At 41.2% G+C, this 64,242-nt stretch overlaps 3 protein-coding genes across 3 annotated transcripts in view; 2 read left to right on the top strand and 1 right to left on the bottom strand.

Annotated features, from left to right (window-relative positions):
- Positions 1-5,644: 5,644 nt before the first annotated feature.
- Positions 5,645-23,458, bottom strand: LOC306905096 (laminin subunit alpha-2-like; the record flags this gene model as incomplete). Its single annotated transcript, XM_079475481.1, has 3 exons — positions 5,645-5,757; positions 8,603-8,773; positions 23,389-23,458. Coding segments are annotated over 3 exons (354 nt in total), but the record flags the coding sequence as incomplete, so codon positions are not given.
- A 406-nt stretch (positions 23,459-23,864) lies between these two features.
- Positions 23,865-28,990, top strand: LOC306904920 (vesicular inhibitory amino acid transporter). Its single transcript, XM_079475137.1, has 3 exons — positions 23,865-24,263; positions 26,298-27,014; positions 28,060-28,990. The coding sequence occupies exons 1-3, from the start codon at positions 24,063-24,065 to the stop codon at positions 28,498-28,500; spliced, it is 1,359 nt and encodes a 452-aa protein (XP_079331263.1). The 5' UTR covers positions 23,865-24,062; the 3' UTR covers positions 28,501-28,990.
- Positions 28,991-40,883: 11,893 nt separating this feature from the next.
- The window catches only part of ptprk (protein tyrosine phosphatase receptor type K), an 89,788-nt gene continuing 66,429 nt past the window's right edge, over positions 40,884-64,242 (top strand). Inside the window, 1 exon segment of the mRNA XM_079474297.1 lies at positions 40,884-41,092. Coding sequence (XP_079330423.1) covers positions 41,020-41,092 — 73 coding nt within the window. The 5' untranslated portion in view covers positions 40,884-41,019.

Raw genomic sequence — 64,242 nt, 5'->3', positions numbered from 1 at the left:
AGTAATTTTTAGGTCCGCAACCAGCGGTTTGGGCGCTGGTTAGCGTGGCAAACATGGAGAGAATGGCGTTTGAAAATTTAAGTCGGCGCCATGCCATTAAAATCCCTGTAAACTTGGATATCTCTGTTGAGAAATGTGGTCTAGCTGTTGGCGCGATTGTAGGACATGATAGTATTGTTTCAGCTTCTAGAATGAATGGTTCAGTGGTTATTTTTCTTGATAGTTTTACTAAAATCAGTGAAATTATCAGCACAGGTATTAACATAGATGGAAATCTGGTCAATGTTCTACCACTCGTTACTCCTTCAAGACGTGTAATTTTGTCCAATGTACCGCCGTTCATTAGTGATGAGATAATCTGCCGTGAATTGGCACGATATGGGCAAATAGTATCCGCAGTTAAAAAGATCCCGCTTGGATGTAAATCCCCTTTACTGAAACATGTCGTGTCTTTCAGGAGACATGTGTATATGATCCTTAAAGATTATACAAGCGATCTCAATGTCGCTTTCAAATTTAAAATTGATCAGTTTGATTACACGATCTTCGCCACTACTGAGACTATGAAATGTTTTCATTGTGGAAAGGAAGGGCATCTGGTTCGTGCTTGCCCTGAGAGAAAGGAAAGCAGGCCCACAGTAGGCACCCCGGCCGCAAGTACAAATGAACAGTCAGAAACGGAGCCTGGAGGAGTAGACCTAAGAGAAGCGTCGGAGAATGAGATTTCAGCGGCAGGGCCGTCTGGCAAACAAAATGAACAAAAAGAACCAGAACAAAACGACACAAAAGGTAAGGAAGTTTTGGGCATGGGGTGTAGCACAGTGTCTGATGAGATTTCTACTAATCAGAGTGTAAACACGCAAGTTTTGGAAAGTGAAGAAGCGTGTGGGAATAAGTTGCTGGAAATTCCCACGGTAAATGAAGCGACTGCTGTTGAGGTAGCAGAGGCCGTATTGGAGGGATTGGATGATGAGGAAGGAATGGACACAAATGTGGAGTCTCTGCCCAAGCTGACTTAATTTAATCTGAGTACGATTCTACTGACTCTTGCTCAACGTCACAACAGCATGTATTTAGGGCTTTCTATACCTTAGATGCCATTAAAGATTTTCTAAAACGCACCAAAAATACTAAACGAGTACGAGTGGAGAATTATTTTCCAGATACCATGGGCTTTGTTGACTCAGTGCAACATTTTAGGAATAATCCAGGAAATGAGGGGTTTACTGATCAAGAGATTGCTCGTCTAAAAAAGTTTCTGACAAAACTTAAACAAGGGATTAATGATGAGAGTAATAGCACTAATTAATTTGATTTTCTTTATCATACGGTGCTTTGTTCTTGTTGAGTTTGTGTTGTGCTTTCTATTACAAATGAGTGTTTTTAACATAGCAACCTTAAATATAAATGGTGCTAGAGATGTAAACAAGAGAGCTCAACTGTTTGAGCTTATAAAGCAAAAACACATAGATGTAATGTTTGTGCAGGAAACCCATACCGATGATAGAAATGTTGTTGATTGGTGTAGAGAGTGGAATGGAAAAATCTTTTTTAGTCATAAATCTGCTTTAAGTGGGGGTGTGGCTTTACTCATCTCTACAAGTTGGATTCCACTAGATTTCTCAGTTGACAACATTATAGATGGAAGACTTTTGAAAGTAAGAGCTATTTTTGAACATTGTGCTTTTGTTTTTTTATGTGTGTATGCTCCCTCATCTGGGATGGAAAGAATGCTTTTCTTAAATAAATTATGTGAAGTATTAAGTGATTGCAGTAAAGATGATTATTTAGTTATGGCAGGTGATTTCAATTGTACAGAACTAAGTACAGATAGAAATCATCCAGAACCACATCTTGCATCACGAAAGAGACTTGTGGAATTAATAAAAAAACATGAACTTGCTGATACTTGGAGAAATTTTAATAATTTAAGGCAATATACATGGGCACATGCAAGAGACAATTTGATTTCTTTAGCCCGTCTTGATAGATTTTATTGTTTTAAGCATCATCTTAACATTTTTAGGAATTGTAAGATCAGTCCTGTTTCTTTTTCCGACCATTGTCTGGTACAGTGTGGTGTAGGCATGAGGCTAATTAAGCCCAGGAGTGCTTATTGGCACCTTAACACCACTCTGTTGAGTGATGCTAATTTTAGAACAACTTTTTTGTTTTTTTGGAATGATTTCAGAAACTGTAGGACTTTTTTTCCATCTCTTCAGCAATGGTGGGATTATGGGAAGGTGCAGATAAAACAGTTTTGTCAGCAATATACTTTCAGTGTCACAAAAGACATAACCCGATCTATGACAAATCTTGAGATAGAGATAGTAGAACTCCAAAATTTGATGGAAACCACAGGAGATCAAAACCATAATGAGGCACTCAAAGTTAAAAAAGGTGCATTGGCTGACTTGTTAGGCTTGAAGGCACAGGGTGCTCTAGTGAGATCAAGATTTCAGAGTTTGACTGAGATGGACGCTCCATCCCGTTTCTTTTTTAGTCAGGAGCGAAAAAATGGTCAGCGACGTTGCATACATGCTCTGCGTTCACAATCTGGGAATTTGCTAAAAGAGCCTGCTGAGATTCGGAGACGAGCAGTCAGTTTTTATGCTGACTTGTTTTCCTCTGAATACAGTGAGCGGCCAGAAATTGAAGAGGAGTTCTTTGATGGGCTTCCTAAAATTTCGAACAGCAGTGCAAAAGAATTAGAACGACATCACGGCATTAGATCACGGCATTGATGGGCTTCCAGTAGAGTTTTTTAGGACATTCTGGGCAGTGATTGGAGATGATCTGCTAGATGTTTTAAATGACAGCCTGACTAAAGCTGAGTTACCATTGAGTTGTAGGAGGGCAGTCCTTACTCTACTACCCAAAAAAGGTGATCTCCACGAGATAAAAAATTGGAGACCTGTGGCACTTTTGTGTACTGATTTGAAGATCTTTTCTAAAGCACTGGCTATTAGATTAAGAAACGTAATGGAGCAAGTGGTCCATAGAGATCAAACGTACTGTATTCCTGGTAGATCAATCTTTGATAACATTGCTTTAATTCGAGATATTTTGGACGTCTCAGGATTATTTGGCATGGATACAGGACTGATTTCTCTTGATCAAGAGAAAGCATTTGATCGGGTTGAGCACAAATACTTATGGAAAACTTTAACAGCTTTTGGTTTCAGCCCAGGTTTTGTTGACAAGATTAAGGTTTTGTATTGTGGTGCTGAAAGTATCCTTAAATTTAACGGTGGTTTATGTTCTCCTTTTAAAGCTCAGAGGGGAATAAGACAAGGTTGTTCACTCTCCGGTATGTTGTATTCTCTTGCAATTGAGCCCCTACTGCATAAATTGAGGATGGTCATTTCTGGTTTTTCTCTTTGTGGTTCAAAATATCTGTTATCTGCTTATGCTGATGATCTGGTGGTCTTTGTAAAGAATCAAGAAGATGTAAATGTTTTAGCCAATACAGTTTCAAATTTTGGGAAGTTGTCATCAGCAAAGGTTAATTGGGACAAAAGCGAAGCACTGTTGGGTGGAAAATGGGAAGGCAGGACACTAAAGCTACCCCAAGGACTAAAATCAGGCAGGAATGGATTTAGGTACTTGGGTGTTTTTTTGGGTGACAGTCAAACAGAACAGAAAAATTGGGAAGGGGTCCTAGAAAAAGTGAAAGGACGTCTCAAAAGATGGTCTTGTTTATTACCTCACATGTCCTATAGGGGGCGTGTTTTAATATGTAATAATTTGGTGGCATCCTCACTTTGGCATCGTTTAATGGTGTTGAATCCTCCCCAGAAGTTATTGTCTGATATTCAAACTGAAATGGTGAATTTCTTTTGGGATAAGCTGCATTGGATTCCCCAAAGTGTGCTTTTTTTACCTAAAGATGAGGGAGGCCAAGGACTTGTTCATCTGATCAGTCGAGTTGCTGCTTTCCGCCTTCAGTTTCTTCAAAGACTGCTTGTAGGCCCAACAGACTTATTGTGGAGACCTTTGGCCTATAGTATATTGCAAAGATTGGGAGGTTTACAGTTGGATATCTCCCTTTTCTTAATGGACCCCAAGAGACTACCTTTCAAGAATCTACCATCATTCTATTGTGGACTTTTTAAAGTGCTATGTTTCTTTAAAATACAGAGATGTGAATTTTCAATATCTGCACCCTTACTGTTGAAAGAGCCATTGACAAGGGGGGCTAAGCTGGATCTATCAAGGGAGTCAGCTATGCCATTGGACCACATTTTGGAAAGCCATGGACTTAAAACTTTGGGGAACCTAGTATCTCTAGCAGGCCCTGAACTTGATGGTGTTGAACCTGTAGCTACCGCATTACATATGCAATCAACACGAGTTGTGGCGCAGTTGTTAAACAAATGGAAAGGAGTCTTAACAAAGAAGGAGTGTGACATGTTGCAACTTTTCTGTGCTGACAGTTCTGAAATGAATGATGTTTTTCTGTTTCCAAAATTGAATGTTATGCCACAGTTTGATGGGTGTGATGGACCTTTGTTGAATGTATCTTGTTTTGAAAAGATGTATCTGGATGAAACTGATGGTAAAGATTTTTACAAAGTCTGTGTTAAGGTGTTGAACAAATTAAAACTTAATGCAAAGACTGACACACCATGGCGTGCCAAGTTTTCGCTAGATGAGAATGTTAAACCAAATTGGAGAACTTTTTATAAACCACCGTTAACTAAGAAATATGGGGATTTACAGTGGAAGGTCTTACACGGTATTGTGCCAGTTAATTCTTTTGTCTCAGTGATAAATTCTACAGTTGATGACAAATGTCCGAGTTGTTCTGAAAGAGAGACAGTTTTTCACTGTTTTATGGAGTGTCATAGGCTTGTCTCCTTGTTCCAAGTGTTAGAGTGTATTTTTATATGTTTTGGTTTGGTTTTTACTCCGCATGTTTTTATTTTGGGAGTTAAGTACACTCAAAAGCGCAAGTCTTGCTTTCAGTTACTAAATTTCATACTGGGGAAAGCAAAGATGGCAATATGGGTTAGTAGAAGAAGTATAATTGAAGATGAATCTGATCATGATCTAGTGTGTGTGTTTAAAAGGCTGGTGAAGTCGAGGATTTTGATAGATTTTAAATACTATGCTGAAATGAAAGACTTGGATATTTTTGAGGAGGTATGGTGTTACAGGGAAGCTTTGTGCTCTGTTAAGAGTGGTGAACTGGTTTATGGAGAACATGTGGTTTAATTAAGTCCTTATTTATTTATTTATTTTATTTGATTATTTTGTGTCCTTTTGTGTTTTTTTATTTATAGTTCGTTATGATTGACAAAAAGAAGCTCGACTCTTAAAGAGAATGATCTTTCTGTAACACAATGTGAAAGCCTAGTCCATTAAAGTTGTATTTAAAATTCTAAAAAATTCTCTCTCTCTGTCTCTCTGTGTCTCTCTCTCTCTCTCTCTCTCTCTCTCTCTCTCTCTCTCTCTCTCTCTCTCTCTCTCTCTCTCTCTCTCTCTCTGTGTCTCTCTCTCTCTCTGTGTCTCTCTCTCTCTCTGTGTCTCTCTCTCTCTCTCTCTCTCTCTCTCTCTCTGTGTGTCTCTCTCTCTCTCTCTCTCTCTGTCCGTCTTTCTCTCTCTCGGCTGAATGATGATGTCAGGTGTTTTCATGGTTTACCTGCTGCAGATCCAGAGTAATAGTGACCTGATGATAGTCCATCCCGTTCATGATACTGGGACTCTGCCACCACCGGTTTGTTCCGTCGATGGCGTACTCGATGGGATGCCTCTCTGTACACAGGACACAAACATCATCACACGGTTCAGCTAAATCAGACATTAAGAGAGCATCTGGAAACGGTACACTGTAAGAAACAATGGGATTCGGGCAACTGTGATAGACTACGTTCTTGTTCATGGAATGACAATGAGGAAAGCAGGACAAAGAGTACAACCCAATTTGTCCAGATTCTCTGTGGCCACCATAATCAGGACATTCAGAGAAGAGAACAGGTAAATGTATTGGTTTTCTAATTTGTGCGACTGAAAGTACTGTAAACATTTTATATAATACATCAGTTTATCAATAGAAAGGGGATGTATACATTTATGTATACATTTGTGATAGCATTTTCCCTTTTGTAGAATTGCAAGACTACCAAATGAGGTTGGAAGGACTCCTTTGTTCTCCCAACAGCAAGAGTCTCTTATTGTTGATATGGTCCGTCAAAACAATGTCATCCGACTGCGTGAGATACAGCAAAGACTTGTAGAAGACAATGTAAACTTTGAAGGTATCAACAGTTTCTAACATTTCCCGTGTCCTCCATCGCAACAGGGTAAGCATGAAGCAAGTGTACAGAGTACCCTTTGAACGCAATTCAGAAAGGGTCAAAGATCTACGATATCAGTATGTGCAAGTAAGTGTACACTTTCAGCACTGATGCTTACAGTACAAGTTTGTAGCCTACAGTTATTGTCCTATACTGTTACTGTAACTGCACTATATTGTAGTGTATGTAAATCAGGAGTGCATATACATCTGTACATACATTTTTGCAGAAATATGTCTTTCTTTAACACTTACAAAACTATTTATTTATCTCTTTTATATATGGAGGGTGTTTGAAATGGATTCCATGGAAAGGCCCCATGAATATATTTTTGTAGATGAAGCAGGGTTCAATCTGGCGAAGAGGAGAAGGAGAGGCTGGAACATAATTGGCCAACGTGCCATTGTGGAAGTCCCTGGCCAGCGCGGTGGCAATGTCACCCTATGTGCAGCCATAAGCAATGGGGGGGTTCTCCACCATCATGCAACCCTGGGGCCATATAACATCTTCTTACATTTCTGGGTGGTCTTCGGGATGTTTTGTTTGAACGTGAGCAGGATCATCAGTGAGCAGGCAGTGCATCCTGTCTATGTTGTGGCTTTGGGACAATGTCAGCTTTCACCGTGGTGTCCGAATACGTGAGTTGTTCAACATCAACCAGCGATTCGTGAATGTTTGCCTTCCACCATACAGCCCTTTCCTCAACCCAATAGAAGAGTTTTTCTCTGCGTGGCGATGGAAGGTCTATGACCGTGACCCATATACAAGGGTAAATCTTTTACAGGCAATGTGGAGTGTTGTCAAGAGTGGATCCGGCACACGAGAGGGTTCTTCCCCCGTTGCCTAGGAAGGGACAACATTGCATGTGATTTGGACGAAGTCCTCTGGTCGGACCCAGCACGAAGACGGATGCTGAGGCAGAATGAGTCTCTCATTGACTTTGATTTTGCAATTGCACAACATTTTGTGTAATACGCTTTTTATTTAGAGTTGTCTTTGTTCTTAATTTATTTTTATGCGGAAAATACAGAAATTCAATACTCTATTACTTGCAGTACTTACAGTATGCAATATATTTGCTGTACTGAGTTGTTAATTATGATCGATCCATATGCAATAAAAAAAATCTCTGTAACTACATGCCCTGGACGCTGTGTTGGCAATTTTTTGATGTAGTGTCTAATGAATGCTGATGAGTGTTTATATATTGACTGGCTGTGTTTCTGTTTTGAACGGTTTTGAGACAAGTGTTTGATTTTGCCAGAAGAGTCAGGGGTTTTGTGACTGTAGTTTAAAGACTAGGTTTTGTGTTTAAAGTTTTGAGAATATGTGTTTTAGCAACTGTGAAATACTGTAATATTGCTTCTGCTTCTGACTTTAATCACATGATCTCAACTGTCTGCATTCCCATACGTAAACTTTTCCCATACAGATAAAATACAGAGTTGTTACAAGTTTCTATTAAATAAGTTCTTTTATCGCAACACATGAAGGAAATCTTGATTTATCACTTCAGAAGATCTCATATTATAAAGCAATGATAAGATATGACTCTCTGTTGAATTTTACCTCTGTGAGTTCAGTCTAGTGAAGATGAGTTTTATAAGAGTTGAAACGTTCATGTGTTTATGTGAACTTCAGAATTAAACCTGTGTGAGATTTAAGTTTAATGTAAAAGAACTCCCGCTGCTTCAGACTCGTCGCTCTCTCTCTCATTTCTTCTAATTACATGTTATATTAATCACTGTGTGTGTTTGAAGAGAGAGAGAGAGAGAGAGAGAGAGAGAGAGAGAGCATGTAAGTCATTACTGGCTCTGGATGACAGGGTTAGATGTGTTTCTCTTGTGACGGTTTAACTCGGGTGAGTCACACCACATGGTTTATTGAGACCTTTGAAACACATGAAATAACACAACACTACTACCTGGAGGAACAGGTGACATAGAGACACAAAGATGAACATGAAGGCGTTATATTTCAGCCCAACATCAAAAGAAAAATCCTTATATTGTGTATTGAAATACATACAGTATAGTCATATGATGTATATTTTAAGCACATAAATGAGCAGGTCACCCAGTATGAAGATACACGCGAAGCAATGACATTACAGCATCAGTATCATCAGAAAACATCATCTGGGTTTATGATGACATCAAGGTGAATAACTTTCACTTTTGTGTGAACAAACCCAATAATCACTCTCAATGATGTCATCAAGAATCCTTTTAACTGATTAACTGATATGAATGATTGAATGAGCAGATGTGGAGATGGTTGGCATGCTCGTGCGTGTGTTTTACCGTAGTCACGTTGACCGTTGAGGTTACATGTTCTGCACTGAGGGTTCTTCACCGGTTGTCCTGGTACATGTTCCACTAGTTTACAGTACATCTCTGAGCCATTTTCTCCACATGTTGCATTGGCAGTGATCTCTGCCATAGATGCCAGGTTCAACACCGCTGGAAAAAGACCTGCAAACACACACAGCAATAGACAACATCAACACGTGACATACAGTCCAACACATGTATACATACTGTATGTTGAACGCACTCGAAGTGAGTGAGTGTCATTTCATTTCTCTTTTCAATAACATTGTTTGTTATGATGCTTGAAAGTCTCTTCGTGTTTCTAGCATGTCTTTATATCTTCTGCGGAAGGTGGTGACAGATCATTCAATCGTTGTCTCCACTAGATTTAACACTACAATACATGCCAGTTATACATGAACAGAAAATACACAAAACTTTTTCACATGAGCTGTTAAAAAACACATACGGACAAACCAACGAGTTCATGGTTATTCTCAATCTGCATTTTAAATAAACTAGTTGAACTAATAAAACTTGTAGATTGAATGTTCTTTTGTTTTCAAAAGGAACTTCTGTTTCCTTCATCAGAATGACTTTCATTATTTATCATTCAACAGCTCTGTCATTAAAATTCACTTGAAGTATCTGCTTTTATAAAACATTTGTTGAGTTTCTGATGTGCAAAGACAAGAAAGAATCAAACCAACAGGATTTCATTACAGCTCACAGACAAACACAACCTTCCTCTTGAGAGTGAGAGAGAGAGAGAGAGAGAGAGAGAGAGAGATGTGTGTATATGAAGAGAATATCTCCACTAAATACACTACACTACACCAAACAAACACCGAAACACAACTGTAAATGTATAATCCAGAGACAAGATGCTCATCTGAACAGAACCGGATGTGGATGTGTGTGTATGAATTCTTCTGTTGAGTTGTGTATTTATGAGGTTGAAATCACTTCCAGCTGTGCAGACAGATGTTCACCGGCAGACTGAAAGAATCTGAGACACAAGCAGGACTGAAGGAAAGGTTTGTCTCACACAGATCCTGTGCGGTATATCATGTGTTTTACTGTACAACATTCAAACAGCAGCCGCCGCCGTCGCACGCATGTTATCTTTCATTTAACATGAGAAACTTCTGTAAGACACGGACGTGTTCCCAGCACACACCAGACAACATTCTGCCTTGAAGATTCAAAAAGCTTGAGAAATCTCACATACATCTCGAAATGGTTTCATCTGACAGACCCTCGTCTTCCTAAGATAAACATGAGACCATCAGAGGTCATGTGTAAGTCAGTGTTCTGCATGCACATTTACAGAAAGATGAACAAACACGCTTTCTGCTGGAGATTGAGAATGTGTTATATGTGTCCATTCTCACAGGCTTTTGAAGGTCTGTGTGGATAAGACAGAAATGTACTTTAATGAGACAGCTTGAATAATATCTCACATGTTTATTAATAACGTGATGACGTCCCCCATCACTCTCTCAATTAGAAGAAGAATAGCCGAGATTTATGTGTTCATGGGCTAAAACATTTGACAAAAACTGGATGTATTTGATGTTTATCTGTGTGCTGCTGCAGGGACTGATGGGAAAATATTCGTGTTGTAATGAACATAACATGAGTTATGCATCAGTCATACACTGATGTTTATGGTCAAACTCACATCATTGTGACTCCAGGGCAGAATACAATCACATTAAACTTTGAGACACAATATACAGTGTGTACAGTATAAAAATGTGTTTGGAAAGAGCCCATTAACATGTGTGTGTGTGTGTTTTAATCACAGAGAGAAGAGAAGCGTCCGGAGAGGATGGAGCTCAGGGTCACTCATGTCCTCATACTGCTGATGCTTCACACACGTCCACATAACCAATTCTGCTTTCATACAGCTGCCCACAATATAAATCTCTTCATCCTCGCTATGCATTTATGACAACAGTCAGTTTACACACATCCCACCCAATGAAATCATGATGTCACACAGACAGAAGTGTCCCATGATTCTTCCTGAAATAATGAAGGAATAATGGAATGATGAGTTACCTCCAGCGCACACACAGTGTGTGTTTGTTTGCTCAGACAGAATAAAAGCTCAGACGTAAGATTCTGTCGTGTGTATTTCACTTCATACTGATTTCTCGATCAATTCTTAAGCCTGTAAGTGTGTGTGTGTGTCCTGGTAAACCCTTCATTGTGTAGACCAAACCTCCCCACAAAGATAGTAAGAAAAGTAACTTTTGACTTTTCTTGAGGAAAACAGCTTATGAATGAAACTAAATGATGTTTATTTGAAACGCAGAAAGGTTTGTGTGATGGTTTGGTTTAGGGGAAGGCAATGACAATGATTAGTTTCCAGCACTGTTCTTGTCTCGGTTGGGTCTAGTGTGTATTGTTTTTTGTTTTTGTATGACATGTTTAGTAATTTCTTGTGCGTATTGTTAATGAACTCAAAAGTCATTAATGTCAGAGATCATTGGTTTGGTTCGTCCACACACACACACACACACACACACAGGCACTTACTCGTATTAGAAGTAAATGATAAAGGGAGTCAACAATAATTAAACCTCCAATATGTTTGAGAAATGTGTGTTAGACGTGTTCACATGTTTCCATGGTGATGAGATGCTTAAGAGCACTTCAAGATGAACAGTTCTTTATAAAGGATCATTAGAAATAGGACGTGTTTTTATTTTCTCCATCACTTGTTGATTATTTTGAAGTAGGCCGCCGAGGGTTCTGTTGGTTTTGGAGAAACACACACACGCTGATTTCATTATAGGTGCAGTTTTAGCAGGTCTCTGAGCCTTTAGTGTTTGTAAACCGAGCGGAGATTATTTTTTGAACATTCTGCTGTTAGTCTAATTGTTAATCAAACATCAAGGGCTTCGTGTCATTCACAACTGTGACCTGACAGACAACACCTTCACGAACTCTTTCCTTTCATGCTAAACGTCTACACAAAACCCTTGAAAGATTGAATCTATCACAGTTCTTTCTCACTGGTGAGGGACTGTGAAGTGTTTAAAGTTGAACTTGTCGTGAACGGGGTGGAAGAACCCAAGTGCAGGCAGCGGGGATGAATGGGTAAACAGACTTTAATTATAAATACAAAACAAACACCCACGATGGGGAATACACTAACCAAACTAAATATCAAAACAGAAAACAAATACTTCCCACAATGGGGGGCAAAAATAAACAACCAGGAACAACAAACAAGTAACATGGCAATATACATACAGCGCACAGTGACATGAACGAGGGAACAAGGTATACAAACGTGGAATCTTCACCATAAACAAGTACACTTAGAGCAACGAACGAGCACAAGTCAATGGACAAGAGAGCATTAAATAGGGAAACTAACAAAGCAGATAACACTGGGCAGGTGTGGGGAATGAGACACAGGTGGAAAGCAATACTAGAAACGAGAGGCGCACGGCCAATGTCGAGACTGGAGAGAACGCATATTATGTCCTGATTGACAATACGTCTCTCTCCACATAAAACACGTGAGTCTGTCATGATTCTGCCCCTAGACTAGAAAATCAAGACAAGAGAAGACAGAATCATGACAGAACTGGTGTCATACAATCACATCAGGACGTTTTCAACTTTCCTGTTGATGCTTCAGCTGATCAAATAATATAAACCTCTTCTTGTGAAAATCAGATGAAGCCACTAAACAACAGAGGTGAGATGTTCATCTGTCTTTCACCAAACAACAAAGAGTAACCGTTCAATTAAAACATCATCTTGTCACTGCTTTTAATCTCCACATCAGCTGAAATCTCTTATTCTTCACATTCATTTCTGATGAAACTGATTCTGATGAAGCAAACATCACATCCGCACACATGTCCAGTCACACAAACACAATCTCACCCTCAAATAAGTGATGAATTGTGACTTTAACCGACACACAATCTCTCTATATTTCAACTGTTTTACTTTAGAACTGTGTCATTTCATTCAGAAATCTCCGCTCTCTCACAAAAACAAATGCATCTTTTCTCTCTGTTTTGGCCTATTGTATATATTTTCACTTGCTTCTGCACGTTTTTAACAAGTACGTCGTACTTGAGTTAAACCTTAAGCTGTACCTAGACTCTTTCCCCAAACCGTCTTAGTTTAGTTTATCTTCTGTAAGTCATACTTTCATTAGGTTGGTCTGGAGCGCTCCTAGCTATACCTCATCGCCTTTGATGGTTCATACATCGCAGTTTAATTTCACATATAAAATTTGATATGTTCATTTAATATAAAATTCTATTCAGTATTAAATTAACATTTTTACTTTAAATTAGTTTTAATTTTACAAATAAAATACTCAGGCTAAATACACTCAGTGACGGGTATTGAAGTGTTTTCATGAATAAAATTGTCATACACTTATGGTTTTTAGCGTTTTAGATTATTATCACAAGTCACATCAGTTGGTAAACCATTTGACAGCAAAGGCTTAGGAGTCTATTTAAAGAGAATGAATGTTATGGGGAGTTTAGTCAAACTATGGCTGAGACAGAGAATAGACGGTGCCGTCGGCGGAGCCAGTACATTTTTCATTAGAGAACATGTTAGTCCCCTGGCTACCATGACACATTTATCCTGCCATGGGAACTAATTCTGCAGCTCATGAATCTTGTTGGCCAAACTTTGTCGAGACGAACTGGACGGAGCTACACTATCAGCCCCAAAAATCAGCGGCTGCATGGAATCTAACCCATTCAGTGAGCCCTGATAAAAGCAATTTCTACTATTTCTACAGCGTTTCTTTACAATAAACATGGTTTTCTCAATACTTTACCCACTCTATAACGCAACAATCGATTCTCTATCCTAACCTCGCACTGAAGAAGGTTTGCCTTAAGTAACCTCAAAAGGTAAAGTTTGGGGAACACGACTAGAAAAGGTATAGCTTGAGTTAAGGTGAACCTTTAGAGAAAATGAAAAATACAGGGAAACAAATACAGACAAATTCCTTCATATCAATCCAGTTTGCTTCCAAAATGAGACATTTTTATTTTTCAAAAATCATGTTTTTTATTATGTTTATTGTGTTAGTTATCAGTTTTTTTAGTTATTATGGCTTCAATCGAAACAAACCAACTGCAGTCTGATTGGTGTTAATTGGATTTTTGAAAAAAAGTTTAAAAACAGAGTTCTCTGATATTGTGCTCTATTTGAACAGATTCACTGTCTGTCCTCTGAATGAATGAGTTTAAAGACGTTCATAGAGGTGAAAGCTAATAAACACCTCATGTCAAAGAGTCTTACTTTTAATTCAAGTCAGAAAACTCTTGTAAACAGTCTGGATGAAGAAGCATCATTTGGTTTGTGTGTTATTATCAATTAATGTCTCTATTCTGCACTGTTTATTAATAATAATTTTTTTCTCTGTAGAACCAAACAGAACTAAACTAACAGTCATAACATGAAACATAGACCAGGAATGATATATAATAAAAATATCCTGAAGCTGTTCACAATATCTGACCGCAATAAAACTCAGTGTTTGTTTGATTACTTGCTATTATTTGATGGCTTTATGATGGGACAGATCAACAGACTGCCCCTGAGGCTCATGACAACATCCTCATTCCCACACACCGGAAAACACACACACAACTGCACACACACAAAGGGCACAAACTGTCTAGACGTGTGTGTGTGTGTGTTTCCCTTTCTGTCGGTCTCTCGACGTTGTGTCGAACCAACAGATGGGGTTCGCCCTTGAGATATCCGGGTATAAAAGGGGAGCCGGCATGCTCATTCATTCACCTTTTGTGCTGAGGAGCCTGAGAGCAGGGTCAACAGTGCAACACACACGCACACACAAGCAAACACAAACGTTTGTCTTCACCAGTGAGCTCATTTGTTTCTATCTTCTTCAGGATGCTGATGGTGTCGTGTGTGAGGAGCATTTTCTGACTTAGAAAGTGAAGTGATGTTTTCTGACATTCTGTCATTCAGTTGTGTTCTGAGACTGATCATGACATCACATGTTTCTCAGGACATTCACTCCAGCCGTACACCAGCGTTTATACATGTGTGTGTGTGTGTGTGTGTGAAATGCAGAAGACAAGAAACACTGACAGCAGGCCTCAGAAAAGAGAGGACATGGAAACAGAGGTTTGAATGTGTCAGGAGGGTGAAGAACATAATGGCGTTGTGGGACAGAGAGTCGTAGGTTTGATCACAAATGATGAAAATGACATGCTCAGTGAGACGGGATGAGACGCTGTAATTCATATATTTCATCAGTATTCACAAACATTTCAGAGGAGCCCTAAACGCCAACACGCTTGACTCCACATATGGTGAAAAACTAAACACACACAATCTGTAACAGCACAGTAAAGATCGTAAAATAGAAAGAAACAAGGTCAAGTTATCGACAACATAATATCTCAGCTTCACATACTTCTCCACAGTTCATATCCACTCATCTAATGTTAAATGTGAAAAATGTTCATGATGAATCAACTAAATATAGCGCTCATAATAAACATGTTCACGTGAAATACACACGTGTGTGACACAACAGATAACACATGTGATGAACTCTTTCTTTGTAAAGGATTGTTGTCATTGTTTACTCATCAACATGATGTTCTACAGGTTTTAAGACTCCCTGCAACTACGTACACAAATAAAGATATTTTTAATGACATCCGAGACCTTTCCAGGCCTCCTCATAGACATCATGGCAATTCTCTCTGGTCCAGATAAGAACTAAAGACATGGTTAAAATAGTCCATCTGATCATAGTGGTTCTATTGTTTTTTTTACTTAATGTGCAAAAAAGAAACCAAAATAATGAGTTCAATTAACATTTGAAAATAACTGTATGTGCTTAAACCAGCACAAAGCAACTACTATGCTTCAAAACCTACATAACCAGCATATACTGTGCGTGTGTGCGTGTGTGTGTGTGTGTGTGCGTGTGCGTGTGTGTATGAGTGTGTGTAATCTCTGGTGTGTTACAGCAGCTGATGATCAGAATGAACAGTTAATGATGGCAGTAAATGTCTGAGGTGATCATTCACATTTAACTGTTATCATTACTGCTGACTCTTTCATCCCACGTGTGTGTGTGTGTGGTCTTGGTTTGTATATGTTAGTGGGGACCTAAACCTGAATACACACCAGCTCATGGGGACTCGTGTCACTGTGGGGACCATAATTGAGGTCCCACTGGCACGAAAGCTTATAAATTGTGCAGAACGATAATTTTTGAAAATCTAAAAATGCTAAAAGCTTTCCAGGATGTTTAGGTTTAGGGGGTAATAAAACATACGTGTGTGTGTGTTTCCATTGGGTAAGCTGATGCTTTACAGTGATTATGCGTAAAATATTCATGTTTTATTTTCAACAGTAACTGAATTCAGTATTTTGTATACCAAGCGATTCACTGCAATAAACAAACACTCTTACTTACAATGTGTTTTTCTAAATGTTTGTCATTATTGTAATTTGCTCACAGCTCTGACAGTTCAATGGCAGCACTGTAAACATGACTCAAGGTTTAATGTACCTCGCCTCATCTTCCTGAGTCCTTAAAGAGATTCTGTCATCATTGACTCGCTCTCAGATTGTTCCAAACCCGTATAAATGTCTTTGCTCTGCTGAACACACAGGAAGATATTGGGAAGAATGAGATCTCATCCCACATTCACTATCATAGTATTTATTTTCCCAACTATGGCAGTGAATGGAGGATGAAATCTGTTTGCTTACTGACATTCTTACAAATATCTTTCTTTGTGATTGAATGATTTGCTAAAGGTCAAAGAAGAATTTCTATCATGTGAACAGGAAGTGAAAACACGTAACACTCTTAAACACTTTCTGTCATCTGTGAAGAAGGATGATGTTGTCTTCACGTCTAAACCAGCAGAGATGAAAGCTGTAGGAAAAACACCTTCTTACTCACAACAGATATGAAACAACTTTAAAGCTCAGATGAATGTTAACAGATACTGTGACTTTCTGCTGATTTATTATTACTAGTAAAGTTTCTGTCTGATAAAGGTTTACGTGTTTGTAGATGATGAATGTCAACAGATTTCCTGTAGGGTCACATTCAGCATCAGAGTTCTCTCTGAATAACATCACATATAGTGTTACTGTATTGGCAGGAGACCGTGCAAACCACATGCGCTTCCTTACTACACAAAAAAAGCCATGAACACATGTGCTATCAGATGCTTGTGTGTTTGTGTCTGTTATTGAATGTCACACTGAAGCGCACCTCTGAGAATCTAACCATCAGGTTCATGATCTAATACTGCTGCTGCTTCAATCTCTCATCAGACATTTACTGGAGCTTTGATTGATCACGGTAATGTGTCTCTCATGAGAGCACCACATCAAATCCTTCTCATTGGACAATACAACGTAAAACAACACAGGTTTTAGTATATGAGGTGTGTGCTTGTGATGGTGTCATATATGTAGACTATATGTGTGTATCTCTATTCATTGTGTATCAAAACATAAAAACAACTTCCAGCAGATTATCTGTGCACATCGAGGACAAAAATCCTTAATTTAAGGAATATTTAATAAAGAGTTCTGGAGGATAAATGACATGTAAATTCGGTTTACAGATTCACAACTGAGAGAAAGTCTAACAATACCCCAACAGCAGTTTCTTTGTCGAGTATCTGACCAACTGAAATGTTTCAATTGAACATCTAATCCTGATGAGAAATTAAACGTTTCCTCATGTTGATGTGTTTCTGAAAAGTAACACATCTACTTTTCTTCAAAATTATAGTTTCAAACAACATTTTCAAAGTTCATAATATTTTTGTAGCCTGCCAGTCAATGACCGAAGCAATAAGTGAAAAATTTGTCCAAATAGTCCATTCCCATATTCCCAGTTAATATTGGCTATTAAAGAATTGTTTTCCTGCACCGTTTTCAAAATAAGGTTAAGCCACTGTGTTGATGTCTAGTGTTTCTGTATCTGTGAGTCATGTTAAAGGTTTGAGTTGTTTCAGTGCTGATTTCCTCTTAATGTTCTCCATATGGCACATCTGGAAGAGACCATCTGATGTTATCGAGCTCCACGGGTACAGCTTTGTTAGCAAAATGAATGAGTTTGTCTGTGTTTGCTGGTCAGATTACTGTAAAAGAGCTTTTTATGTTTAAATAGTCTCAATGTCACTTTTGGAAAAGAATACACTCCCTAACCATTAGAACTAAACGACACTGTGAAAACACAACCATAAGATCCTTAACATCAGCAGAAGTGACGCTGATGAGTAAATACGATTTGTCAATGCATATGATATGTGTGAGAAAACTTTTGAATTGTTATGTTTATAGAGAAAAGGCCACATCCACACGTTTCTTCAATCAGAGCTCATGTATTTTGTGCTTGTATTGTGTGTCTTGCAGCACACACGCACACGCACATATACACACACACTTGTGAGAAAAGATGAACGGCGCACAGATCGGACAGACTGTTCTTTCCAAAGCCACCTCCTGTAAGAAAACAACACATGTCCATCTGTTGGATCCATTAGAGTCGGACTGACCCGCAGAACATTTCCTTCTCTCTGTCGTCTCTAGAGCTTGAGCTGTGTGTCTGAGAGGTGAGTCACATCGAGTCTGTTTGCTCTTTCAATGCTTTAGCATCACACTTATATCATCAATACACCTTCAGCTCTGACCGACAGCCAAAGAAAGACGTCACTGACAGTTTTTCTTCATACATGACAGCAGAATATTCCATGTTTTGTAGCAGTCAATCATACCTACACAATCTTTACTGTTAGGATAACAGTCATTAAATCTATGACATTACTGCAGCTCAGGATCTAAACGCACTGAGAAAGAAACAAACAAACAGACAAACACAGACGTTCGTGGAATATCATTGACTACCATAGAAAGAAATCCAATGGTAATCAAAGGTGCCCAAGAACTGTTCTTTACAATATCTCAATTTAGATGATCCAATCATTCGTTCTACTGTGGTAGTCAATGATGTCCCAGAAATGTCAGTTGATTACATTCTTTCAGCATAGAAACGTATGCAGCTTTGAGTAAATGATGACAGAATATATGGGTGATCTGTCCCTTTAAGATATAAGAGTTGTGACAGACCTTTGAGTTATAATGCAGAAATGATGAGTAAAGTATATATTCATGACATAACATCAGTGATGCTGTAAAGAAGCTTTAAAACTCACTGCGGGTGTTAATAAAGGCTGGTTGTCTAATAGAGACCAGACGAACCTCACGCTGAATATTAGACGCTTAATGCCCATACATCAATTTTCATTTCTACACAGTTTTTACACTGTGAGAGAACGACCTGCTACACTGTGAAATATGACCGATCTCATGGCACGGCCACTGCAATGGAAAACAGAAAGCACTTCAGAATTACCACGACACAGACACGTGACATCACAACCCAGACAAAGTCTCTCAAAAAATCCTTTTACACCCTCTTTGATTGTTTGATATCTCAATCATATCAATTATGACTTTATCAACCTATAGACATAATGAGAGGTTTTTCATCTACACAAAACTAGAATTCTTTCCTCACAGAGATCCAGCGCACTGTGGAAAACATGTCTACTGTAACTACACAATGAACAGAATGAGATACAGAGAGCTGAAACCCACGTGTGCTCTGAACAATAAGAGAATGTATTTAGCCCAACGCAAAGACACTGAGAGAGACTCTTCATCCTCAACTGTCTGTCTGAAACACACACACTCACTCAGCAATTCTGCATTAAAAGACGTCTAAAACACTAGATCTGAAACACAAAACACTCCTTTCTGATAGATTGGAAAGGTTTGAAGTTTGGCACACAGAAAGAAAACAGTCTCAAACTGATACCACAGCCAAATCTCTAAACCTCTTGTGTCAATTTATGTTAAAGCTTAGGGCTGTGCAATTAATCCAACATTAATCGTAATCGTCAATCGAGCTAAAACATATTTACGGCTCACTTTTCTTGTGGTATAAATCCACAGCGCACCCCTTCCCTTTACAGTGGTTCAGCTGTGCTATTCCTTTACATGTATTTAATCTTTAGTCTGGATCCTGAAGTCATGTCTCTCTGATTTGCAAAAATCTTAAATGAAGTGTGGACCAATCAAAACATTCGCTTTAAGCACCCTGCATCACATGACACTTCCACTAGAACACCACTGAGAAATGGAGTAACACCTCATGAGGAAAAAACACACGTTCTACCGGTAACCTCATTTGCTTTCACAAGAATGTAACATTTCTACAAAGACATTGTCTCTATCATTTACTATCACATTTGTGTCCCTTCAATCACTTATGAAAATGAATCATGTTTTTTTTTGTGGTAAATATAGTATGATCATTGGTATTACTACAACAGCCATGTGTTTTTGTGTTTTAACTGTAATAAAACCATGGTTAATGTCCGTAAGGGACAAGATGAACTTAAGTAATGTGAACTTCTCAAAGAATACTCCTGACAGATCTCAACAATATCTCAACAGTGCTCCTGAAGAACACTTGACATTGTTAATGGTTAAGATGGAATTAAATACAATGAAATCAGAACAAATACGCCTTCATGATGAAAATCAAGCGGCCGTGACACGTGTGAAATGTTCAATGACCTCTGTGTGAAGATCTCAGACTGAGAGTCTGAGATCCAATGAAAACATCCGGTCACCATCACTCAGACGTTCATTCAACCATCATCTCATAAACCCTCCCCTCTAAGAAAAGTGATAGAAAGTGCACGAACGAGACGGAACAAAACACCAGTATACGTCTCAAACTATCACTTGTGATCCGATCGATTGAGACGCATTTCTATCACGTATTAACAGAGCCTAGATGAGACGGATCAACAGAAAAACAAAGAGACCTCCTGAAGACTTCATCGGGACACTTATGAAAACATTCCTATCCAGCTGCACACGTGTATGTGTGTGTGTGTCGGGAGAATTCTCTCTTGCGCAGATGGTTTCAATGCGGCCCCTGCATGATGCAGAGGTCAGAGGTCGCCTCCTTTTCATTTCATACTGTGACTCTGACTGTAATGAAGACTCATTCGATCTGTTTTTAAAGATCATTCTGTCATAGACCATCATCATCAGTCCAATAACACTTCCAATAACAACTGATGCATTTGTGCAGAACAGTCCTCTACTCTCAGCCAGTCTTGTCTCATTGCTCCAAGGTTACCAGAGCGGGCAGGATGCAGTCCATGCCAAGACCTGAGAAAAGCTGTGATGATAAAGCTGGACAAAGGACGTGGCCACTCTACAAAATTTCAGCCGCTAAAAGATTATTAATGATAACTTAAATCAAATTTCTTTATTTTGTCTTGTTGTGTGCGCACTGTCGAGCTTGTGCAGAGGCTGCAGTTTTTGCCAGAGGGGAACTGGAATCCCCTGGTTAGGCCTGGTTTCCCTCTGAGGTTTATTTCTCCTCCAATGGAGTTTTGGGTTCCTCACCACCGTTTGCAAACTGTTTTACACTGTTTGCCTGGCCGGGGGGGCTGCTAGAATTTGAGAGTTTTATTTAATTAACACTGCATATAGGAATTTATTGTGTGTCTGATATTTGACCTTTGTTTTGACTTGCATAACCTTTTATGTTTTGCTTATAGTCAATGTTTTCTTGTACAGCTGATATACATAAAGCTGACTTGACCTGACTCTCACGGACACAGCGACATGTCAAGCTTTAAGAGCTCGTGTAACTTCAGGAGAGCCGTACGGAGACTTCATGATACTTTTATGAAGTCGTTCATCTCATGTAAATGAGCAGCATGAAGGTTCTGTGAATAATGACGATACTGTGGTGTAAATATTATTCAATCAATTTAGTGTCGTTGTGTTTAGCTGGTGAATCTGCGATAATGAAACATGAGGATGAGAAGAGATGAGGAAAAACATTTTTCACTCCAGGATGAATAAAGCCAGAGCTTCATTTACCATGTGTGGCAGAAGCTCAACGTCAAGCCATCGGTTGAACATTCAGAAGGATCCATCAGCGCTGACATTAGCGTGTGCTCATCTGTGTTGACCGGGATAAAGTCAAAGCTGATTGGACGAGGCTATTCATTGGTGGCGTTGGGGAATTAGCTATTGATTTTTCCTGAAATCTTGCTCTTTTCTCGTTTGTATTTGACAGAGGCATTAGAGAGACAAAGCTCGACTCGAGAGCGTGCATAACAATCACACAAATGTTTCTTTGTGTCGTCGCTGAGAACAAAAACCAGCGGACAGCTGAGAAACACATAAACAGATGAAGAGTAAAGCAGATCCACACAACATCATGCGTGTCTTCTCTGAAGCGGACATTCATTCATGAGCCTTTGAGCGTCCCTTCACCATGTGAACTCTTAAAAACACATTACCCATCATGACTAACATTACGCCCTCCAGCACTGCATATACCTTCATCTCAAAGCATTTCTCTGATATGAATATTTTCACCGTCGTTTCCACCGCATTATAACATTTGAATCATTTCTGAAAGTGCTCTTGTTGTGACGGGCAGATAATGGTGCCTTTGGGTTTGATGTTCTGCACAGACTGAAAAAAGATCACTTGAAGCAAGAGATGTCCAGGCTCATGTCATGGCAGGCTAACGTGTAGCTGGTTACACATTTCCATCATGTCAAAGGTCAGGGTTTGGTTGGTTATAATGGACTAGTTAGCATGTCATAAAAAGGTTTTCAACACGAACCGAGCATGAAATCTATGAAGTGATTTTTACTGGGGGTTTATATTATTGGACCGAGTGAAATGAGTTTTTGTGACAAACAGACTTTAACACTCACACATCAGTGAAATCTGATGATGTCTTATGCAGTGTCATAGAGTGTCGAAGACAAATCTCATTCATAAAACCATCTCTGGCTGCAGAAATGAAACCATATGGATTGTGGCAATGCATTTACAGCAGGTTGATATTAAAACGATGCTCACCAATCGATTATATTCTGGGGTTTTTAGTGAGAGAAGGGAAGGGGAACAGTTCATTTGTTGTGAGATACGGCTCATCTTCTACACAAGCAAATAACATTGATACTTATTTCCACTGAAGGAAACGTGAGCGGCATCATTTCTGAAAGCAGCCAGAAGAACATGAAACCATTGAATAGCACCGATGTGTCTCAGATGTCATGTTCACATGATGATTCGCGTTCATCGTTCATCTACATCATGCTCAGCGCTTGGATTTACACAAATGTTTATCGGTCTACAGCCAGTTTAAGGGTTTGGTTGAACAGGATCATCAATATTTAACACATCATCTCCTCGACCCTTCAGCTTTCATCTCGGGAACTTTGTTCTTTACACATTCCTTTTCTTTTTTTTTGAGTGCATTAATCTTTTTACATCAAACTTCTTTAAATAGTAGTGTGTGAAGCATCTCAACAACATCACAATAAGTATTTGCCTTGTCATAAGTTTGTAACAAATAACATTGAAATGTTCCGAGACTGTACCACAAACACAATTGCTTTACATGATAGCAGATATCACAATCTTGTTCTCGACGCAAGCATATCATATTTGAGTTCTTCTGTAAAGACAAAGACGGTTCTCTGCGTCTCAAGACTGAAGGACAACTAGCTGCGTGACGAGAAGAGTTTTCTTTTACATCATTTTGAGTTTTATTTCAGACTTTATACGTTTAAGGGACAAAAGACAGAGCGTGAGCGCGCATCAGTCTCCAGAGCGCGCATGGACCGTGTTCGTTCACTCACCTCTCTGTTGAGAAGCAGCACATCTCCACAACAAACCGACAAGAGCGAGAAAACAGCAACTCTTCATCATGTCCACATCAGACTCACATCGGACACGAGATCAGACACGAGCTCCTCTGAGTTTGAGAAGTTTGGTCACAGCCCTCCTCTTGTCTCGCGCTCCGCCCGGCCAGTGCACGAGTCATGTTTCACTCACTCAGATGAAACGAAATATATTTACACGTTGTTTTGACTGTTGGGTCCAAAAACAAAAGTGTCAAGAAGTGAATTTGTGAAAGACCTAAAAAAAATTCCAGTGTTGTCATATATTCTTGTGAGCGTTTTTGTGTAGATCGCAGTTAACCCAGATGCTTTAACATCACATACATCTTTTATCCATAGCCTCCTATACTTTGGGAGTTTTGTGGCCTCTTTTACTCCCTCTAGTGTTGCGCGCGCTCTTCTGTGTATGAGAATGAACTGGACGTCCAGAAGTTTCTCTCAGTGATTATAATGTTCCGGTTCATCTGTCCGTCAGCCTCCTCACAGGTGCAATGGGCCACATCTCCGTTCTGCAGTCCCAGCGCTCAGATTGACACCCGACCGAGAACATTTCTGATGGACTTCAGCTGAGTTTAGAAGGACTGAGACACTTCACTCGAGGTGTGAAGGCAAACGCATTGACCGGCTGAGAAATGGCCCATCGGCGGCTGTCCTGGATGAAGAGCCGCGTGGAGTCTCTCTGGATGAAGCACTTTGGTGCGGGTGAGGTGGAGGAGAGTCAGGGTTTGGTGCTGAGGGATGAACTGGACGAATCCCCTCCGGACGAGGACTCTCTCCAACGGCCAAAAATCTCAACTTGGGAAGCGGGCTGGAACATCACCAACGCCATCCAGGTGAGCGGCGTACATGCACAGCTGCATCACACACGTGCTTTAGATTTGTGAGGTGTAAATAAAAAGTTGTAAGTAATGCGTCTAAATAAAAACATGAAGTGTTGTAAAGTGAAAATATGCTTTATTTAATTTATAGCAGCATTAAACCCGGTTTATGTCAATGACACCCCATTAACTCATCTGTTCATTTCCAGTTAAAGCTGACACTAATATTTAGAGGCGAGGTAATAATCACATGCCGTGCGTGTTATTGCTGCTCAAGCTCATTTCATTCATCCGTCTGCTTTATTTTATTGCTCCATGTCTCTCTCTCTCATACACACATACTCTCACAGCACTTCTTAACTTTGAAATCCTGCTTCTTTTCATTGCAAACTCTCTTTGCTCTGTTCATTGAGCTGTATTAACATACGTCAATTCTTTAGACCTCACCTGCCCCATTGTCATGATGCATTCTGGGTAGGGCTGAACGATCATGGGTCAAATGATAATCACCATTATTTTTCTCAACATTCGATTAATAAACATGTTTATTTTGTCCGTTGAGAACTTTAGTTTTTAATGTCACTTCAGCATGTTTATTCATGTCTATAGAGCCAATGAATATGTTATAATTTGCTGCCGTTGAACTTCTTCAACACCGTATTTCAAAGCACACAATCCATCATGTAAACAATCATGTAAACATCACATTATAAACATTTCGTGACCTTCAGAATGAAACCTTGTTGCTCCATTTTTTATTTCTTGTTCTTTTGTTTATAAATCACTGTTTACCCTTCATGTTTGTCTGTGGGTTTTGCCCAAAAAAGTATTAAAATGTTCGAAGAACAGTGAATCAAATCTTTATGTTTTGTATTTCCTTTATGTTTTGTATACAAGCTGTGTCCTGATCTTCTGACCTTATCTGGAGTTTTGTGCTGCTTTAAAAACATTTCTGTCACAATGATTAGTCTCAATTACTAGTGAGAAGCATAAAGCATTATCACAATTAATCCTGCAGCTCTATTTCTGGGAGTTATCTGAAGGTTAAATATGATGCTGACTCAAGTTTGAAGTCATCTTGTGTAAATGAACTTGAAAGAGATGAAGCGTTGAGGGAAGATTGTGTCGTAAGAAGAGGAAATAAATGTTCATCTTCATTCACTGTGTTTAACACAAAACAATTTAGCAACAATTACAGCCAAGAAAATGATCTGTCAATTAACGTCTTTTTAGAGAACACTGAGACTTCATTACTCTCTCTCTCTCTCTCTCTCTCTCTCTCTCTCTCTCTCTCTCTCTCTCTCTCTCTCTCTGTCTCTCTCTCTGTCTCTGTCTCTCTCTCTCTCTCTCTCTCTCTCTCTCTCTCTCTCTCTCTCTCTCTCTCTCTCTCTCTCTCTCTGTGCTCTCTCTCTCTCTCTCTCTCTCCTCTCTCTCTCTCTCTCTCTCTCTCTCTCTCTCTCTCTCTCTCTGTGTCTCTCTCTCTGTCTCTCTCTCTCTCTCTCTCTCTCTCTCTCTCTCTCTCTCTCTCTCTCTCTCTCTGTCTCTCACTCTCTCTCTCTCTCTCTCTCTCTCTCTCTCTGTGTCTCTCTCTCTCTCTCTCTCTCTCTCTCTCTCTCTCTCTCTCTCTCTCTCTGTGTCTCTCTCTCTGTGTCTCTCTCTCTCTCTCTCTCTCTCTCTCTCTCTCTCTCTCTCTCTCTCTGTCTCTCACTCTCTCTCTCTCTCTCTCTCTCTCTCTCTCTCTCTCTCTCTCTCTCTCTCTCTCTCTCTCTGTGTCTCTCTCTCTGTGTCTCTCTCTCTCTCTCTCTCTCTCTCTGTCTCTGTCTCTCTCTCTCTCTCTCTCTCTCTCTGTGTCTCTCTCTCTCTCTCTCTCTCTCTCTCTCTTGTGTCTCTCTCTCTGTGTCTCTCTCTCTCTCTCTCTCTCTCTCTGTCAATAAGGCACTTTATCTCATAATGCTTGTTGTTCTGGTTGCCGGGGAGTTGCTATGCAGTGGCTGAGATAAGTAACAGTGTATGTGAAGAAGTTAAGATGTCATGTGTGTGTTTGGTCAGGGTCTCTTCGTGTTGGGTCTTCCGTTCGCCCTGCATCAGAGCGGTTACGTGGGTCTGATTGTGCTGATATCAGCCGCGCTCATCTGCAGTTATACGGGTAAGATTCTGGTGTCCTGTCTGTATGAAGAGGACGAGAGCGGCCGTCCGGTCCGTGTCAGGAACACATACGAGGACATCGCCAACGCCTGCTGCAGAAACATCTGCCCCAGCGTCGGAGGGAAGCTGGTGAACGCCGCTCAGGTGGTGGAGCTCACCATGACCTGCATCCTTTACCTGGTCGTCGGTAGCAACCTGATGTGTCACAGCCTCTTCTTCCTGCCCGTGACCCCAGCGACCTGCTCCGTCATCACCTTTCTGATCCTGATGCCCTGCATGCTGATCCGTGACCTGAGGGCAGTGTCGCGTCTCAGCTTCCTCTGCTCGCTGGCTCAGTTCCTTATCACCTTCATCGTGATTGGCTACTGTCTCGGTCAGTCGGCGCGGTGGGAGGGCAGGGGTCTGGGTACAGTGGCCGTGGACTTTGACGGGTTCCAGGTGTCAGTGGGGGTGATCATCTTCAGCTACACGTCTCAGATCTATCTGCCTCCGCTGGAGGAGAGCATGACGGACAGACGGGACTTCAGCAGAATGATGGACTGCACTCACGCTCTGGCCTGCGTACTCAAGACCGCTTTCTCTCTACTGGCATTCCTCACATGGGGAGAACAAACCAGAGAGGTACGTTCACACCGTTCACTGACAAAACATGAGAGAAAGTAAGAAGCAGCTCAAAGCTGTTGAGAGGTGGTGTCAAAATATAATAAAACACATGAGGTGGATCTTCTACTGTATGAAGATGATGCTCTTAACATAAATCCATGGAACAGTTTCATTTCACTTGTGCAAAGAAAACAACAGATTGTATAGTCTTCAAAAGGGCCAATAAATCGATTTCTTTTTCTTTAATTTGCATGCGTGTAGATGCGGATGTGTTAGTCATCCGCTGGTGTCTGTGACACATTTATTCTGACTTGATCAACTTCACTGATGATTCACTTTCACCATACAAAGACTGAAACATCACATCTGCTCGTCTTTCTCACAGAAACACTTTTTAAACAAACGCACATAATGAAACATTTATAATGTCAGACCACTTTCATTATAATGAAGAGAGCCCAGTATGTTCATAAAAAAATGTAGATTTTTAGCTGCAACGAAGAAAGTTAACTGTTTCTACAAATGTCAATGATGATATTTTTATCAGGTAGTTTAGGGTCAAATCACAGTCACGCAGAAAAAATGACATAATCTAGATGTAATGTGGTCATTCCAGTCCAGATAATATATATATATATATATATACCTCAGTAGTGACATAAAGTCTGCCAACAGCAATGTGAAAGACTGACAGCATGACAAGACACAAAATCAAAAAAATTTGCTTAAAAGTGAATCTGAACTTTTTTCTTTGCAGTATTTGAGGTCTGAAAAGGTCTACACGGCATTTCTCCAGTTTTCACTTTCTGCAAATAGATTTTAAAAAGATTTTCATTTGAAATTTGTTAGCAGCTCATAGAATGACAGAATAACGACCACTTTACCTCAACACAGACAATAGTCAATTCAGAATTTACATTTTTTAAATGGTCTCTTAATTTGTTCTGCTGCGTATCATCATGTTATATTGCTTTATAAATATTATCACATGTGTAAAAGTATATATATACAGTAGCCTATATTGAATATTTCACAATAATCAGTAATCATGATTTGTTGTCAGGTGATAACAGATAATCTTCCCGTGGCTGTGAGTATGATGGTGAATGTGTGTCTGCTGGTCAAAGCTCTGCTTTCGTACCCGCTGCCGTTCTACGCCGCAGCAGAGATCCTACAGAACAGCGTGCTGAAGACAGACTCGTCGTCTGGAGACGTCACAGAGAGGCAGACGCTGCTCCTGCGTGCCTCTCTTCTCATCCTCATCCTCGTGATGTCATTGTACGTGCCTCATTTCTCACTGCTCATGGGTTTGACGGGTAGCGTGACGGGCGCGCTCATGACGCTCATGCTCCCGGCTCTCTTTCACCTTCGGTTGAAGTGGACGCAGCTTCACATGAGACACAAACTTCTGGATGTGATGATAATAGTGATGGGCTGTTTCTGCAGCATCTCTGGCCTTATCTGCTCCATTAAAAGAATTATAACAGCGTTTGGAGACAAATAGAGCATCAGTGCTCATACCCTCACAAAATAACAAACCTTTTGAGACTTTACACTTCACTCATTCATTCCTTGCTGATAAATATGTTAATATATTCGTTGAATGATAAAAGAATTCAGAATCTTAGAGATGGCGTGTGTAAATGGTGTTAGCTGTCATGAACGATCATGTGGTCTTGTTTTTGGATGCCGGACCTGAAATCACAGTTTCATTCGCAGCAGAACGGATGTCTGACATGAAATAAAGGAAATAATGACCGATTTGTGATGTTTGGGTGAATGAATTGAAATGAAGTGACTTTTCCTCATGTTCAGTCACACTTAGCGGATCAATGGTGCATGAAAAACACACGATGTCTCATTCTACAGTCTGTTTATTATTCTCTCTCTCTATTTGTATACAATAAACATCGTTTGACAGTCATTTAACAATGTATCACATAACAAAAATCTAATGCTATCAACTAATAGGCCATTAAACAGTGTGATGTTTTAAAACAGCTCTCTCTCTCTCTGTATTGTTGGGAATATTATCATTTAGAAATTTGATCTGCTCATGAAGGCTGTGACAGAGAACAGCTGCAAAACATACATCAGACAGAAAGCATGAGCTCAATAGCGATTGATTTCTCAAGAAAAGCATCACATTTGGTTAATGCAACTCAAAACACTATCCTGAGTATCTGTCTTTAGCACACAAAGATATCAAACAACAATTCATCTAGCTCATGCACTTCATATGTTAAACAAGAGTTTTAATAATAAAAAGATTTTTTAAGTTTATTTTGTGTGTGTGTCCAGCCCCTCTCATTTTCACAATAACTTCATTAGTTAACAAAACACAACAGAATAAAACAAACCACTGAGCCAATGTATAAACACAACTATCATTGCACTGAATATGACATTTGCTGAATGAAACCTGTTAAAATCTAACTAAATTTTTTTCTGATAACACATATTTTACTATTCAAAGTGTGTGTACTGATTAAACTATTTCGTTTTTTTCATGCGGAACATGTTTGCTTTTTTTGTAACTTGAGTTTTTATTATACAATTAACAAATATGTGAAATATAGCCACATGGCGAAAATGTTAATAACACGAGGACATCGAGTTAATTGTAGTGATTTGCAAAAAACAAATAAACAAATAACTTCCAAGAAACAATTGATGTAACATTACGGTATGAGATTGACCCTCTCCAGTCAAAGCTGAATGTTTCAGAACAATGATGATAAAAAGATGATTTATCCAAATGCTGAGCATTAAACTACAGCAGGCAGAAAACCTCACATCGACAAACTCCTGCACTGCGTACACTATATACACTTTACATCACATACAACAGCACATCATTCTCTCTATGATGTCACTCTTCATATAAACAATGAAAAGATGCAATATTGAGCACAATGCATTACTGATAAAAAGAATCAAGTAAAAACTTGAGCTATGTACACATGTTTCTATGTGTCTTTGTAATGAGACGAACATGATGTGTAGATATCCGGTTAAAGCTAGCGGGGGCTGAAGTGGGTTTGTGTGAGTCTATCTCATTAAAGCAGCACAGACTCAAACACACAAACAGATGTGGACGGATTTGTGAACTTGGCACGAGCAGGCGAGCCTCTCAACGCAGCCAAATCCGCAGGCATGAAATTCAATACGCTTTCATTTTTCATGGCAAAACGCCGTGTCTCAAGTGCTTTCCTTCTCTATTCTCTCTCTCTCTTTTTCTGTCATTTCTTTCTCTGATCTTTGTTTTGCAACTTCCCACCTCCATATAACCGCGGCGGCCCACGCACGGCGATCACGCGCACCGGCCGGCCGGCGGCTCCGTGTTTTATTCGTGGTGCTGGCAGATTTGAGGAATTTTACTCTGCAGGAGGACAAAGATTTCACGGATGCTGTAAAGCAGAAGGAAATGTCAGCCTCTACGGTTTGACGGCTTAAAATGAAACATATCTGGACTTTCCTGAGGTCGCGTTATGAGCTTGGTGATGGAGCTCCATGTGGTCTCATATGTGCGCGAGGGCAATAAAGACACGTAATGACCCTCCATCATCTGTTTTCAATAGTGAGAATAATACGGACAAAGTCAGCATACTCACGCAAACTCTTTGAGCGACTTGGAGGACAATTACTCAAGATACACAGCGGACAGCCCATAATTACAAATCCATTTACAGGCCACAGAGAATAATGAGTGAACTGCAGAGGTGAACGCAGCCGCTTAATGCCTTTAAATGAGGACAAGCACATGTGTTCAGTTCAGCTAACCCAGCAGAAACTCTATGAAGACAAATCTTGATAACATATTGCTTTGCTTTACACCAGGAGTTTATTAAAGGTGTAAAAGTCCACATCACACATTATTCTGTCAGACAAATGCATACATGCATTCAAACATACAGACTATGGCTTTGCCTCTATATACAGTGCATCACTACAGCTGATATAACATTGATTTTCAGGACTCAATATACACATCTGGACAGAAAAGTCCCTGTTTGTGAGTCCTTCTTCAGTGGAACACAAAAGAAGATATTTTGAGAAATGTCTCTGTGGTTTTGTGTTGAATGAATGAGAAGAATAGGAGAAAGCAGGACTAAAACACGCAAAATGATAAGCAGCTGGACTCGACGGCGATTCTTACGACTTCACTACGATTTACAAAGGCATCCGGTGTTCCTGGATGTTGAAAGCAGTCATTTTGCTGTATGTTTTGCCCTCACAGGCGTGCCCTCAAAGCGACGAAACGTCCATACCCTCTATAGTCCTCTGTGAGGTGATTGATGAATGTATCCCATGAGTAACATCGTGGAAGTGACAGTGTGCTATTAGTATAACTCTTTGTATACTTCTCAGAAATACTATATTTTAAACCGATACTTCAGTATAATGAAGTATTCTATGCCCTAAGGCTCTAAACTACAGCTAATGTAAAGAAGAATCTTCTCAATCATATGCAGCACTTATGTATGTGATGAATTAGACATTGATCACTCACAGTACTCAGATCAGTAATGTGTTATCAGTCTTAGCACAGGGAAATAACAGACATTGTAATGCAATGATTGGCCAATCAGAATCAAGTATTCCAGAGCGCCTTGTAATAAGTGATGACAATACTTCACATCATTTGTTTCCAGATGAGACCGGTTTCGTTATCGTAGTGCCGCGATCTTGTTACGAAGAAAAGTGTGTAAGGCCCACATCCAACAGCTGTTCTAGAATGTTCTGGATATGAGAGGCGCTCGCTCAGAGTCCATCAGAGGGCGGTAGGTCTCAGTCCCATCAGTACAAGCCAATTCAAAAAGCAATTATGTGAATGTGTACTCCCGGGCTCATGAATGGACTGCTTCTAAAGTGCCACATTAACCTAGTTGAGAAGTATTGATTGAGGTCTCTGTCCAAAGCAAGTGTTGCAAACAGAGAAAAGAAGAGCAACGAGAAGAGAAGAGATGCATCTGTATTCCATTACATTACATTTACATTTAGTCATTTAACAGACGCTTTCATCCAAAGCCACTTACAAATGAGGTATTCCACTGGATTTCATCCTTCTGTTATTCATGACGTCTCACACAGACACTCTTGTCTCTCTCCCTTCCTTTAACTCTCTCTCTCTCTCTCTCTCTCTCTCTCTGCAGTCCAAATGGTTCAAGATGTCACTGTAGCAGTGTTCGAAAAGTTCTCATGGGGCCTTAAATTTGATCATTTAATATAAAAGATTCTGGCTGCTGATTGGTCAATAGCTACAGAAGACCTCCTCAGAAGCTTCAACTGGCATCACACAGGCCGAGTTTTTTTACATCATATGTTAACATTTCATCAATTGAAAGAAAAGTCTAAATGTCTCTTTTTGTGCTCGACAGAGTAAAGGAGGATTAAAGTTAAAGTTCATTTCAGTGGAATATAAAGGACATGCTGTTACACGAGAACCCAAATGAAAACGAATGTATCAATGAGCCAGTTATCAGAGGAATAGCCAGCACATATCTGCCAGGACAACATTCAGTGTGTTATAATAGCATTAGAAAGTATATACTTCGGTTAACACACCTGTGAGAGGATACGTGTGTGGAGCGTCAACTACACATATATTGAGTATCTGACAAGCAGAGAAAATGACTTCATGTTCTGCTCCTGTCAATCAAACTGCCCCTTGGCCCTCTGTGATGTGATGGAGGTCAAAGATGAACTCTGACCATTCTGACAGACGACCATCATCTGCTTCATGTGATGAAGAGTGGACGAGCACAACCGCATCAGACCGATGACAGCAGAGACCAATTAAACATGACCCGCCATAACAGCACACACACACTCACACTCTCTCTTATCACACACACACATCACACACACACACACATCACATGTCAAAAAAATTAGACAAACAAGAGACTACTGCTGCTGAAGTCAAATACTGACCCACACACACATCATTTCAGAGAGAGAGAGAGAGTCATATCACTGTTGATATCATTCTGTCTTTCAGGATATAAAGTCTGTCTTGCATTGATTGTTTCTGATCAATTAAAGATAATAATTGTCTGAATATTAAGTCTGATATATGAAGGTTAGCTGATAAATGTTTGTTTCTGTCCTCTTAGAGCCCTATGATATACTGCAATGAAGTGTCAAATATAATACATCTTGTGATGGTGTTGTGATTTTATGCTTATGGTAATTTCACTCATGGGAACTCTCATGCCTTGGGTGTACAATTAGTTTTTTTGACCCATCATATTTACACATTTTCACTTCACACACAGAAATGTTGCATTAACAGAAATGAGAAAAAACACTTCCATCAGTAAGAGGCCAATCGGGATATTATGATCTATCTCATTTTCCAAACCCCATCAAAAAGCAGTCTCTCTCTCGCTCTCTCTCTCTTTGTCTGGCAGTGAAAGTTATTTCAGCACATTAAACTGAATATAAACAAAGAGAGCATTGTCTGAGGAAAACAAAAGCCTCGAGCGCGCACACACACACACACACACACACTTACTGTACAGCAGCCTCATTCTGCCCTGAGCTCACGGTGACGCCAGCGTCCTGAAACAAAAGAAATGGAGTCTGTGTGCAAATGATTTAAATGTGCTTTATGATAAATGTTATTGTGAAAACAAAACCATTTCCAAATATAACACGCACTGACTCACAATAGCACAGTAAATAAACACAGATGAACCACATCTCACACACCTCCCCCCAAAAGAACAGCTGGATTTATTGTATTTTACACTAAGGATGTATTTATGTATCGAGAACTAGAGGAACAAATCATCTAAAAATCAATCATTGAAAGACTCATTTCAGTCCAGCATTAAAGTAATAGAAATAAAAAAGTACTTCTTTATGTATAAAGTATATTTGTTTATATTTTAAAGTTGTTTGTAATATTTTATTTGTCCCTGAGAACCTTATTTTAAAACCACTTTGTTTTTGTATGATTCTTGTTTTATGTATAAATGCTTTTGCAATAATGTAAGTACAGGTGCACTCAAGCATCTTTAAATTGAATGAATGTATTTTTAGATTTGAAGTCAAAGTATTTAGTTTGAAGTGTGTGTGATGTTGACACAGAAAGTTGAAGAGTCAGTCATGTGTGTGTGCGCACGCGTGCATGTGTGTTCATGGAGATGAGCAGTAATATTTATGCGTTCCTCATTAACTTATGCAGCAGCGGAGGTGAAGAATGTGACATGTTAATTTCTAATGTTAAAGGCTCTTTTTTATTATCACCTTTCATGTGACACGCTCTCATTTTGTTGCTATTCCAGTCGCTGCCTAAGATAATTACACAGCACTTAATAGTGTAGAATTTGTAATGCAAATAGGACGAGTGCTCTCTGAAGCAGAGATGAAGGCAGGTATAGAGAAACATCAAACTGTTTGATCACTTACAGCAACTTCCTTTACAAATAAAACAAAGTACTGTGTGTGAAGATACCAGAGACACAAACTGATCACTGGACATTCATGTGCCGTTCTGTTTGAATCATGAACAGAACACAGTACTGTGTATATACTGTATGTGTGTGTATGAGACAGTTTCAGGATTTGCATGAATGTACAGGAGCGCTGTTATACTGAATATCAGCAGCGGACCTATGCTGACTTGTGTTTAATGTCCAGCAACACAGAGTACACATAACAAATTAGGATTTTTATACCTAACCAAAGACGTTATGCAAACGGGTAATGAAATGCAAAGGAGTTCCCTCTATTTCTACAGTAATGAGCGTGTTAGGAGCGTGCCAGTTTCTTTGTTAGCGTTAATGAGGTTTCTCAAGACCAAAGGCGTATGGCAACCTCCGGATGATTGGCCAAGCGTGGGGCGCGCTCGCACGGCACGGCTCTGTGTTTCGCTTGCTTTGGGTTTTATCATATTTGTCAGCTCAGCTATGCGGTGGAATAACAAGCAGGCGAGTTTAATCTGTGCTGCGTGAGAGATGTGATAAAGGCAGGCAGCAATAAGAGCAGATCTCATTAACATGGCCGTGTAGTTTCATCCTAATGAAGTTATGGACACAGCCAGAGCAATTACACATGCAAATAGAATTAAGCAAAGCAAAATAGCCTCGCCATTGGATTGTTTGTTCTCGCATTTCACACATCTAAACCTTTGCCAACATTTGAATCAATAAATGACTTGACATTTTGCCACAGCCTATTAAAGGCAATCCCATAATAATGACTGGAGGGGGTGCCGTTGAAGAAAACATCAGATGAGATTGTCCAAAGGTTAATGTGTACACATATAAAACCTTCTTACATCTTATTTACATGAGTTTCATTCATTCTCTCATCGTGATGTACATGAACACTACAGACGTGCTGATATGCACAATAAACGTTTACATTCACGTTCAGAAGATCTCCAGCCGACCACATGCTCCCTTTATGATTTGCATTTTGAAAATGGTACAGCTTTCTTCACTTCTTTAAAAAAATCTATATATATTATAGTGCTCATCTGCTCATTTGTTAAGAGATGTGCGCTTTCACCTGCAGTCCTGTGAGATTGAACTGATCCTAAAGAGTTTCAATGAAAGACCATCGCTGTTTTAATAGACCTCAGATTTATCTGACAGAAAACGGCGGCGGGCAGATAATTGCACAGCAGTCAAACGCATACAAGACCCGCCACCTTCTCCTGCTCTTTATAACCTGCTGTCGGACAGACGGATGTGTGAGACGTTGTGAAAGCAGGACTTCAAGTTCTTGTGTTTTACAGAAGAGATACAATGTGTGTGTCAAAGTGCCGTCCTTGAGCATCAGAAAGAGTTTTCATTTCAACAGAACATCAACACATTCTGATCCGAGAGAGACCCGCTGAATATCTACACATCACTGTGAATTTATGTCCCTGTGCTAAGAGTATTACTACCGATCACATTCCCTCTAAATCTGATATATACCTGCTCATCTGACACTGAACTTTTCATTTCAAATGACACAGAAATCACACATTTGCATAAACTGTAATCAATTCTCAAACCCAGCATGGCTGCACAATATAATATTGCAAATGTGCACATCTGCAACACTAAAACATTTCAGAACCAAGCATCACTGCAAGAAAGGACATGAAACATGTATGCTGGTGATATCGTATTTTGATATCATGTATATTCATAATTATTGCAACACATTATTTTGCATCACATCGCATTAGTTATTACGTTCATCTACAATCACAAATTACTCATTTATCAAGAATTATTGGTGCTATCACTGCAAGAGATTATTTGTCAATTTAAAAAACACACCATTTTTATCGCGTTCACGATCCATGACTTGATGTTAGATCACTTTGTGTTGTCTAATGATGATCATCTGATGACTGACATGCCAATCCAAAGAGTCTAAACAGGTGAAATATATTTTTGAATTGTACATAGAACATGTGAAATGCATGCACTGTTGGGTGGTTTACAGTTGACATCCGTTATGTGTTGTGTTTTCACTGTGGAGAAGTAAATGTGCAGTTAGAGACAACATTACACAAGCAACGGAAATCAGCTTTCTTTCTACATCACTCTTCAAAAAATCATTTATTCATTCAGAATAAAAGTGGAGGAGAACAGAAACAAGCTCTTGCCCTGAAGCGTTATATGAGAACTATAAAGAGAGCATTAAAGCATTGATATGATCGTAAAGTCCACACACTTGACCCATAAAATTACCCAGTCCTGAGTGTCTTATTGCTTTTATAAAACGCTCGGCAAAAATCGATTTGAGTTTGACCCGAGGCTCTGTGATGTAAATATGTTTTCTGGTATATTTCTTTATTCAGTCCTTAAAGTTTGTAGCAGAGTGGACACGGACACGTCAGAATGTTGACAAACACTGTACTGTTACACAAACTGCTAAACAAACAAGACTTATACTGTGATCTACATACAGTAGCTTTACTTCAGTGGAAATTCTTCTTTATTCCTCGAAGGGACTGTCACGACCAAAGACAGAGAACATTGGTGTAAAACAGTAATCAAACGCACAGAGAAAGGGTTTTTTTAGTCTGGATCTTAAATCTTTACCTTGTAAAATCAAAACAAGGACAAGCACCATAGTGTTCATTTGTGTTGTATGAAAGATGAAGAAATTCTCATGTTTTGGATATAAGTGTCTTTTTGGTGAACTCTCTGAAATTAAGCACGTACAGAACATCATTATTTGTGCAGATGTTTTAAAGTTAGCTGTCTGTGTCCAAACTAACTTTACCTTCAATGCGCTCCAAACTGGGAAACGGGAGGGAAAATGAGATGAAAAGGAGTTATTTTAATAAACCTGGCCTACCTTTACTCCTCTGCTGCTATGTACACATAACCTTGTTTATCAGAGTCACTGTTTGAAGCGCACGTCTATGTTTTTTTCTCTTTCATTCTGCAATACCTGCAGCCTCAAGCGGCTCACAGATTCACTTTGTTGTCTTGTCTTATATGTTCTTACTTTTCCTCCCGCCCTCTCGCTCTCTCTTCAGTGTGTTCTTGTTAGGGTGCAGGATTGTGTTGCTTACAGGTTCAGATGGAGGACAGAATCAGACGCAGTTGATCTAACAACTCTATCTCTAAATTCTGGACATATTGCACAAATCATAATAAATCAAAAATAATAACTTTAATGACACACGCACATATACACACACAAAGACTGACTCTAGCACAGACTCTTTAGCATCTGTATTGCACATGTACTGTATTCATGTGAGTCATAACATGGTGATTGTTGTGAACGAAAGAACTGATGTGTGGGAAGGCATCAAGACACGTCTGAATGTTTACTTCCATAAACCATATCACTCACCACCATCTGAACTGTCCACAGAGCCTGGTTCGTCAGTTGAACCCCCTCCTCTATCACTGGAACTAAAAGGCGGCATAGTTTATTCTGTACAAGAGATTCATAACTCCTGTCGCCATGATGGCCATCTGGAATATATGGTCGACTGGGAAGGGTATTGTCCAGAGGAACGCTGTGGTTTAACCGAGATGACATCCTCGACTAAGAGCTGCTCAACACCTTCCATCAGGACCACCCCAGTCGACCTGCCCCACATGTTAGGGGCAGGCCACCACGATGACGAAGACTTCAGTCCTCAGTGGCGGACCCTGGAGGGGGGGTACTGTTATGGAAACACCAGGCTCTTTCACCACTCCATCTGCGCTCAATCATCCCCCATTAGCCTCACTACAAAAGACTTACTCTTACATCTGGTCTCAAAAAGCAACATACTCAAAAACGGATAACCTACCTATGTGACTTACCTGTTCTCCTACGTTGAATTCCCAAGACTTCCAAGTTCTTCACGTCTTCTAAGTCTTCCAAGTTCGCCATGTCTTCATCGCTCTCCACATGCTGCATTTCCTCACCTGCATACCACCATATTCCACAGTCCCTCGATCTCCTGCAACACAAGGACAGTATTATAAAGTTATCTGCTCATCAGTCTTTTTCATATGCTCAATACTTACCTGTTTATCTCTTGTGTGTTCTAATAAACATTGTTGAAGCTCTTACCTCCCGCCATCTAAGTGGTTCTGTTACAGAGACAGTCATATTTGGTCAGGGTTTTTATATGCAGAAATCACACGCTCTTGCTTTAAAAGTGAGTAGAACACACACTAAATTTGAATTATCTCTATGAAAACAATGCTGTCTTCATTCAACTAATTTAAGAAGGTTAGATTGTATAAAATGGACCACTAAACAGTTTTATATTAACTGGAAATATAAGCATTCTCCCAGCTGAGGGAAAGTGATTTAATTTGCCAAGGCTGTCAATAAAATTCATGACCTCAGTCATCATCAGAATACCCAGCATAACTTCCGTTACGTAATCGAAACTACAACCGTTCAGTGCATCAAGTATCTAGCGTGTCTTGAAGTGTGCACTTCTTGGTATTTTCTTGGCCACAATTTGCACACTATCCATCCTACATATTATTCGAAATCAAAATAGTATGTTGAAATAAGCATTCTCAAAGTACCCGTAGGGTCTATTATTTCGTTAAAAAATAAGAAGTTTATAGATCCATGAACACTCAAATGGCTGATATTACCGTGAGAGAGTGACATTTACTGAGACGACACCAAAATTAATAATGCAATATCACATAATATTACACAAAAACAATAGTTAAATAATACTGGTAATGCCGTAAATCAGGGGTCTTCAACGTTTTTTGGGGGCAAGGACCCCTAAGATGAAAGATGCATGGAGCAGGGACCCCCTACTAAATGTGTAAACAGAGCTTTTTAAATAGAAACAACCCTTATTGTCACAGCTAAGACATTACATATAGAGCAACGCTGATAGTTTTGTCCGATTTTACAATACAGAAGCGGTTAATTTGCCTGCCAAATAAGAATTTTTCAACTTTAACAAATTTGAACAGAATTTCAGAAATATATGAGAATGAACTTTATTTGCACGCAACTCCTTTCATGTGTACTATGAACTTATCCGAAGGGAGACAGATAATGCACTGATTCTAACCCTACCGGTTTTTTATGAAGCAGATGTAACGTTTATTCTATTGCTTCTGCTGCCTGAATGGAGGTTTTTGTCCACTCGCAGGTTCAAATTGCAATGCGCGTGAGCTTCAATGAGTCTGCGCATCCGCACACATGCGCAGCTTAAAGGGAACATTGGTTGTAATATTTCTGTCCGCATGCTTTACGTTTTTAACAAAAAGTTGCCCTGTGAGTAAACAGTAATTAGCAGACACCATGCTGTTCCACCGCGGACCCTCGGTTGAAGACCCTGGCCGTAAATATTGCTACCTGTTGCAAATTCCCAACTGCTTTCTCTTTAGCCATTTTAATTCTACCACAGCCCAACTACAATTCCCAGTTCTTACAAAGACCGGACCTCTTGGAACTGAATACGCCGGACTAGACAATTGTTACCCAATCAACAAAGACGCAAAAGCATTCTAAAGCCCAATTTTAAACCCGGGCTTTTGCTGGAGTTGGTTGCCTTTTAATTGTTTTGATGGTTTAATAGCAGTGCTTTATTGTTATGTTCTAAATAAAGCTTTAAACGATCTTTGGAGAGAAACATCCGTGGTGTAAAAGTGTGCCTTAGAGTGCTTCTGCATTTTCGTTGAGTGGATTACTATCGTCTAATATCTCTTTGCAATAACTCTTCTGTAGCCTACATACTGCCGGAAATGTCTTTACACAACTAACGTTGAACAGGAAGTCGATAGGTGCGGCCCAAATTGCGCGCTTATGAACTATTCTACGCCGTTTTGAAGAATAAATAGTTTACGTAGTGTGTTAAAAAAGAAGGGCACTTGAAGTACCCGGATGATGCACTTTTTGAACCGAAAATATGATTGTAGACACGGTCGCACGCTTCTCGAGCAGAACTCCCCTCCCGAGTGATAACGCTTCTATCTGATGGTGACTAAAGTACTGCTGCCTGGGCAGAAAATGTACACACTCGATTTTTATTCACACGCATTGTTCCGTAGGATTGATGTAATTTGCGCTCGTCTGGAAACCGACAAACTTCCTGTTAGTAGGATTCCATTTGGGACGATACAACTCTTCTTAAATTCACACATGGTTGAGTGCATGTTATTTGGGACACAACTCAATTTATACTACAAAATGGCGTAGATTAGTGCATAAGTGCGGGGTCTACGTTGGCCATCCCGAGAACGCAAAATGATTGACAAGCATAGGGCGTTTCTGATTGGCTGATCTGTTTTTTTCTTTGTCGTATGATTGACAGATATTATGTGCTTTTAAAAAGCACCTAAAATGACAAGCAGCAGCGGGGACCCGTCGGTAGGCGGCGCGCGTCCACGCCCGACGGGCCTCAGCGCCTGTGACGTCACACGAGCTCTCTCTCTCTTCGCTCTCAGTGCAACAGAGCCTCGTAGGGAGCGAGCGTGAGAGGTGCGCGCAGAGAGAGAGAATGGAGCGCGTGGAACGGCTGGAATAACAAACATTTATCGACACTTTACAAACTTTCTTAACTAACCCAACAGACATGGATGCCGTCATCCTGAGCGCGTTACTGCTGCACGCTGCGATCGGACGCGCGGGAGCGCAACACACACCCGGTAAGATTTACCTTTACCGAGAAAAGTTTCCGTGACCGCCGTGTTTAAAGCTCTCGCGCTGCTGAGGTGTGTGTTCGTGTGGATGATTTAGGCTGTAAATCGAGATGAAGTACACAGGTATCGGGGAAGTATTTCACCTCACGTCTGTTTACCACAGTAAAAAAAGTCATTTTACATCTGTAGTTGTGAGTCACTCCTAATGGGAACGTAACACACACACACACACACACACACAAGGTATTTTTTCGTATACGTATTTCCTGTAGTGTTTAAGAACGTTTTCACTACGCCGACATTTCTGTTGCTCTTTTATTTGTCCTTTAATGAGATCTTTCCTGTTCCTGGAGAAAATGATTCATTTGCCCCTCAGATCTTTCATTTTCTTTTTCTTCGTCACACTGAGATCCGTCACAAATGCTTCTTCGTTGTTGTTGTTGTTATCACTTCCCGTGTCTTTATATCTTTAGGTTTGAATCGGGAAAGTTGAAGAATTAAAGTCACGATCAGACCGAATGACACATTCATACAGTAAATAAATCATATGTGTCTTTATTAGAAATTCACTTTCTCTCTTTCTGCACTTTGATTGTTTCGGGAGCCGGTATTCGCTGTGAATATTCCAAATGAAATATTTCTCACATCTATTTAAAATTGTAAGTTAAGTAATTGTGCGTTTTTGCAAATTGCAAAGAAATGTGAATTCCGATGGATCTGTAACGTTTATATAAATAATATACATTTAAGTAAAGGAAATAAAGAGACCGAAGATCAGATAGTATTCAAATCTGAGATTACAAATCCTCCTGCACGGATTTACAAGGGTTAATGTCAACATGTAAATGCAAATAACATGTTAGCACTTGAATTGTTGTGATTTTTAAATGTTCGTAAAGGCAAAATTTCAGATTTGTCTAATTGACGGTCAATGCAATATTCCACCTCTCATTGCTGGACCCTGAACGCTTTGTAAGAATCAGAAAATGTATTAATCTGGTAAAAGTTTCTTGTCACGTAAGCGGTTTAATTGTTGTTCGATAAGGCGTGATGATGTGTTTGATCTGTTATGACCGTATCACAGATCTCTCTGCAGGGGTGGACGATGGGTGGGGTGGAGAGAGATACAGTTGTCTGTGTAATTGCTGATTTATTAATGAGCGAGTCTAACCCTCAGATTAATTCTATTAGACTAAATCAAAAACAACAGATGACAAATTACAGGAGCCCAGATCGATTAGTGTCTGGTGTAATGACGCCAGTGTGTTATGGAAATGAGCGAGCTAATCCGTGATATCACTCTCTCTTTCTGCTTCTCTGGACGCAGCTCAAATGGGACATGCAGAGAAAGGTGAGTGATAAATCCGCACTGGTATCATCCTCATCATAAACATCTGTCCAGGACGTCTGAGTTATTGACCCTATGATCTCGCCCCAATGTCCCTCACCGAGCTGTGCATTTCCAACACTGGAAGCCGAAAAACTTCCCAGAATTCTCTCTCAATTGCTTTGTTGAATTTAAAAGTGTGGAACTCTCGTGTTGTTACTTGTATATGCATGTACGTTCAGAGTCATGTCATAGAAACATGATTAAAGAGAAGGACACGCAGAAAGCGTTTGCGTAGGGAAGTTGCCGTGTTGAATTTGAAATGGATGAAAAGAAAATGCACGCGGCGGCTCTTGGACACGACGGCACATTCATGAGCGTCTGTGCGTGTTACACACTTTCTGATGAGAGAAGCTGCACAATTCGTGTGTGTTAGTGCGTGCAGACCAGCCCGTGATTTCAGTATAACGCTTGCTTTATTTCAGCCGGTGTGTCGTTGGTGTGCATGTGATGAATGAAGAGTGTGTCTTTTTTTCTCCTCATCCGTTCGAGGAAATGTTTGGTGCGGATTCAGTAATCGAATGAGAATCTGATGCTGCGACAGAGCCTGCGAGACATATTCATACCACACACTTTTCACAAAGACCATTTTAACCATAGTGTTTTAACCCATTTGACGTCTGTCGTGTGAAGCAGTGAAACTGCAGTACAGTATTTTCACATGATCTTTTGTGAATAAATGACATAAACAATTCTTATGATTGCCTTTGATAAAAAAAAACTTGAATAAAAAGCTATAAGATGATCGGTTGGTTATATGTTCCCTGGCCACATTAGCAGGAAGGGGTTTGAGTTTTTACCAAACAAACATTTTTTCTTTCTTTTTTTGGGTTTAAACATGCACAGACGAGTCATGAAGAAAAGAAGGTGCACTGAGATGTTTTTTGTGTAGCGTGTGAGAGTTGCTTATGGCAGCAGCTGTGAGCTGAGAGAGGGACTGCGTCTTGCTTATTCTGCACAACAATCTATTCACCAAACACAGCTATTGTCCAGCGCAGCCCCTGAACTTTCTTACATTATGCACAGAGAATCAATACCTGACAAGTCTGTCCACTGCTTTACGCTTTTATTTCATGCGGCCGTATGGATTTTTAATCCCGATCTGCAGATGCTTCAGCGCAGCGGCGGTGTTAAATCAGACTCTTGGCGGTTGCTGACGGTTTTGTCAGCACATTTGTTGGGTTTCTAAATGAACACGCGAGTCTTCACAATAGTGTGTCTGAGCTGGTGTCCGGTGACTTTAGTATTGTGAGGACACGTGACTTAACGGATTCTCACGGCAAATGCAAATCCAATCAAATTGCAGACTCGCAGCCGGTCACACGACTATCTTCAGAAGTACACACGCACACACCCTTACCTGTTCATGACATTTTCTGTGATGTTTGAAAACGGTGTTTTGAGGGCATGTACTTGATTAGTAAGCAGATAATGTGATGTGTGTGTTTTGTGTTGTGAGGGTCATAAGGTTATATGTTGTCTTTACACTCGAGCTCTGTGAACGTCTGCTGATGTGCGGAGCATTTCCAGAGAAAAGGGCCGGAGTCGTCAGATGTGAAGAGCAGGTTGTTTGTGCTCGGAGGCTGCGGAGGACGCACACACACACACACACTCTTTGTGGATTATAGTGGTAATGGGCAGTAGTGGCCGTAAGCTCCTTTGGCGCGCTAACCGTCCAAACAGCCCCCTATCAGGGGGGTGGTCCGGTTAAAAGACTGCTGAAGAAGAGAAAGTGGGATGGAGGATTGAGTTATTATGTTGTTTTTATGTGTCCTCTGGCTTTAAAGAGGGTATGGTGGTGGTGAGCTGATCTCCATAAACACCATGATGATGATGAAGAAGAGGAGGATTTTCTCACAGCTCAGAAGACGTAACGGATCTCTCTGTTTTGGTTCAAACATGAGGTCATATTGAGAATGTGAAAGCACAGTTTGTGATATGAACGAGATTACGGGGGTCTTTCTCTGCAGGAGTTTTAAACACAAGTCTCCACTTGAGAAAACCTGATAAGCACACGGGGGTGCCAGTGTCGTCTAAAACAAACTATTGAGATATGAATGTGTGACGTAGACACTTATCACATTAATGGATTAGTTTAACCCAAAACTAAATCTGTGTGAGAGCATATAATCCTCTGATACTCATTCCGAGACCACATTTGAATACAAACATCTGTGATGGACAACAACACAATCATTCATGAATCCTAAGAGACAGCAAACATTTCATTTCCTCAGAAGAGTTAAGGATTGTTTCATTGTCTCGTGTGGACTTCACCTTCATGTGTTGTGGGAATGGTTGTGTGGTTTTCTCAGCAAACGTTTGTAATTTCACGGCCTCAGAATGCTGGAGATGTGCGTTACAGACAGCTTTTAATTGTGATTGGCAGCTTACTGTGTGTTTTTTTCTCGGAGTGTCCGAGCGAGCGCATGCTGAGACAGGAGATAGCCCGACACATCTGAATTGAGAGAGAGAGAGAGAGAGTGTGAATGAGTGTGGAAATGAGAGAGAGAGAGCTGTGATTCATCTGTCAGGAGGCAGGTTGTCTTCTATCTGTGTCAACACCATGACGTTTAGGAGATTTCGTCAAGTTTGAACATGTCGAGGGATGTGCACAGAATAACTGTGTGTTCTTTTGAGAGGCACATATTTGAAAATTGCCTTTCCAGCATCATATGAAAGTTTAGCAGGAATTAAGGTGATGTCAGAGCTTCACATTGGCCTACTTTTGTTGTCTGACTTGCTAATATAACATTTACTATGACAGGATATTTAAAAAGGCAGAAACGTAGGCTAGAGAAATATATTCGTATGACGTAATAATGTGAATGTTTTTTATTGATATATATATATATATACGGCATAGGATAGAATATACTGTATATACATGTAAAGCCTTTGTCTCTGACGAATGAAGTCTTGAAATCAATGTGTATTTTCCTCATTTTTTAAATGTAAATGATCATGTTTGTAACGGTAAACTTTTTTAAAGGATGAAGCAGCGATGTGTTCCGTCAGTAAAGTTGTGTTAAACTCTTTCCTTCAGGCAAACAAACAGGAGAGCGATGCATGTGTCCGTTACAGCAAAAGTTGGTGTGTTTTATTGAGATGAGAGACACCAAACGTGACAAATGAACCACAGAACCAATCAGATTGATTTGAATGTGTTAATGTCAAGTCTGCCTTACGTTTCTCTTGCACGTGTAGAAAAGTGCTGCTGCCGGGGTCTGTGAATCTGATGAGTGTTTCTTTTCAAACACAATACAAAACAAAGCACAATTGATGTGATGTGCTTAGATCGTCCTGCTGCGTGTGTGAGACGGTGCTTGTCTGTTGATGTTTGTGTTCGACTCAGATTTGCTTTCGTACTGCACAACAGTCTCTTGTGTTGCATGAGTTTGTCATTGTGAAAAGCCCCCGTCACCCCTCTAGATGTTCCTGAAAACTCCCTGCTGAGGTGTGTGTGTGTTTTATGAGGCTCCGGTGAGGTCGTAACACACATATGGTTCAGTTTAACAACAGCTCATTTTGTGTGAACTAACATTAATGGGGTCATGTGGGTACAAACTCTTATTTTCTGTTCTAGCATGAAGAAAACAAAACTTTGCAACAGGCTGAAACGCAGCATATCTTAATCCTGGTTGTTTTCCAAGTGTGAGAAAAAAAAATGCATTTAGTGTGTGTGTGTGCGTACGCACGTACGCACGTGATTGATCAACCCCCCATGTTTGATGTTTGTAGAAATTGTTGTAACTAGTCTGACTGAGAGCCACTGTCACCTTCCTGTAGGCAAAGAAATCCAGAAATACACCCCAAACCCCCACAGACCTTCCCATCTCTGTCTGTCTGTCTGTCTGTCAGAGAGAGAGAGACATAGAGAGAGAGAGAGAGACATAGAGAGATAGAGAGACATAGAGAGAGAGAGAGACATAGAGAGAGAGAGAGACATAGAGTGAGAGAGAGACACAAAGAGAGAGACAGAAAGAGAGAGAGATACTTAGAGTGAGACAGAGACACAAAGAGAGAGAGATACATAGAGTGAGACAGAGACACAAAGAGAGAGAGATACTTAGAGTGAGACAGAGACAGAAAGAGAGAGAGATACATAGAGTGAGACAGAGACACAAAGAGAGAGAGATACTTAGAGTGAGACAGAGACAGAAAGAGAGAGAGATACATAGAGTGAGACAGAGACAGAAAGAGAGAGAGAGATACTTAGAGTGAGACAGAGACACAGAGAGTGTGACACGGAGAGAGAGTGCGACACGGGGAGAGAGTGCGACACGGGGAGAGAGTGTGACACGGGGAGAGAGTGCGACACGGGGAGAGAGTGCGACACGGAGAGAGAGTGTGACACAGAGAGAGTGTGACACAGAGAGAGTGTGACACGGAGAGAGTGAGACACGGATAGAGTGAGACACGGATAGAGTGAGACACAGAGAGAGTGAGACACATTGAGAGTGAGACACAGAGAGAGAGACTTGACTTTACACACTTTATTAAACCATTTATTAGCCATTCTATTGTCCTACATACCACAAAACAATCTATTCAAGAAACATGAAAAGGGGAGAAGAGAGAGAAGAGAGAGAAGAGAGAGTGCGACACGGAGAGAGTGCGACACGGAGAGAGAGTGCGACACGGAGAGAGAGTTTTATTAGCTGCCCTCTCCGGAGTTCATATATCAAGGGCTCTGCTTACTCTAAACTTCATGATAACGGATTGTAACGTAAATCAACCAATCATAATTAAGGACTGGAAGTGTCTGTTTTATTTATTTTAAATATTTACACCCCAGTTTACATTCCAATTCAAAAGGTCTTTGTTCTTTAAAACGGTTTTCCTGCATTGTTATCTTATCATTACTTGATCCGCGGCATAAAATATTTATAAAAGGACAATAGTATAGACAATAGAAAAATTGCTGTCGCGATAGGCCCACACATTATTTTAAATACATATAATAATGAGCAGAACCTCATCATAAGGCTTATTTTACTTATGTTGATTTGTTTTAACCGCCTTGTTTCATGCTCTTTCAGATCCACGTGGTGCAGCTTATAAATGAAAAGCCATCACATGTAATCTTGTGCTTTAAATGATGCGATACAAGACAATAGAATCCTCACTCACCTTTAAATGCGCTGTTTTGTTTTTGGCCTTTCTGGAAGTCATGGTGACACCACATCCATGCTTTAAAAGTAAAAGTGCTAAAAGTTTTAACTGTTAATTCATGTGCATTTTGACCATAAAGAGCACACTGTCACTTTAATTGAGGGTGAGCAGCGCAGCAAAAATATACTCTGGGCCAAAATAATAGCTGCACTGCTGCTTATGTTCTGCTTCTGCCCAGCGAGCACCCACCACATACTTGTGCGGTATAAATGCTCTCATCTGTTAACATAGGCTCCGAAAAAGTGACGTGCTGCTTACATGCTGCTCACGCGTGCGTTGTGAAACTGCCGTAAAGAAACATGACGCTCCTACACACATACAGATTTATGTGCTTTTTAATAGCGTTTGTGTGTGTTTAGAGTTGTTGAGTGTACATAATAGTAATGTCTCAACTGATCGACACAGAGTTGAAGAAATGTTAAGAAGTTTGTTGAGCAGCACTAGCACACAGTCCTGGACGCTGTCATTGCATTTGCATTTACATTTAGATTTAGTCATTCAGCAGACGCTTTTATCCAAAGTGACTTACAGAGAGTTCATGGAGCAATAAGCGATATGTCATAAAAGAGCAATAATACAATAGGTACTAATACAAAGATACTAGTTACAACAAAAGCCAGAACAACACCTGTTGAGAGAAGAGAGTTAGGGTACTTTTCTTTTTCATTTGTCCGTCAAGTATTCACAGAAGAGATGAGTTTTGAGGAGTTTTTTGAAAGTTGTGAGAGATGTTGTTGTCCGTACCGCATTGGGAAGAATGTTCCACCAGGAAGGAGTTGTGAAGGAGAATGAGCGGGAAAGGGATTTAGTGCCCTTACGGTAGTCTGTCTGATATTTGACCTCTGTTTTGACTTGTGTATAACCTTTTATGTTTTGCTTATAGTCAATGTTTTCTTGTACAGCTGCTTTGTAACAATGAAAATTGTAAAAGGCGCTATATAAATAAAGCTGACTTGACTTGACTAGAAGGCATTACAAGGAGCTGCTGGTTTGCTGAACACAGTGTTCTTGATGGGGTGTAGGAGTGTAGTAGGGCGTGAAGGTTCTTGATGGGGTGCAGGAGTGTAGTAGGGCGTGAAGGTTCTTGATAGGGTGCAGGAGTGTAGTAGGGTGTGAAGGTTCTTGATGGGGTGTAGGAGTGTAGTAGAGTGTGATGGTTCTTGATGGGGTGCAGGAGTGTAGTAGAGTGTGATGGTTCTTGATGGGGTGCAGGAGTGTAGTAGGGCGTGAAGGTTCTTGATGGGGTGTAGGAGTGTAGTAGGGCGTGAAGGTTCTTGATGGGGTGTAGGAGTGTAGTAGAGTGTGATGGTTCTTGATGGGGTGTAGGAGTGTAGTAGGGTGTGAAGGTTCTTGATGGGGTGTAGGAGTGTAGTAGGGCGTGAAGGTTCTTGATGGGGTGTAGGAGTGTAGTAGAGTGTGATGGTTCTTGATGGGGTGCAGGAGTGTAGTAGAGTGTGATGGTTCTTGATGGGGTGTAGGAGTGTAGTAGGGCGTGAAGGTTCTTGATGGGGTGTAGGAGTGTAGTAGGGCGTGAAGGTTCTTGATGGGGTGTAGGAGTGTAGTAGAGTGTGATGGTTCTTGATGGGGTGTAGGAGTGTAGTAGGGTGGGAAGGTTCTTGATGGGGTGATGGGGTGTAGTAGGGCGTGAAGGTTCTTGATGGGGTGTAGGAGTGTAGTAGAGTGTGATGGTTCTTGATGGGGTGCAGGAGTGTAGTAGAGTGTGATGGTTCTTGATGGGGTGCAGGAGTGTAGTAGGGCGTGAAGGTTCTTGATGGGGTGCAGGAGTGTAGTAGGGTGTGAAGGTTCTTGATGGGGTGTAGGAGTGTAGTAGGGTGTGAAGGTTCTTGATGGGGTGTAGGAATGTAGTAGGGCGTGAAGGTTCTTGATGGGGTGTAGGAGTGTAGTAGGGTGTGAAGGTTCTTGATGGGGTGTAGGAGTGTAGTAGGGCGTGAAGGTTCTTGATGGGGTGTAGGAGTGTAGTAGGGTGTGAAGGTTCTTGATGGGGTGTAGGAGTGTAGTAGGGTGTGAAGGTTCTTGATGGGGTGTAGGAATGTAGTAGGGCGTGAAGGTTCTTGATGGGGTGTAGGAGTGCAGTAGGGTGTGAAGGTTCTTGATGGGGTGTAGGAGTGTAGTAGGGCGTGAAGGTTCTTGATGGGGTGTAGGAGTGTAGTAGGGCGTGAAGGTTCTTGATGGGGTGCAGGAGTGTAGTAGGGTGTGAAGGTTCTTGATGGGGTGTAGGAGTGTAGTAGGACGTGAAGGTTCTTGATGGGGTGTAGGAGTGTAGTAGAGTGTGATGGTTCTTGATGGGGTGTAGGAGTGTAGTAGGGTGGGAAGGTTCTTGATGGGGTGATGGGGTGTAGTAGGGCGTGAAGGTTCTTGATGGGGTGTAGGAGTGTAGTAGAGTGTGATGGTTCTTGATGGGGTGTAGGAGTGTAGTAGGGCGTGAAGTTTTTTGATGGGGTGTAGGAGTGTAGTAGAGTGTGATGGTTCTCGATGGGGTGTAGGAGTGTAGTAGGGCGTGAAGGTTCTTGATGGGTTGTAGGAGTGTAGTAGGGTGGGAAGGTTCTTGATGGGGTGTAGGAGTGTAGTAGGGTGTGAAGGTTCTTGATGGGGTGTAGGAGTGTAGTAGGGCGTGAAGGTTCTTGATGGGGTGTAGGAGTGTAGTAGAGTGTGATGGTTCTTGATGGGGTGCAGGAGTGTAGTAGGGCGTGAAGGTTCTTGATGGGGTGCAGGAGTGTAGTAGGGTGTGAAGGTTCTTGATGGGGTGTAGGAGTGTAGTAGGGCGTGAAGGTTCTTGATGGGGTGCAGGAGTGTAGTAGGGCGTGAAGGTTCTTGATGGGGTTTAGGAGTGTAGTAGGGCGTGAAGGTTCTTGATGGGGTTTAGGAGTGTAGTAGGGCGTGAAGGTTCTTGATGGGGTTTAGGAGTGTAGTAGGGCGTGAAGGTTCTTGATGGGGTGTAGGAGTGTAGTAGGGCGTGAAGGTTCTTGATGGGGTGCAGGAGTGTAGTAGGGCGTGAAGGTTCTTGATGGGGTGTAGGAGTGTAGTAGAGTGTGAAAGTATGCGGGTGCAGATCCAGTGACAGTCCTGTAGGCAAACATCAGTGACTTGAATCTGATCCGGGCATCAACCGATAGCCTGTGGAGAGAGATGAAAAGGGGTGTCACATGAGCCCTCTTGGCCCACATTGAGCCATGGTTGTGTCAGGGATACTCATGCATGCCTTATAGGGCTTTTTGAAATATATTTGATTTTTACTTTTTCCAAATTCAGGTTTTTCGTTTTCTGGATTTTGTGTTTTTCGTCTTTTACTATACAATACTTATAAACTGGGTTAAAAACATACCGTAGATACTTTGTAGCATACTGGAGAAAATGCATAAAAATAGGGTATAATCTCAAGCTATGTTAATAAACAAGTTTCTTACCAGTACATTTCTTTTACGTCAGCTTTTAACTTCTTTTTCATGAATTATTGCAGTAGTGAACACGTGACGGTCAACTTCACCGCTGTTTACGTCATGAACACAGTTTACAAAACTACAACAATTAACAAAATGACAGCGTCACGGGCAATTATGATTAAGTGTCCTGATTGGTCCCGCATGTGCTGTCTGATTGGTTATGAGATCAAATCTGATTGGTTATGAGATCAAATCTGATTGGTTATGAGATCAAATCTGATTACTTGTTCCCGTTTGCTGTTCTATTTTGCTGTTTTCTGTTTTGGCGCTTGGTCTCGGAGGCTCACAGCCATTTTGAATGACCTGGTTCTTGTGTGTGATGACATCAGCCCAGACACTTCGGCCATCTTGGCTTTGTTCAGCTCTTTTGACCCAGTTAGAATTGATGCACTACTCTTTGTTTACACAAGCGGTTGTTTTTTTGTGGCTGCTTGTGATAAGTCAATGCGTCTTGTAAATATGTTTTGGGATATTTAAAGCCACGTCTTTAAATTTGCCACCTGTGCAGGGTAATTTCTTTCAACAATTACTTACATTGTGTGTGACGGAGATGTGCTGATTTAAAGGTGAAGTGTGGTTGTGTTGAGCTTTTGCTAGTTAATGGTCCAGTTAATACCTGCAGGGAGATGCTGTTACCTCTCCAAACAAAAAGCATCCGTTTCAATAGATGGTCATTCAGTAGTAAATTGATAAGATCATTCTGTGTCAACTCAACCAGGGTTCCCAGATGAAAATGCTTGATTTTTATCGTTGTTATTATGAAAAAAACCCAAATCTGAAATGGGTTCATTTGTCAAAGTGATCTGTAAATCAAAACTAGGGATGCTCGGTTTTCTGTTCGGTTCTGGTGGCTTGACACAAAGGGTGTTTTCATTATTATTTGCTTATGTGACAGGAACAGTAAGAAGTTATGAAGAAAAAAATGTTTTATTTTACTTGACTTATTTTATTCTCTTTAAGGAATAAACCAACTTGCCCAAATTCCTGGTGTATTGAATAAATGTAACAACAATGTAAACAATCCCCTTTGTCTATGAAAACAGCAAAGTTTAGACTCCTTTAATAACAGAATAGCATGCTAACGTAACTTGCATACATAATATTTAAGCAAATAAATGGGTTTAAATGTTCTTCTGCTGAAAACGACATCATCACTAACTGACAGATCATTCACGTCTATTGCTGGTTAAGCGGTGGTTGTTTTCCCTCTCAGTTCATTGAAAGAATGATGGGATATTTTTCAGTTCTGATCTGAGTACAGAAAGCTTGTAACAGTTCTGGGGCACCATTCACTGATATAGTAGGACATGTTGACTTCTGGGTGAACTGTCCCTTTAAGAACAACAAAGTGCTGACAAGAGATTTCCTATGAACACAAGTCAACTCAAAAGAGTTTACAGATGCGTAAGACGTTAAATAATTCTCTGATGTGTTCTGGTTTCTTTCCACGAGATCTTCTGGACATCAGGGCACAGAGGGCCGTAGGGCCGGACGCTGGAGATGTTTCCACATCTGACTTTCAATGGAACGTTCCATTAGCCAGAACATTCAGATGCTTCATATATCATGTGACTTGAGTGTCCTGAGGCGGTGGAGTGTTTTAGTGAAGAGATGTCTTCTATCTGGATTTATATTTATAAAAGAGTGATGCGATGTGATTTGTGTGTGGTTTAGTGGGAGGATGGGAAAGCATTTCTCTGTCCCACAGACCTGTAAGTGTGTCCTCAGGCAGTGAGAAACGAGAGAGAGAGAAAGATGAGGATGTGTTTATTTGTCCACCTGCGGCCGTCTGACTGTGAGCCGCTCCTCTATAAACACTGATGTAATGATGACAAGTGTAGTGTCTGTCTGTCCATGAACATCACCAACATGAACGGTCATTTTAAAAATCAGGATGTTTCATACAGAAGCGTTCAGTTCAGAACAGACTGGGGTCTCAACCGTGACCAAATGTTGAACCAGACTTAAGTTTAGCTTGTACCAAGGCTGTGTTTATGTGGTCTTGAGAAATCACAAAACCAACAACACCAAAAAATCCTAACAATAGTTTGTGTGCTCTTCTGATTTCCCTCACACACACACATTATTAAACGCCGTGGTGTAAGAGCATCATTGAGCATTCATCAGACCATCAGTGATCTGTTTCTGGATCAGTTGGACTCAGTGATGGTGTTTATGGAGCGGAGCCCGTGACAGAGACGTGAAAGGCTGTCAATTATTTGTATCTCTCCTGTCTGTTAATCGGTCTCTTCTTCATCGCTCATCAGTGTCTAATTTCTCCTGTTCAAGGTCAGGAGACTTTACTGAGCGTGAAAGAAGAATATCATAATGCATAGTGACAGCGCTGCAGGCCAGACAAAGCAAGAACACAACCGACACTGATAGAAAACAACACAATGATGTCAACACACTCATGAACTGCACTTTTATTCTTAAACATGTAGTGTGAAGTGCTCTGGGATCAGTGCTCTGCAGTGTGAGTTCATTATTCTGTGACTGAAGAACACTCCAACAACAGTGTGGAATGTGTGTGGAGCGCTATTCAACGACTCTTACCTGAGACGTCTTACACACAGACACACAGAGCCGTCAGACAGGTTCCAGTGAGCTCTCCGGTTACACACACAGAGCAGTGAGTAGTGTGCCCGTGGGCTGTTTGTGTCGGCTCCTCCTGTAAAGTCAATGACTCTCTGCTCTTTAAATGCTGTTGTAAAGTCTCTCAAACTCCCCGGCCGCCGTCTCTGTATCTGCTGCTCACTTTAACAGCTGAACACACAACCTAGCCCCAAAAACACCACAACTCTCACACATAAACCCACACAGTTCAATTCAATTCAATTTTATTTATATAGCGCTTTTAAATAAAAACCCCCAAAAAGGGTAAAACACGCTACATGGTGTTTTATATAATAAATGAAATGATTCTAGTAAATAATATCTAATGTCAGCATCTCCTGGTGGTTTACAGTCACTGTGATGCAGTGAAAATAATTGTATAGCATTATACCACGGGGCTGTTGAATGCTTCATTCTGATTGGCTGACTAACGGTCATTAACAATAAGTTTAACACTCATCCAACAAAGATTCTTCCACCCGATGAATCACCGCTGATGGCTTTTCTCTTCATTTCATGTGATGATATTGTGTTCACACAACCCTGAATCTCACTGATCCACAAACACAGAAAACACCAGCACATCCCACTTGGACCTCAGCGTAGTCACAACCATTCAGCACCCGTTATCAGCTCACCTCAGAGAGTGTGTGTGTGTGTGTGTGTGTGCGTGTGCATGTGTGTGTGCGTGGATACACGTGTGTGTGCTGGCAGTTCCTCTGAAAGCCTGAAATCCAGCTCTAGTCTAGACTGAAAGCCTGGCTTAATCGCTAGGCCGATTCACTGGCATCTGCACTACACTCTCTGATCCACACACGCACGCCGCAAGCGCACACACACACAAACAAACACACACACACACACACAAACACACACACTCACAGCAAGGAAATATGGAAGTAAATCAGTGTTTAGAAGCTCTTTGATCACTTAACATTTACATTCAGTCATTTAGCAGACACTTCTATCCCAAGCGACTTACAGAGAGATCAGGGAGCAGGAAATGATATTTAGAGACACGATTCATGTGAATGTGCGCAATATTCTCTTGTGTTGCTACTGTGGCTGTTCATGATGTTGATGATGATCTCATGGCTTTAGTGTTGTGCTGTGAGTGAGTTCTACTGTCGTTCCCCTGTAACACACTTCACAAACAAAGATTGACGTTTGCACCTGCACTAGCAGACCTCTGTTACACTTTGGTGGATCTGCATGTGTTTAACTTAACACACACTAAGCGGGGAACCAATCACAACAGACCTGGTCAGCTTTACCAATCAGAGTGTTTTGCGAGGAGGGTCTTTATAGAAACTGGAAAAAAAATCCAATCGTTTGTGAGAATACGGGCAGCGGTGAACAACAGACTTTAGTTTGTGAAATCTAAAGCGTTTTTTGAAACTAGAACCATGGACATCCAATGTTAAACACCCAAAAACATAATCAAGGCTTTGAAAACAGCCAAAGAATGGCACTTTTAATGAATAATCCTGCCCACACACAGGTTATCAGTCACTGTGAAGCTTTTGTCCTTGGCTCTGATGTATAAATGTGGTAGCAACATATAAGCAAACTTAAAACAAGCATAAATTCTGTATGTGCTCACCCTACGAACACTGTTGTCTATTGTGGTCTTCAGAATATTGTCTTGTGTGTTCTGTAACAGAAGTAATGAATAATCCACAGCTAGCCGTGAATTAAAGGGTTTTGATGCACGACATGGAGGCCAAGAACCACCCGACGCAAAGCTCATTGAAATATAACATTGACCGAACTAACCAGTTTTAATGCACACCTTCCAGCCAATCAGAATCAAGTATTCAAACAGACTATGATATAATTCGAGATTGTGCCCTGTCACACAAGTTAAAGAGAGAGAGACCATTTAACACTGCGCTCTCTCTCTCTCTCTCTCTCTCTCTCTCTCTCTCTCTCTCTCTACAGCTCAGACTCTCGTCTTAAGCTTTACTTTCTTTTGTGTGTGTGTGTGCGTGCGAGTCGTCTGCCAAATGTGGGACGTTTTTATGGCTTATCCCCTCCTGCAGATGTGGACAGTAAAACTCTGCTGACCACAAAATCTGGAGATTTGGCCTCGACGAAACACTCACATCAGTGTTATTAAACACCTTTCACTGTGTGTGTGTGTGTGTGCCAGTGATTGTGTGCAGGCTGTGGCACGTCAGTCTGTGTTCTCTTTTTATTTCTTGTTATTTTAGGTTAGACTGAATCTTTTTCAACTTTCAATTTAATTGTATTTATTTCACAATGTGCATTGTTCCAAAGCAGCTTTACAGGAGAAAATAAGAAAAAATGAAAAACAGAGGAAAAGTCAAACACAGCACAGTGCATGGTGTTTTTAGAAAAGGCACGATTATTATAGTATATAATATATATTATAAAACGGTCAGTTCTGGTGCTTGACTCTGATTCTAAGTTCCAAGCTGTCATAAAATACCCCCATTTTTAATCGGCTGACCGCATTACATAGGGTAAATATCATTTTATTTACTTTATTTTATGAAACCTTGCTACGCATATGGAATGTGTTTTATAAAAGCAATAAGCTGTCTGAAGCAGTGGGTAACAAGTGCATTTTATAACAGCTAAAGGCTTTTAATGAGTCGTGCCATAACAACCCTTAGCTATTATAAAATGCACTTCTTCAAGGGGCTTATTGGTTTAGTAAATGCAGTCTCCCAATAAGCAAGCCAACAGGACCCTGTGGTGAAATTATTGGAGAAAAAAACCTCAGGAGAAACCAGACTCCGACGGGAGGACCAGTTCTCCTCTGACATGTCACAGCTGCACTCACTGACTTTGATTATAAGCTTAGTAAATGTTTATGAATAACAGGGATAGCTTATTGGTTGTGATTTAGTATATTTCATTTGTTTACATTTACATTTAGTCATTTAGCAGATGCTTTTACCCAAAGCGACTTACAGATGAGGAAACATTGGAAGCAATTATAACAACATACAATAAGTGCATCAAACTAGTCCATTAAAGCCTAGCACAGTATAAAAAGCTAAGAATAGTGAGGTTAGTAAGTGTGTTTTTTTTTTTAAAGAAGGAAAGGGAAGAGAATTAGGAAAAATCAATCAGCGACGTGTTGACGGAAGAGATGTGTTTTCAGGGGTTTTTTAATGATGGCAACCGAGTCTGCTGATCTTGTAGCAGTTGGTAGATCATTCCACCAATGTGGAACAGATCCAGAGAAGGTACGGGAGAGTGACTTTTTTCCTTTTTGGGATAGGAAAGGTCTAATTTTCCTAATGTTGTAGAGGATGAATCTACAGGACCGGGTGGTGCTGGCAACATGACTTGTGAGGTTAAGCCGATCATCGATTACCATTCCCAGGTTTCTGGCTGTGCTGGACGGTGTAATCGTTGATGAGCCTAGTTGAATGGAGAGGTTGTGGTGAATCTTTGGGTTGGCTGGGATCACAAGCAGTTCCGTTTTTTAAACTGTTTTGGTCTAATTTTGTCTTATTTTGTGAGCGATATCTGACGACAGGAATGTTCTTTCTTATTCTCTATTAACATGTTTTGCACACTGTATAATAATCTTAAACTTGTCACCATCAATAACACAACTGCAAATTTGGGAATTATGACGCACCTAACATAAATTAAATCTCAGTTATGTTTGTTCATCTTTATTGAATTTACAGAAATGTTTTCTCAGCAACTTCTTGTCGTCGCACGGTAGAGTTTTGTGTTGGTTTAGTGCTGGTTGTTGTGGGTCAAGACTGAAGACGGGAGTTGCTGTCAATCACAGATTTATATTTTAATTCATACATTTGTCAGATGGTTTTATACAAAGTGACTTCATTACATTATTCTATACATTTATATCTGAGTATGTGTGACCCCCTGGGACTGAACCCATGACCTTGGTGTTGCTAACGCCTGATCTAACCATTGAGACAGAGGGAAGCATGAGAACTGAATCCTTATAGCTGCTTTACAACAGTAAACACAAGTATACACTTGACCTCTGACCTTCATGTTTTTACACAAGAGGACACGACAGCTTCACATTTCTGGATTTCTAACAGAATGAAGCTCAAATTCTTGGTTTGAAAAGGAGGTTGTGCTTTTGAGATCAAGTCCACAGCAGAGGTGCACAAAAACAACAAACACGATGAGTTATTGAGAAAGAAAATCAATATTTAACAGCAGTCAGGTCTGGCATGGGTGCTTGAAATGAAAGTTTGTGAAGATTTTTGTCAAGTTCTTTGAATGATGTGTGTAGTGTTGTCCAGTATTGTGTTTCGTCATGTTGCTTTCATAAAGCTGACGTTGAAATCTGCTGTTATGAGAAGAATCATAGCGCACACTTCAACACATCTTCACACACACACACACTTGATAGACTTCACAACAAGTGTTCAGAGTTGTATCATTATTGGCTGTAGTTAAGGATGCCTGAGTCATGAGTTGTGTGCTTTGTTGGTGATTGAAAACGGCATCTGTTCATCACAAACATCATTTCTAGAAAATAGCTTCATTCTGTCATTTCAAATCTGTGTCTGGAACCTCCCGTGAACGAGTGTGTGTGTGTGTGTGTGTGTTGAAATGCTGCTCTTTTCTCATATCATAAAGACAGAATGCACATGAATTCACCAGGACCTGAATGAGACATCCCCTTTCATTCTTATCTCACTAGAGCTTCAGCCAAACTCTGAAACACATTTGTGCTTGTGTGCGTGTGTGCGTGCGCGCGTGTGCTTGTGTGAGCTCTGTGTGTGAGCTGTGTGTGTGAGCTCTGTGTGTGAGCTCTGTACATTTACATTTACATTTATTCATTTGGCAGACGCTTTTATCCAAAGCGACGTACAAGTAGTTTTATACAGTGGCACATTACTGCAGAGCAATCAGGGGTAAGGTGTCTTGCTCAAGGGCCCTTCAGTCATGACCTGCTGGCACTGAGATTAGAACCAGCAACCTTCTGATCACAAGCCCAACGCTCTAACCATTAGGACACAGCTGACCCTGTGTGTGAGCTGTGTGTGAGCTGTGTGTGAGCTGTGTGTGAGCTCTGTGTGTGAGCTGTGTGTGAGCTCTGTGTGTGAGCTCTGTGTGTGAGCTCTGTGTGTGAGCTGTGTGTGAGCTGTGTGTGAGCTGTGTGTGAGCTCTGTGTGTGAGCTGTGTGTGAGCTCTGTGTGTGAGCTGTGTCTGAGCTGTGTGTGAGCTGTGTCTGAGCTGTGTGTGAGCTCTGTGTGTGAGCTGTGTGTGAGCTCTGTGTGTGAGCTGTGTGTGAGCTGTGTGTGAGCTCTGTGTGTGAGCTCTGTGTGTGAGCTCTGTGTGTGAGCTGTGTGTGAGCTGTGTGTGAGCTGTGTGTGTGAGCTGTGTGTGAGCTGTGTGTGAGCTGTGTGTGAGCTGTGTGTGAGCTCTGTGTGTGAGCTGTGTGTGTGAGCTCTGTGTGTGAGCTCTGTACATTTACATTTACATTTATTCATTTGGCAGACGCTTTTATCCAAAGCGACTTACAAGTAGTTTTATACAGTGGCACATTACTGCAGAGCAATCAGGGGTAAGGTGTCTTGCTCAAGGGCACTTCAGTCATGACCTGCTGGCACTGAGATTAGAACCAGCAACCTTCTGATCACAAGCCCAACGCTCTAACCATTAGGACACAGCTGACCCTGTGTGTGAGCTGTGTGTGAGCTGTGTGTGAGCTGTGTGTGAGCTCTGTGTGTGAGCTCTGTGTGTGAGCTCTGTGTGTGAGCTCTGTGTGTGAGCTCTGTGTGTGAGCTGTGTGTGAGCTGTGTCTGAGCTGTGTGTGAGCTGTGTCTGAGCTGTGTCTGAGCTGTGTCTGAGCTGTGTGTGAGCTGTGTCTGAGCTGTGTGTGAGCTCTGTGTGTGAGCTGTGTGTGAGCTCTGTGTGTGAGCTGTGTGTGAGCTGTGTGTGAGCTCTGTGTGTGAGCTCTGTGTGTGAGCTCTGTGTGTGAGCTGTGTGTGAGCTGTGTGTGAGCTGTGTGTGAGCTCTGTGTGTGAGCTGTGTGTGAGCTCTGTGTGTGAGCTGTGTGTGAGCTGTGTGTGAGCTGTGTGTGTGTGAGCTGTGTGTGAGCTGTGTGTGAGCTCTGTGTGTGAGCTGTGTGTGAGCTGTGTGTGAGCTCTGTGTGTGAGCTGTGTGTGAGCTGTGTGTGAGCTGTGTGTGAGCTGTGTGTGAGCTGTGTGTGAGCTGTGTGTGAGCTCTGTGTGTGAGCTGTGTGTGAGCTGTGTGTGAGCTCTGTGTGTGAGCTGTGTGTGAGCTGTGTGTGAGCTCTGTGTGTGAGCTCTGTGTGTGAGCTCTGTGTGTGAGCTCTGTGTGTGAGCTGTGTGTGAGCTCTGTGTGTGAGCTGTGTGTGAGCTGTGTGTGAGCTCTGTGTGTGAGCTCTGTGTGTGAGCTGTGTGTGAGCTCTGTGTGTGAGCTGTGTGTGAGCTGTGTGTGAGCTGTGTGTGAGCTCTGTGTGTGAGCTGTGTGTGTGAGCTGTGTGTGAGCTCTGTGTGTGAGCTGTGTGTGAACTGTGTGTGAGCTGTGTGTGAGCTGTGTGTGAGCTGTGTGTGAGCTGTGTGTGAGCTGTGTGTGAGCTGTGTGTGAGCTGTGTGTGAGCTGTGTGTGAGCTGTGTGTGAGCTGTGTGTGAGCTGTGTGTGAGCTCTGTGTGTGAGCTGTGTGTGAGCTGTGTGTGAGCTGTGTGTGAGCTGTGTGTGAGCTGTGTGTGAGCTCTGTGTGTGAGCTCTGTGTGTGAGCTGTGTGTGAGCTGTGTGTGAGCTGTGTGTGAGCTGTGTGTGAGCTCTGTGTGTGAGCTGTGTGTGAGCTCTGTGTGTGAGCTCTGTGTGTGAGCTGTGTCTGAGCTGTGTCTGAGCTGTGTGTGAGCTGTGTGTGAGCTGTGTGTGAGCTGTGTGTGAGCTCTGTGTGTGAGCTGTGTGTGAGCTGTGTGTGAGCTGTGTGTGAGCTGTGTGTGAGCTCTGTGTGTGAGCTCTGTGTGTGAGCTCTGTGTGTGAGCTCTGTGTGTGAGCTGTGTGTGAGCTGTGTGTGAGCTGTGTGTGAGCTGTGTGTGAGCTCTGTGTGTGAGCTCTGTGTGTGAGCTCTGTGTGTGAGCTCTGTGTGTGAGCTCTGTGTGTGAGCTCTGTGTGTGAGCTCTGTGTGTGAGCTGTGTGTGAGCTGTGTGTGAGCTCTGTGTGTGAGCTGTGTGTGAGCTGTGTGTGAGCTGTGTGTGAGCTGTGTGTGAGCTCTGTGTGTGAGCTGTGTGTGAGCTGTGTGTGAGCTGTGTGTGAGCTGTGTGTGAGCTGTGTGTGAGCTGTGTGTGAGCTGTGTGTGAGCTCTGTGTGTGAGCTGTGTGTGAGCTGTGTGTGAGCTCTGTGTGTGAGCTGTGTGTGAGCTCTGTGTGTGAGCTCTGTGTGTGAGCTCTGTGTGTGAGCTCTGTGTGTGAGCTCTGTGTGTGAGCTCTGTGTGTGAGCTCTGTGTGTGAGCTCTGTGTGTGAGCTCTGTGTGTGTGTGTGAGCTGTGTGTGAGCTGTGTGTGAGCTGTGTGTGAGCTGTGTGTGAGCTCTGTGTGTGAGCTCTGTGTGTGTGTGTGTGTGTGTGTGTGTGTGTGTGTGTGTGTGAGCTCTGTGTGTGAGCTCTGTGTGTGAGCTCTGTGTGTGTGTGTGTGTGTGAGGTCTGTGTGTGTGTGTGAGCTCTGTGTGAGCTCTGTGTGTGTGAGCTGTGTGTGAGCTGTGTGCTGTGTGTGTGTGAGCTGTGTGTGAGCTCTGTGTGTGTGTGTGTGTGTGTGTGAGCTCTGTGTGTGTGTGTGAGCTGTGTGTGTGTGAGCTGTGTGTGAGCTCTGTGTGTGTGTGTGTGTGTGTGTGTGTGTGTGTGTGAGCTGTGTGTGAGCTCTGTGAGCTGTGTGTGAGCTCTGTGAGCTGTGTGTGAGCTGTGTGTGTGTGTGAGCTGTGTGTGTGTGAGCTGTGTGTGTGTGAGCTGTGTGTGTGTGAGCTGTGTGTGTGTGAGCTGTGTGTGAGCTCTGTGTGTGTGTGTGTGAGCTGTGTGTGAGCTGTGTGTGAGCTGTGTGTGAGCTCTGTGTGTGTGTGTGTGAGCTGTGTGTGAGGTGTGTGTGTGTGTGTGTGTGAGCTGTGTGTGTGTGAGCTGTGTGTGTGTGAGCTGTGTGTGTGTGAGCTGTGTGTGAGCTGTGTGTGTGTGAGCTGTGTGTGAGCTCTGTGTGTGTGTGTGTGTGTGTGAGCTGTGTGTGAGCTGTGTGTGAGCTGTGTGTGAGCTGTGTGTGAGCTCTGTGTGTGTGTGTGTGAGCTGTGTGTGAGGTGTGTGTGTGTGTGTGTGTGAGCTGTGTGTGTGTGTGAGCTGTGTGTGTGTGTGAGCTGTGTGTGAGCTGTGTGTGTGTGAGCTGTGTGTGAGCTGTGTGTGAGCTCTGTGTGTGTGTGAGCTGTGTGTGAGCTCTGTGTGTGTGTGTGTGAGCTGTGTGTGAGCTCTGTGTGTGTGTGTGTGAGCTGTGTGTGAGCTGTGTGTGTGTGAGCTGTGTGAGCTGTGTGTGTGTGAGCTGTGTGTGTGTGTGAGCTGTGTGTGTGTGTGAGCTGTGTGTGTGTGTGAGCTCTGTGTGTATGTGAGAGCTGTGTGTATGTGAGAGCTGTGTGTGAGCTCTGTGTGTGTGTGAGCTGTGTGTGACCTCTGTGTGTGTGTGTGAGCTCTGTGTGTGTGTGTGTGTGTGAGCTTTGTGTGAGCTCTGTGTGTGTGAGCTCTGTGTGTGTGTGTGAGCTGTGTGCGTGTGTGAGCTGTGTGTGAGCTCTGTGTGTGTGTGTGTGTGAGCTGTGTGTGAGCTCTGTGTGTGTGTGTGAGCTCTGTGTGTGTGTGTGAGCTGTGTGCGTGTGTGAGCTGTGTGCGTGTGTGAGCTGTGTGCTTGTGTGTGTGTGTGTGTGTGTGTGTGTGTGTGTGTGTGTGTGTGTGTGTGTGTGCGTGAGAGCTGTGCTTGTGTGAGCTGTGTGTGTGTGTATCTGTGCGTGTGTAGATTCTTGCTCTCTAACCAGATTTGCAGACCCCTTCTGATTGTTTGCAGTTGGTCAAACACAACTGATAAATGTGATGGCTGCTCTATGCGGAGGACAACATCTTCCCTTAACACACACACACACACACACACACACACACACACACAGGTACTGGGTCTCAATTCGCACACTATCTGTCCTAAATATTATTCAACAATACTATGCCCCAAATCATAGTACGCTGAAATGAGTGTTTTGAAATTACCCGGATGATCTATTGTCTCCGCTGGAAATTGTAAGTGTGAGTCCATGAACACAAGACAGCTGATATTACCCACCACTCACTGCCAGAGGGCGGAGTTTAGTGACGCTACACAGCATTAACAAAGTGAAACAAAAGATGCTCGCTAAGTATTCTTTTCACATTATACAGGTTTATGAAAGAATGTGTTTTTGTTTGATTCACAGATTTGTTGAGATTTTGATGTTCATGACAGTTAAGGATCACCGTGGCGTCTCGGCTCCTTTCACATTAGTGTGTCCCAGTGCATTCGTGTATGGAGGGATTTTTCAGTCACAATATAAACTAAAAGTCTAAAACTGAAAGTTTTAAACCAAAACTAAAAGTCTAAATTTGAAACTCAAAGTCCAATTGAAAATGAATTTGGTATATGGGATTGGGCATTTGAGGATTGAGGAGTGTATGCAAATTAGGAGGCGTGGCCCAAATACTGGAGGATGGATTTGAAATGGCTGGTGCGCAGAGGCACCTTATGGACAGCAGCTCCCAGTGCTACAGAGCGAGTGAGTGGCTGGAGCGAGGATATGAGGCGCCGTATAGGGTTTAAATCAAACTGCGATTATGAATACATATATAAAAGCGAGCATACACACATATACATTGCTCACATATACATGTATAGTATTGGATGTTCAATCAAACACATATGAAAAACATGTGCGCACTAATGTGAAATCCATACCAATACATATTATGTTAGTAATGCATGCATGTATACTTTTTCACGCATACATATAAACTCGATGCGTGCAAACAAACCTAAACAACACTCGCACATACATACAAACTCTGCACACACACATCTATAAAACACTGGCACATACACACAAACTCTGCACACACACATCTATAAAACACTCGCACATACATACAAACTCTGCACACACACATCTATAAAACACTGGCACATACACACAAACTCTGCACACACACATCTATAAAACACTCGCACATACATACAAACTCTGCACACACACATCTATAAAACACTGGCACATACACACAAACTCTGCACACACACATCTATAAAACACTCGCACATACACACAAACTCTGCACACACACATCTATAAAACACTCGCACATACACACAAACTCTGCACACACACATCTATAAAATACTCGCACATACACACAAACTCTGCACACACACACATCTATAAAACACTCGCACATACACACAAACTCTGCACACACACATCTATAAAACACTCGCACATACACACAAACTCTGCACACACACATCTATAAAA

The sequence above is a fragment of the Barbatula barbatula genome (genome assembly GCF_947034865.1).
Source record: "Barbatula barbatula genome assembly, chromosome: 15".
Lineage (NCBI taxonomy): Eukaryota > Metazoa > Chordata > Actinopteri > Cypriniformes > Nemacheilidae > Barbatula > Barbatula barbatula.
This window is presented reverse-complemented; position numbering and strand designations above follow the sequence as displayed.

Excerpts from the sequence above, each read along its gene's own strand:
- LOC306904920 (XM_079475137.1), top strand. The coding sequence starts at position 24,063 with ATGGCCCATCGGCGGCTGTCCTGGATGAAGAGCCGCGTGGAGTCTCTC. Across the intron at positions 24,264-26,297 it reads ACATCACCAACGCCATCCAG|GGTCTCTTCGTGTTGGGTCT; the intron begins GTGAGCGGCGTA and ends GTGTTTGGTCAG. Across the intron at positions 27,015-28,059 it reads GGGGAGAACAAACCAGAGAG|GTGATAACAGATAATCTTCC; the intron begins GTACGTTCACAC and ends ATTTGTTGTCAG.